This window comes from Rhinatrema bivittatum, chromosome 9, assembly GCF_901001135.1.
Source record: "Rhinatrema bivittatum chromosome 9, aRhiBiv1.1, whole genome shotgun sequence".
Classification (NCBI taxonomy): domain Eukaryota; kingdom Metazoa; phylum Chordata; class Amphibia; order Gymnophiona; family Rhinatrematidae; genus Rhinatrema; species Rhinatrema bivittatum.
In genome coordinates this window covers 191,757,964-191,829,679 of record NC_042623.1, presented here as the reverse complement: position 1 = coordinate 191,829,679, position 71,716 = coordinate 191,757,964, and the positions used below count along the sequence as shown (strand labels likewise).

Genomic DNA, 71,716 nt, shown 5'->3' with positions numbered 1-71,716 from the left:
CTTATGCTCTTTAAAACAATAAATAAAGAATTAAAAAAAAAAAAAAAACCTCATATAAAACTTTTCCAAATGGCAATACAATATTTCAAAACAGATATATCGAATAACAACCAATAATTACAACTAATAAGGATTAATAAATCCCCCACTTTCCATCCTGGGAACATTTTGATTTCCAGATGCCCTGAAATTGTCGTGGATTAGCAGGGAGAAGGGAGGGATTTGTTGCACACAAACTTTCTCCTCTCTCTCACACACATGCTCATTCACTCTCACTCTCTCATACTCAGTCTTACATGCATATATGCTTGTTCGCGCTCTCTCGCGCATGCTCAGTCATACACAAACACACACTCATACGCTCTCTCTCACATGCTATCATGCATACACACATGCTTGTTCACTTTCATGTGCTCAGTCATAAATACATACTTGTTTGCTTGTGTGCAATCATACACACGCTCATAAATTCTCTCACATGCTCAATCATACACACATTCATTCACTTTATCACACGCTCAGTCACACACACACACATGCTCATTTGATATCTCACATGCTCAGTCATACACATAGATTCATTTGCTTTCTCTCTTTTACATGCACAATCATTTATTTATTTATTTATTTATTTAAAAATATTTCTATACCGGCCTTCATGAATGGGATTCATATCAGGCCGGTTTACATGAAACAAGGGAAAAAACCAAGTAACTATAAATAAGAAAGGTCGAAACAATCAAAGTTACAATAAAACAGGGGTATTAAAACTTGGGAGCTAGAGTAGCTAGGAATAAGTGAAGATGGAGTAGAAGCGATAGAAATTAACTAGTTAATTATCATATAATATGGTATGAAATTGGTAGACATTCGGTTCCTTGATCATACACATTCATGCTTGTTTGCTCTCTCAATAATTCTTTTTTGTAGCGAGAAATGACCTCATTTAGCGTAGTACATGAAACTACACTCGGTGCTATCCGCTTCACCGTCGGTCATTTATTTTCTGTAATTTTAAGTGCAAAATTCAAAAGTGGAGCTGTGGCTTGTAAATCTCTCTCTTCTTTTGAAGTGTCTTTCTTATGCAAATTGTTTAGAAAAGGAGCCTGACAGGATTCACTTTTGGCCAACCATGGCTGCATCAAGGTAAGCTCCTACAACTATACGAGGATAGTCACAAAATTCTTTCTTCCTCATTGTGAACTAATAATTATGCATTCTCTTACCACTGAATACTGAATTGCAAAACCAAATTTTAAGTGACGAGGTGCCTGCCAAGTCTTCAATAAGCAAATATATCGTCTTGGAGCAATAAATCACTAATACATACCTTTTGCTCACCATTCAGATGAGATTCAGATGAGCCTATCAACAGATCGATTAAAAAGCAATACAACTGAGATGCGATCAAATTCTTATAAACGTCCCAGTAATATCTCGAAAGGCATATATTACTGACACATTGCTCCAAGGCGCCAGTGATGAAGAAAGAATTTTGTGACTAACATCTTATTGTTTTAGGTTTATGCACTGTGCTAAATGAGGTCATTTCTCTCTACAAAAAATTAATTATTGTTTTGCATGCTTTAAAAAGAACATTTTGATTCTATCTGGTTTATTCTGTTGGTTTGTTATTGAAACCAGATTACCTCCCAGTATTTTGGGATCAATCACACTCATTCGCTCTCACTTGCTCGGTCATATACACACATGCTTGTTTGCTCTCTCATGTGCACAATCATTCACACACACACATACTTGCTCCTTTATTCTCTTTGACACACAGATCATACACACACGCATGCTTGTTCACTCTCTCACACATGCTCACTCGTACCTTTACTCTCATACGTTTAATCATACACTTGCTCATCCGCTCTCTCGTGCTCGTACACATACACACACACTCCTTTACTCTTACACGTTTAATCATACTCACACTTGCTCATCCGCTCTCTCGTGCTCGTACACATACACACACACTCCTTTACTCTTACACATTTAATCATACTCACACTTGCTCATCCGCTCTCTCTCTCAGGCTCGTACACATACACACACACTCCTTTACTCTTACACATTTAATCGTACTCACACTTGCTCATCCGCTCTCTCTCGTGCTCGTACACATACACACACACTCCTTTACTCTTACACGCACATGCTGTTTTTGGCTTTCTCTCCGCAGACCGAGCTTCTTCTGACTGCAGGGGCAGAGCGGGAGGCCGGAGTAATTCTTTTTTGTCGGCGGGAGGGTGGGAAGGATGCCGATGCTGCTTCGCGGGCTGCGCGTCGTCTGCCTTCCCGGGGTGGGAGGTGGATGCTGCTTCTTAGTGGCTCTGTGGGCCACGCTCATTTTAACTGCCATGGTGGGGGACCAGTGTTTCTTTTTTCGGCCTGTGGGTTGCATTCTTCTTCATGCTGGGTGGGGAAGGGGAAGGAGGCCGATGCTGCTCTTGCAGATCCTCAGACCGCTCTCTTTCTGACTGCTGATAGAGGGGGGGAAGGGTAGCAATAGCATTAGTGACCTGATTTGGGGGGGGGGGGGGTTGGCGGCCGCCTCTTCCCCTCCCCTCCCAGGGACGGCCCTGAGCATAAGCGGGACGCCAGGAGTAAAGCCCAGCAGCTCTCCTCCCCTCTGGCACCTGAGTTTTTGAGGTGCCAAAGCTGTGTCCGTGGAGGGGAGGCAGATCATATACCACAGTTTGAGAGAGATGGCGCCCCTGGTGGATGGCACCTACGGCCAAGGCCATATCGGCCATAGGCTAGCTACGGCTCAGTTCATAAGCTTCTCAATGCTGCACAACCTTTCCCTTCATGTTAGGGTTTGGTTTTTCCCTAAAGTCAGACATCAGTAGATAAAGTAAGGACAGTCTCTTCCTGGATAATTGTAGCATTTAACTTAACTCTTAGTAGTAGTTTGTCCAGTCAGTCTCAGTCCCAGGGTCGTCCTCCTCCTCCTCCTCCATAGCTGGGCTGCTTGCTCTCCTGGCTCCCCCTTGCTCTTCTAGTGCTACTGCAGAAACCTTTTATACAGTGAAGCAGCTGCCGAGAGATAGCCACACCCAGTGCTCATTCCACCCTGCTGGCAGTAAGCCAAAGTCAGCAAGAAATTCTGGGAAATGTAGTCTTAAACCATAATGATCTCAGTTTCTCAGCCCTGTGATTCTCAGACAAAGCAAACAAATACAGCCTTTTTAAAGGCACAGTCCCTTTTCTATGCAGGGACTACTACCAAATCATCACAATATGAAAGAGAGGGAGAGAGAGAAGTGTGTGTGAAAGCATCTGTGTGTGTAAGAGCATGTGTGTGTGTATTAGAGAGAGAGAAGTAGTGTGTGTTTGTGAGAGCATGTGTATGAGAGAGAAAGGGAGTGTGTGAGAGTACGTGCATGAGAGAGTGTTAGTGTGAGAGAGAGAGTGTGTTGTGTGAGGAATGAAATGTGTGTGTGTTATAGATATGTATATATGACAGAAAGAGGATAAAATTTGTGCGCCCCAGTCTCACCCCACCAATCCAAGACATCTTAGGATGACTTGAAATCCAAAGTTCCCAGGTATGGAGAGTGGAGAATTTTTATACTTATGAGTTTTAATTATTGGGTGTTATTTGATGTGTCTCTGTTTGAAACATTTAATGATTTTGGTAAATTCTGAAACATTTTTATGAGTTTTTAATTATTGGATGTTATTCATTCACCAGATGTTTTTAAATATTTGTTCTGTTTATTAGTTTTCGTTTACTATTATTGATGATTTATATTTCTTGATTTTATTGTCTGATGTTTTATGAGGAATGGTGATGTTTCTGTTTTTCCAATGTTGCACAACATACAGAGACTGGCTTCTTGTGGTTTCCAGTTCAGTTTTTGTCTGCATCTTCCTCTTTATACTTTATGGTCTTTTTATTCTGTATTTGGTGTAGGTCTGTTTGCTGCATGTGGAACCGAGGTGTGGTATTCTGCTGGCATGTAGTTTCTGTGTCGGGATCTATAGCAGCTTGACTTGTTCTGTTTTCCTAATAGGAGGTGTAGTGGTGTTATAGGGCCTGGTGTAATATTTGCAATATTGCCTTTTCATAGGTAGGGTTGTTACTGCTTATGTCTAGTAGCTTTCCTGTAGGCTTTGCATACATTTTTAGCAGGGTTTTGAATTATTACACAGTGTTCCTGGTAGTAAAGGGAGTTTGTGTTGCTGATACTGAGATGACACCAGAATTTGAATATTATTTTTCTATAGTGTCCTAGCTTTGCCCTGCAGCATTTGTTGGGGTAATTTCTGTGAATGCAGGGTACTGTAGAACTTGAGGTGCAGGTTTTATATTGGGATTCTGTCCTATCCTGTATAGACCCCAGACTTCACTCCTATATGGAATAATTGTTATTGATTGATGCGCTTGAATCATTTCAGTGGTATTTTACTAGACGGTCGAAACAGGCCAGGGCTTCTTCTGTCTAGAGATGCCACTGACGTGCATGCCCGGCGCTTTGTGACAGTGGGTGCAAAATGTTTGTAGCGGTGCCTCCTGCTTTATGAGCAGGGACTGCTTTGTTTCTGTGTGGACAGGGGGAAGAGGCAGGTGTGGAGAGAGAGCCATGGGATCCCCACACAGATGGTTTCCCTGTCACAAGTCATATAGGATGACTCCCTGGTGACTGCTATATGGGAACACAGAGATTGCGTGTGGTTTTTTGTAGGCTTGTGCTTGGGTGGGGGGCGGGGAGAAGCTGCTGATCATGACTGAGGGGGGGGGGGGGGAGGGAAAAGGAGGGCTTTATGGGCCTGTGTCCCGCATCTTTTAGGTACCTAGCCACGCTGCTGGTAAGTACTATTGGAACATGGAACGTTGCCTGCGGCTGCTGCCCTAAAATATCATAGAACCATAGAAAGGTGATGGCAGAAAAAGACCAGATGGCCTGTCTAGTCTGCCCTATCCACACCAAGCCCTAGCAACTCCCTCGACAGTCTCCTGTGTTTGTCCCATGCTTAAGCTAGAGACTGTCCTTGCCTCTACCACCACCACCACCACCACTGTTCCATGCGTCCACCACCCTCAGATTAGTCCGTAGTCCATGCCCTTTCACCCTCATCCCATGCCCACCCCCCTCCATTCCAGAGCCTCCCATGCATGGAAACCTTGCAGGTATGTAAACATCTCTGTCATATAGCTTCTCTTTCCTCCGGGGTGTACATGTTTAGATCTTTAAGTCTAACCCCATATGCTTTTAGAACGAAGACCCCTGACCATTTCAGTAGCCTCCCTCTGCACTGACTCCATCCTGTTTATATCCTTTTGAAGGCGCGGTCTCCAAACATTGTACACAGGAGTCCAAGTGAGGTCTCACCAGGGACCTATACAGGGGCAATATCACCTCCCTTCTTCTGCTGACCGTTCCTCTCCCTGTGCAGGCCAAGCATCTCTCTGGCTATTGCCATCGCCAGTCATACCTCATTCAGTCCATTGCCTTGTCTAACCTTCCTCGGTCTTCGTGACCATTCTCCTACATCCCTGCCACAAGGCTGAGAGCAGATGTGTCAGCAGCAGACTCCTAAGAAGGAGATTTGCTGCGAGAATGTTGTCTTAATCCTCTCCTGACATAAGAGGAATTTAAGGAGGAAGATGCTCCTCAAGGCAGAGGATTGGTTTCTCTGTGAAAGAGCCAGGTCTCTTGGTACCAGAGGACTCTCCCTTTTCTGTATGGTTTGATGGCCACACGTCATGATTTCTCATACTATCGCCAGGTGGGAACCCTGTCTCAGGTAGCCGGGATCAGGATTAAGGTGCATGGCAGAGCTGTACAAAGCTGGTAGCCTACAGAGGGCACTCGTCCTGCTCTTTACTCCTTTCAAATCCGTGACTCTGACAAGTCCAGTTCCCCGGTTTGCCACACGGAGGCAGTGTTGCATCTCGAATGTGGGCTTACTATTGCAGACGGGCAGACCAACCTGGATTCCTAGGATTGCATAAGGAACAGCAGTCAGTAGGTCTCATACCTGTGCCGTGTTCAGAATAAAGTCTGTGTGTGTGTGAAGAAACAGCTGCTTCGCCTTTCTCCTATTCCATGAAAGGGCCTTAGACATGAATCAGAGTATTTACAAAGAAAGGTGTTTCGTGTCCAGCTGTGTGAATCTCTGCTGACTGTGAGGATGGTGTTGTGTGTGTGTGTGTGTGTGTGTGTGTGGGGTCTGTGACTGTAACATAGTAAATGACGACAGAGAAAGACCAAAATGGCCCATCCAGCCTGCCCGGTTCACTTTAGGGTGGACGTGCATGCAAATTCCCCCATGGAAGCCGACGGTCACTCCCCCTGTAACAGCCGCTCTGAGCAGGGGAACCCAGGGCATCATTACCTCCTCCTGCCGCTGGGGATCCTCTGCGTTTATCCTATGGTACTGTGGGAATGTTTCTTTAGTGGTTTTTCTGTTTGCATGAATAGAATATCCAAAATTTCCCAAACACCAATACAATATTTCAAAAAATCCAATAATTAAAAAATGTTCTAATATTTCTCCCCAAAAAATAAAATATTTCAAAGCAGCTCTCCATACCTGGGATCTTTTGATTTCCAGTCACCCTCAGATTTTCGTGGATTTGGGGAGATAGGGCCGCACAGATTTTATCTTCTCTCTTTCTCGCTCACACACACATTAACACCTTGATTCTCTCACACACACTCCCTATCTGATATACATGCCTATGCTCTCACACATACTCCCTCTCTCCTTCAGACACACAATACGTGTGTGCGCATGCCTGTGAGAGCCTATCTGTGACACATAGGCTCTAACGGGTACACACACACAGCTCTCACACAGCCAAACACGCGCATACAGGTTGTCACACGCCACACACACAGAAGCTTTCACACACATACATGCATACAGACTATCACACATACAAACAAGCTTTCACATAGCCACACACACACATAAGCTTTCACACAGAGAAAAGACAGACTCACGTACACACATACATGAGCTCTCACCTAGACTCAGGCAGACACGAACACGGCCTCCCGTTCTCTTCGGGTCAGGGTGGGATGACCTCCATCACGGTCTCCGGGTTCCCCTCCCTCTTCGGGCTTAGTGGCATGAGCTCCACCACGGCCCTGCGGTTTCCTCTTCATAATCCCGTGGAGGGAGGGAAGGAAGAGTTGGCCCTGAAGCACGAAGGGACGCTGCAGCGGTGTGGTAGTTGAAACCCGCTGGCGGGTTGAACTTTGCCACGGCCCGCCGCCGGCGGTCTCTCTTGTCCTCTTCAGCCGCCAGCGGGTCGGGCTCCGCCGGTGGCACTGCGCCTCCTCTGTTCCCGCTGCTGCCCACCCTCCCCCCAGATGTGCCGCCCCGTGCAAATGCACGGTATGCACACCCAGTCACGCTGGGCCTGATCCGTGCAGTTTTTAACAGGCGAGGAATGAATAATTCGTTTTAAAGCCAAATATCTTGAATTCTGGCATATTTGTGCCTTCAGATCATTTTCTTGGAATGCCTGTATAGAGCTGAAATGCTCTCTGCCACCAGTCTGTATGGATCTGTGGTTAAGTTCAGAGATTTCAGAGAACATCTGCAAGGATTTGTGAACAATTCAGACCTCCAGAAAAATTCCCTGGCATCTCTGTTGCTTATACAGGAAATTTGCCCTCAGGAATGGATTACTGTAAATCCTTGCCTCTCGTGACGTTTTGCAGGATTTTATAGTTGCACCAAACATCTTACAACATCGAGGTGAAGCCCCAGATGTGCCACTCCCTGTGCTCCCAGTAAAGAGTCTGATGTTTCACCTTCTTGAGTTTGCGCAGAGTTTGTGAGCAGCTTGGAGAAAGGCTCTTAACGTATCCAGCCCACATTGTCCTTCACAAAGTCAGCAAGATTACATCCTCCAGGTGAAATTTTTAGGAATTCATTTATTTATTTTTCACTGGAAGAATATCAGTTACAGAAATGGATTCCTTCAGCCCCTCACAACTCATTTTAGAGAAGGACTAATACATTCCTTGCTCAAAATAAATCATTAGTTTGGTTTTGGCATCTACAATACATCCTACAAAAACATATCCACGCTTTACGTGTATCAGTGTGACGCCTGCATTGGTATGTGATGAAGGAATACAACGAGTGAGGTAATCAAATTTGCAGATGATATAAAATTATTCAGAGTAGTTAAATCACAAGCAGATTGTGATAAATTGTAGGAGGACCTTGTGAGACTGGAAAATTGGGCATCCAAATGACAGATGAAATTTAATGTGGATAAGTGCAAGGTGATGCATATAGGGAAAAATAACCCATGCTGTAGTTACACAATGTTAGGTTCCATATTAGGTGCTGCCACCCAAGAAAGAGATCTAGGCATCATAGTGGATAACACATTAAAATCGTTGGCTCAGTGTGCTGCAGCAGTCAAAAAAGCAAACAGAATGTTGGGAATTATTAGAAAGGGAATGGTGAATAAAACGGAAAATGTCATAATGCCTCTGTATCACTCCATGGTGAGACAGCACCTGGAATACTGTGTACAATTCTGGTCGCCGCATCTCAAAAAAGATATAGTTACGATGGAGAAGGTGCAGAGAAGGGCGACCAAAATGATAAAGGGGATGGAACAGCTCCCCCTATGAGGAAAGGCTGAAGAGATTAGGACTGTTCAGCTTGGAGAAGAGACGGCTGAGGGGGGATATGATAGAGGTCTTTAAGATCATGAGAGGTCTTGAACGAGTAGATGTGACTCGGTTATTTACACTTTCAAATAATAGAAGGACTAGGGGGCATTCCATGAAGTTAGCAAGTAGCACATTTAAGTCTAATCGTAGAAAGTTCTTTTTCATTCAATGCACAATAAAGCTCTGGAATTTGTTGCCAGAGGATGTGGTTAGTGTAGCTGGGTTCAAAAGTTAAGTTCTTGGAGGAGAAGTCCATTACATGCTACTAATCAAGTTGACTTAGAAAATAGCCACTGCTATTATAGAATCAGTAGCATGGAATAGACTTAGTTTTTTGTTACTTGCCAGGTACTTGTAGCCTGGATTGACCACTGTTGGAAACAGGATACTGGGCGATGGACCCATGGTCTGACCCAGTATGATATGGCTCTTCAGCTGTCCATGCTGTATTCATGCTTTATGTGTATCAGTGTGACACCTGCATGGGTCTATGATGAAGATCTGCTTTTCAGCTGTCCATGCTGTATTCGTGCTTTACATGTGTGATGCCTGCATGGGTCTATGATGAAGATCTGCTCTTCAGCTGCCCATGCTGTATTCATGCTTTACATGTATCAGTGTGACTCCTGCATGGGTCTGTAATGAAGATCTGCTTTTCAGCTGTCCATGCTGTATTCATGCTTTATGTGTATCAATGTGATGCCTGCATGGGTCTATGATGAAGATCCTCTCTTCAGCTGTCTATGCTGTATTCAAGCTGTACTGGCATTAGCGTGAAATTTGCAAGGGGCTCTGGTGAAGATCTTCTCTTCAATTACCCATGCTGTATTCCTGCTTTATGTGTATCAGTCTTGTGCCTGCAAGGGGGCTCTGGTGAAGATCTGCTGTTCAGCTGTCCATGCTGTATTCCAAGCTGTACCTGCATTAGCCTACAAGATGCATGGGGCTCTGTTAATGATCAATACAGGAGCACGCCCCTTCCTTCGAGTTTACTGAGAGCGGGCTTTTAACAGCTTTCAGAGCTAATATCTCAGAAAGAAATTAAAAACCAGAACAGGGATGTGATGCTTTAATTGCTAAATAACAATTACTTAAAACCTTCTGGGAAGGGCTTTATCTCTGGAGTGCTGCCCATGTCTCATGATCTGACATCGCTTTTCTTGAGTCGGTTGGCTTGTGCTCTCCTAGCGCTCTCGGTGTCGTTGCACCTCTCATCCTGCTGTCCCCCCCCCAAAAAAAAGCAAACCCTGTGGTCTGAGGCTGAGATCTGCAAACCTCTCCTACCAGCACAGTGCCATCAAGCAGAAACGACTATAAAAAGACAGGAGAAAAAAAATTTCCCCAAATGGCTTCTAAAAACCAAGAGAAAATACGTTTTGTTTTACTTTAAGTAAACCAATTTGCTAAACAGTAAGCACGGACTCTGGCGATCCCCTGTGTATACGGTAAACAAACCTGATTTGTGGCTTATCACCTGCACTCGGCTGCCGCCTTTAAAATGAGCCCATTCTCTTGCATCACTCTCGGACCTGGCCTGTTCCAGAGCTGATGTCATGGAATTTTCTGTCTTATTTTTAAGTTTCCCCAGTTGAATTCTGCAGAGAAAGGCAGGGAGGGCACAGAAGGCTAATGAGGTTTACAGTGAGCTGGAGAAATCCTCCTGGGTACAGTGGAGAGGGAGGAGAGAGGCCCCCCTGGAGGGAGAGGCGAGTAAGGTCTGGAGTACTGCAGGTGCACTAGGGGAGGCGAGGAAGCCACTAGTACACAATGGCCCGCAAACCCACGATCGGCCCTTTGAGTGTGAGAGGTCACGGTGCTGAACAGGTCTGCCTCTGAGGCGCAGGCCGAGATACTTCAGCGTACACCAACAGAGTGAAGATCCAGGACTGGGCCCTGCAGCAGCAAAGGGCCTCCTGTCTTGTGCTGGAGAGGGCAGGTGAGGCCGTAACTTTCGTTTCAGACTCCGATGACGTCAGAGAGCGTTCAACTTTTGGTAACACAGAAACGGGAAGTGGAAGGACGTCAGTGGATGAGGACCCTTGTGGGTCCAGCCCTCCCCTGCCCAGAATCCATTTATAATCTTGTGCTGGAGAGGGCAGGTGAGGCCGTAACTTTCGTTTCAGACTCCGATGACATCAGAGTGCTTTCGACTTTTGGTGACACAGAAACGTGGAGTAGAAGGACGTCAGTGGATGAGGACCCGTGTGGTCCAGCCCTCCCCTGCCCAGAATCCAGGAAGGTGGGTTACAGCATTTATAATCTGTGTCTGGTCAGGGAGTAGTCAACTGCACATAGGAAGCCAGCAGGAGAAGAGGAAAGTACCCAGGCCTAAGTCAAGGAACGTGCCTAGGCACAGCCAGCATGGAGAAATATACCTGGTCCCGTAAATCCATTTGGACAAGAAGAAGCAGGACTTTCAGACTCTGATGATATTCTCGTTCCCAGTCCTGGGGAAATTCCAGAGATGTCTGGAGCTAGAACACCGAGCAGATCTGTTGGGAACCCGGAATGAACTTGGTGGGCGAGGATGAGACCCAGGGGAAAGAGGAGGAGAAACAGCAGCGACAGCAGCAAAATGTGCTGGAGCCTGCCTCCAGGCCGGAAACATAATCTGCTTTTTTTTTTTTACTGCTAATATCACAACTATGATTTTTTTTTTCTCTTTTTTATTTTAACCACCTTGCATATCAGTTTGACAACACGTGTATAAATGATCGTGCCAATAAAGTTTCCTGAATCTGAATCTAGTTCTGATTTCTCCGGGGGCATGGACCTGTAGGTCCCTCATAAAGTATATACGTGCATATTCCAGACCACGTGGAAGGGGTTTTCCAATATTACATTAAAGGTTGAAATCAGAATCTCAGGGGAGACTCTGGAAAGGGGGGGAGTCCAGTGCAAGTTTTATCTGAAAGGAGTGGAGATTGGAGGAGGAGGAGGAGCTTAGCCTTCCTGCTCCAGGAGCAGAAAGAAATGAGTCTCCTAGTCCAGTGACTCAGGAGAGAAAAGTCGTTCAGATCTACTTTTTTCTGAGAAATCTGCAATAGCGGCCTTTGGAGGATAATTAATTCCAGTGAGAGGAGAGCAGTGCCACTGCAGCTGCTTATCACTTCTGGAGCACTACTCGATGTATGCAACACTGTACAAAAACACAAACGAGGTGAAGAGGAGAAATATGTAGAGGCTGATGAGAAAAAAAAAAAAGCAAAATTGCTTAACAAATATCGCTGTTCGGTGTTCACTGTGGAAGGGCCTGGAGCAGGAGGACCCACATGAAACAAACGCAAATAAGATTGGAAGTGAGGTAAACCTCAATCGATTTTCAGAACAGTGTGTTTGTGAGGAGCTAACTAAATGTAAAAGTAGATAAGGCGATGGGGCCGGATCGGGTACCTCTGAGGATAATGAAGGGACTTAGAGAATCCTGGCAGCTCCACTGATCTTTTCAAAGTAGTTCCAGAGGACTGGAGATGGGCAGATGTGGTTCCTATTCATAAATGTGGAAGAGAGGAGGAGGCTGGGAACTACAGGCTGGTCAATCTGACCCCTATGGTGAGCAAATTAATGGAATCGCTGCTAAAACAGAGGAGAGTGCGGGTGGAGGAGAGTGCGGGTTCCGGAATCCAATGGATTGCAGAATTCGAGGCAGCAGGGTTTTGCCAGAGGTAAGATCTAATCAGGATTTGTTGCCAGAGGATGTGCTTAGTGCAGTTAGTGTAGCTGGGTTCAAAAAAGGTTTGGATAAGTTCTTGGAGGAGAAATCCATTAACGGCTATTAATCAAGTTTACTTAGGGAATAGCCACTGCTATTAATTGCATCAGTAGCATGGGTTCTTCTTAGTGTTTGGGTAATTGCCAGGTTCTTGTGGCCTGGATTGGCCTCTGTTGGAAACAGGATGCTGGGCTTGATGGACCCTTGATCTGACCCAGCATGGCAATTTCTTATGTTCTTATGAGGTTGATCAAGTTTTTTCATTGGGTGAGAAGAGAGTTGGATCAGGGGAGAGCGCTAGATGCAGTGGACTTGCATTTCAGTAAGACCTCTGATGCAGTTCCGCATAGGTGACTTATAAATAAGTTGAGTGCGCTTGGCATCAGCCCTAAAGTGACTGACCGGGTTAGAAACCGAATGAGTGGGAGGCAACGGACAGTAGTGATCGTGGACTTTACTCTAAGGAGAGGGCTGTTACTAGCGGTGTGGCCTTAGGGATCAGTTCTTGGACTGGTTCTTCCCAACGTTTTTGTGAGTGACATGGTTGAAGGATTGTTGGAAAAGGTTTGTCTTTTGCTGAAGACACCAAAATCTGCAACAGGGTAGACAAACAGGAAGGTGTGGAAACATAGAGGGAGCTTGTGAAGCTAGAAGAATGGGCAGCTAAGATTTAATGCTAAAAAAAATGCAGAGTTATGCATTTAGGATGTAAATCCCAAGGACAAGGTACAGTATAGGGGGGGGTGAAAAATTCTTCTAAGCATGAAAAAAGTACAGGATCTGGGGTGATTGTATCTTGATGATCTTAAGGTGGCCAAACAGGTGCATGAAGTGATGGCAAAAGCCAGAACGATGCTTGGCTGCATAAGGAGAGGTACAGTCGGCAGCAAAGAGGGAGGTGCTATTGCTCCTGTATAGGTCCCTGGTGAGACCTCACCTGGCAGGCAATTCTGGAGACCGCACCTTCAAAAGGATAAAAACAGGATGGAGTCAGTCAGCGGTCTTCATTCTAAAGGATATGGGGATAGACTTAAAGATCTAAACACGTCTACCCTAGAGGAAAGGGGAGATAGGGGAGATAGGATAGAGATATTTAAATATCTCAAAGGTTTCCATGCATAGAGGCAAGTCTCTTTAAATGAAAGGAGGCTCTAGAAGGAGGGGTTCATGGGATAAGGGGGAAAGGGGTAGACTGGGGGGGTAATCTAAGGAAATATTTCTTTACAGAGAGTGTAGTGGATGCATGGAACAGGCTCCCAGTGGGATAAATGCATAGGAGTGGTGAGGAATGTAAAGCTGATTTAGTTGGCCTGTGCATGGGTGGATTAGATAAGGCTGTATGTGTGGTCCTGCCCTCACTTTTCTGTGTTATGGCACAAGACGGAGAACGCTCGGCACAGGATCTCGGAGCTTGTCTTCTGCGTGAGCTGACTCGGCCTGAACAGAGCCTCGTCCAACCAGAGCAGGATAGAAATGAAGTCACCTTCAATCTGAATCCTGATGGTGGTTCTCCCTTTAACTCCAAAGAAACTGGAAGTTAAAAAAAAAAAAAAATCCATCTTGAAAAATGCGTCTCTATTTCCGTTGCCAGGAGCGTCGATGTGAAAATGTCTTGGCCCCGTTCCAACGCGCAGCTTGAAGTTTCACACTTTGCAGAGCGAGCGAGTGATTAGGCCACAAAGGAGAGAGGAAAGCGTGGTGTTTTGCGCCGGACGGGCCTAAGCCCCAGGCCTCTCCGAGTCTCGGGGCCTTCGGTGCTAATGAATCTGAGGGGAGCTGTGGCAACTGAGGTCGCTGTTTTGATGCTTTGCCTGCTCTGAGGGCGGCAGCCTCCGGGGAAATGATGCTGCGGAGTCACAGGGGGAAGCACCGTGGGCTTTCAGTGCTGCCCGGCGCGGGAGCTCCTGGCTCAGTTTCATCATCTCTCTCTTTACCAGGCACTGCTGCTCGGTTTTGGGGGGGGGGGGGGGGGGGGGGGGGGGGGGACTGGGTGTCGTTCGTTTGTGAGCTCTTCAGCTCTGAAAAGATCCTTGCACGTTTAGTAGGTAGGGAGGCTGCTGCAGTGGCAGTGCAGGCTGCCCAGCCTCCTGCCTTTAGCCTGCCGTGTCCATGGGGGAGGAACCATCTCTAAAGGGGAGGGGGGTTACACTAGTTCATCATCCTCTTGAGTTTTGTGATTTGGACACCACCAACACATTTACATACACTCCCTCAGTGACTTTCAGCTGCTTTCAGTCCCCCCTACTGCCACCCAGGTTTGGGCTGGTAATGGCAAGAGTGTGTGTGTGTGTGTTTGTGTGTGTGTTTGTTTGTTTGCTAGGCCTTTCTGCTCAGCCATCCAACCTGCTGGCTTCGGGAATGCTATTCTACGTCTTGGGGCATAAGAGCTACCAGGAACATCCCTGAATTTTTCAGTTCCTTATAGGTTTGATTTGTACAGTTGCTATTTGGGATACCAAGTGGTTTTAATTCCCATGCCCCTGGTGAGGTGTGACATGTTAAAGGGCATCCTTAGCCCTCAGAATTTCATCACTGCCGCCGGGCGTGCTACCGTGCGGGTTTCCCTTCCCTAGGAATTGTGTCACAGGCTGGCAGCGTCCATTTTGTGCCAGGAGCAGCAGCAGCAGCAGTGATGTCATCCCATCACCGCCATCCCACAATGCACCAGCCGGCGTAGTGCCAGCAGCAGCAGCAGCGGGAACCCAGGTGCGGGGTCCATCCTGACGTCCGCTTTCTCCTAGATGGACCAAGCTCCTCTGCAGTGACTTTCTACCTCCCCTCTGATTACTCAATTCCAAGAAATCCGGTCTCCCATCTTCAGGCTTGTTTTTTTTTTTTTTTAAATTATGAGTGAGTTTATTCCCCATGCAACCAACATTTCAAAGCTACTGAAAGAACAATAGTGGCAGATTTGTAAATGATGCATTTGTTGATATTGTGATTGTTTTTGGTTAATCCATTTCTGGCCTGGTGCCATGGGAGTAAACAGATTGCCGCAGACGTTTCATTGCTTTCCTGCAGAGCGATATTGGCTTGCAGTCCAGTCGTGCAGTGTGGTACTGAAGGAGCAGCAGTTCACCCCTGAGCAGGAGGGAGAAACCTGCAGGGCCAGGTGATGTGATTTAAAGTGGCAGCCAATCAGAATTCTGATCCCTCGGGATGGAGGAGCACAGCTGATGCTGTTCCTTGCCTGGAGGAGTGAGTGACCTTAACTAACCACACACACATATGATATATTCCTCCCCAGAGGAACCGGTAGCAAGGGTCCTGGGTTATTTCTGCAGCAGGGGCCAAGGCAGCTCAGTGGATTGTGGCAAGCTGTATGGAGCCATTTTACCTCAAGGCCCAGGGGTGCAGGCCCTCTCACCTCCACGATTTGATGGTGCCATGAATTAGCACAAAAATGCAGATTCTTTGTATCCGTTGGTAGCGCCTGAAAAATCCTTACAGTTGACATTCTTTCAGGGGACAGTGCTTGAGGTTCTCAATCTGATCCTTGGGCTTCCCCGTAGCCAGTCAGGTTTTCAAGACATGCGTGACATGCACTGCCTCCACTGTGTGCACCACTACAATCTCATGCACACTCAGCCCGCGTCTCCTAGACACCCGACCCGAGGAGCCGTTGCAGAAGCACCGAGCTATGGAAACGCTGCTCCCAGTCCATTCCTAGCGGTGGTAGCTTCTAGCGCATGTCACCAGCACCAATTTCAAATAAAAGAAAAGTAAAAAAAGAAAAAGAAAAAGAAAAATTAAGGCAAGCAAAAAAAAAACAAAACTGTGTTGTCAGCTGCTATTGGATAAAAAGGTTTGGATTGGGGTTTTTTTTGGTCCAAGAACATTTATACAGCAGAGAGATGCAAAGCGAAGGAAAAGGACCAGGCCCCCACCCGGACTGAATCACTGAAAGTGCAGAGGAAAGGCAGTCAGAGGGACACACGAGGATCCAAATGCAAAGCCCCTGAGCATGCACCAGATACTAAAATCTGAAACCGCGTTAGGGAGGATACAACGTGCAGGGCAAAGGGGAACCTCGAGTCAGCTGGTGCCATTTTGAAGAGCGCCACCGGCAGAGCGGGAGCAAATGGGATAAGGAGAGGGGGCGATCATGGTTTCCATGGCGGATGGGCAGGGGCAGAGCTAAGCAGACGTAATTATGCTGAGGGGAGACTGCGGTGTGCATTGTGCATGGGGGGGGGGGGTGGAATCTTCCATTACCCTCCCTTCTCTGCTCCTCCCCCTTCATTTTGTTTACTGTCTGGGGTTGTAACGGGTGCTGAAATGCAGAAGCAAAAGGGGAATTTGGGTGCCGTGGCCTTTCGGATGGGAAACGACACACAGTGGTTGCTGTTTTAAAGGACTGCTCGTCTCTAGTCGGTGGGGGGGGGGGCTGTGCCAGGGAAGGTAAAGGGGGCAGCTGGAGGGGGCATAGCCTTTCGGAGGGGGCTGTTCAGTGTTTGGGGTGGGGGTTGAACTATGGGGCTTCCTCCCCTTTAGAGCATGGTGGGAGTTGGGGAGAAAAGCTAATTAGTGCTAATTGCGTCACTCCTTATTAATATTATTGACCTATTTTGCATGCAACGCGGCTGGTTGATATTTTTCCCATCTACTGGACTTTACTTTGTTTTATGATATTGGCAACAGTCACTTGAGCGTTGCTGATACCGCAGTTTAACTGCGTGTTGCCGCGCTGTTGCAGCTTAGTAAATAGGCCTCTACGTTTGCTAGAGAAAAGGGGTTTCCCATGGACACGGAGGGGGAGAATGCAGCCCGACGGCAGACGTCGATGAGAAGACGGCAGCTGCCTTTCCATGAGAGGAACAACTCCACAGCAGGTCTCAATTCCCATCCCATCTGCCCAGCAAGGTGTGTATAGGGTTATAACTGCCACTCCGTTCAGGAAACCCCCCCCTGTCGCTTTCTTGTTTAGGGTTGACTCAAAACTGATACCACAGGATATCCCAGTTCTTCAGGTCCACGCTCTAGCCACTAGAGCGTGGACCTCTGCGCGTTTCCCACACCCTTTTGAATTCCATCACCGTTCATGTCCACCCACCTCTTCCGGGAGAGCATGCCAGGCTTCCACCATGTTTTCTGTGACAAAATATTTCCTGAGGTTCCCGAGTCTAACCCCTTGCAGCTTCAAATCGTGATCCTTAGTTCTATAACTTCCTTTCATTGGAAAAGGTTTGATAATTCTGCATTAATAAGTTTCCAGTATTTAAATGTTTGTATCGTATTCCCCCGTCTCTCCACTCCTCTAGCATAGACATACTTAGGTCCTCAAGTCTCATCTCGTAAGTCTTTTGGTGCAGACCCCCCACACCATTTTGGTTGCCTTTCTCTGGACCTCTTCTATCTTTTGAGATACAGAACCGAATATTGTACTCTAGGTGAGGCCTCGCCAGTGACCTATACAGTAAGGATGTGCAGTAGAAAAAAATGGTTTTTGGTTTATAAATTGTTTGATTCGTTTTCATTCGTGAGAAAAAAACCGAATCAAAACAATTTAAAAAAAAAACCAAAAAAACAAAATTGCGGCCTCCCGGGGCCTTCTGCCCACCTGCCCAACAAAATGCCGGGGCCAGGATCCCTCTTGGCCCCCACAGCCAGTTCAGTGGGGATCCGCCGGCTTCAACCTAGGCCAAAGCCTCGCCTTGCGTAGGCCAAGTGTGCACTAGGCCATGACCTCAGCCTTGAGTTCAAGGCCAAGGCTTTGGACTGACCTAGAGGCTGGGTGCTGACCCTGGGGCCTAGGCTCGGAACCTGACCCGACGCAGAGGCTTTGGCAAGGAGGCGGGGTCCCAACACCTGGGCCTCAGTCCAGGATCAGGCCCAGGCCTCAGAGCCTCTTCTTTATCCTCTTCAGCATTTGCAGGTCAAATGATGCCACCCGCTGGGGTCGCACCAGATTTAACTCCAGCACATTCACCCCAGCGGATGGTGCCATTTTGATGTACAGCACTGGGCCAGGTCACGGTGTTGGGCCTGAGTCTGAGCTGAGGTCCGGCCTCGGGGTCTGGGATCGGTATCAGACTGGGTCCGGTCCCCATTCTCCGTGTCTGTTTTCGGCATTGGGCCTGATCTGGTCCCTGGTATTGGGACCCAGCCTTCGGGTTGGGTCTTGGTGTTGGGCCTGCGTCCAGGCCTAGGACCTGGCCATCAGTGGATACCTGATGGATAAGGAAAGTTGTTTTTTTTAATTTTTGGGGGTCTCAGCCAAGACCCCGGCATCGGCCTGTGCCTCTGCCGAGACTCGATGTCACGCTCAAGCCTAGGCTACGGCCCCTGCTTTGGACCTTAGCCTATGCCCTAGGTGAAGCCCTGGCTTTGGGCCTAGGCCAAGGTGCCAGTCACAGTCAGGCATAGGCCGCAGCCCCTACTTTGGGCCTATACCCTAGGCGAGGCCTAAGCTTTGGGCCTAGACCTAGGCCCGAATCATTAGTTTAAAACGAAATGAACGAATACGTTTTGTTTCATTTGGTCGGGCCCCCAATTCGTTTCAGGGTCCCCTGAATGAAATGAATTGGCCTTATTTGTCGCATGTTGCAGTTTCATTTTAAACGAATGCACATCCTTACTATACAGGGTCATTATCACCTCCTTTTTCCTGCTGGTTATTCCTCTCTCAATGCAGTCCAATATTTTTCTGGCCCTTGTCACCACTTTGTTGCATTGCTTTGCTACCTTCAGATCATCAGACACTATCAATTCAGTTTCTCTCCCAGTCCGTGCACATCAGTCTCTCACCCCCCCCCCCCCAATCGTCTACAGCTCCTGTGGATAACTGCCCCTCAAATTCATGATTCTGCACTTCTTGGCATCATTGAATTCCAGCTGCCAACCACTCCTCAGGCTTTCTTAGAACGTTTCTCAGTCTTGTGTGTTTTGCCCCCGATACCAGGAGAACCAAATATGGCCAATAATGACATCTTTATTGTAAGGAAAATATGTCTACGGCTTACAAGGTATCGGTGGAAGGAAAGAGAACAGTACACAGAGTGCAGTGTCTGGTTGCTCTCCAGACTCCTTCAAACAACATTTGCTGAGCTCCTTCTTAAATACACAATCCCAATCTAGCACTATAATACTATCTGACCTTTTTTTGGCCTGTCTGTCCCACTGCAATTTTCCAGACAAGTCAGAAATGGCTTGCAAAAATACTTCCTTCCCCCCCCCCCCCTCCCAAAATCTGTCCTCTTTCTCAAGCCCACAAACAAGCTTAGCTCTTGGGGGAAACCTTTGCTTCTGTTCTGATACCAAAACGTATTGCTTCACTTTCTGCTATTAGCGGAACTTCCTTTTTCTCACGGCTGCGACTCTCCCCCCTCGCCCACTCAAGATTTTCACGTAGTGGAGCTCGTGGACTCCTCTGGCTCGTTCTGCCTGACCTTAGGTGTTCTCTGGCCAGTGTTTTACATTCTCTCCACTCCTTCAGATATTTCTACTGCTCCAGGTCTTAGCATCGTGCGAGGAAGGGCAGGCTCCCTCTTTCTAACCTCTCCTGTGTGATGAGCTGCAAAACATAGCATGAGATCAGCCACGCAGTTACTTGAGAGACCTTCATCTCATTTCACTAACACTTCAACTATGGCTGAGGGGGGATATGATAGAGGTGTTTAAAATCATGAGAGGTCTAGAACAGGTAGATGTGAATCTGTTATTTACTCTTTTGGATAGTAGAAAGACTAGGGGGCACTCCATGAAGTTAGCATGTGGCACATTTAAAACTAATCGGAGAAAGTTCTTTTTTACTCAATGCATAATTAAACTCTGGAATTTGTTGCCAGAGAACATGGTTAGTTCAGTTAGTATAGCTGTGTTTAAAAAAGGATTGGATAAGTTCTTGGAGGAGAAGTCCATTACCTGCTATTAATTAAGTTGACTTAGAGAATAGCCACTGCTATTACTAGCAATGGTAACATGGAATAGACTTAGTTTTTGGGTACTTGCCAGGTGCTTGTGACCTGGCTTGGCCACTGTTGGAAACAGGATGCTGGGCTTGATGGACCCTTGGTCTGACCCAGTATGGCATTTTCTTATGTTCTTAAGTAACCATTAGGATATATATATATATATATTGTACAGTAGCTTCAAAGAACACAAACATGAGCTCCATTTCCTCCTGAATGCAGTGACAGGTGAGAGCCAGGGATGTAGTTGTTCCCAGTGACTAACTCTCTGCTGCAGGACCCATTCAAAGAGGCAGCAAGGACATGAACGAGGGAGACTGGATAACTTCAGCTCCCGCCCTGAAGGATTCCCATATTTGTAGTTTGAAGATGAGACTCTAAAGTTCCAGTTTGAAATCACCAGGGCAGAAGGACAGGAGGAAACTGCTCCCCTTGTCGCTCCAGGGCAATGTTGCAGGAGCTATAACAGAAGAGGGACTGAGCAAGGCCTAAGCATTCTCCTCTTAGGGACTGAGCAAGGCACCCAGCTACTCTTTCCTATCCTGCTTTAGCGAAAGCCTGATCCAAGCGGAACAGTCAGGATCCTCCCACGCACCACAGGGAAATTCGCAAAGCAAAAGGTCATGCCTACGTTCCCTTTGAAAATTTGTGTAAAGTCTGCAGGCAAAAAAGTTCCCAAGAGACTTCACACTGGCTGAAAATGACCCCCAGCTGTTTAGAAAAGAAGAACCAGATTTAGGCCTTCCTGATGTGAGGGGAAGGGATGTGGCTAATAAGAGTTACCATGCAGGGTTTGTGTTGGTTATTTAAAAAAAAAAAAAAAAAGCTTTGTCAGTCATGTGGAGAAGTAAAAGGGAGATGATTTCTCTGTTGCTGGTTGCCTGGTGGCTCTTCACGGGTTTGTTTACGGCCTTCTCTGGCCCGCTCTGCATAAAGTTAGTTACTGCCTGCTATCCTCACTGGATTCGGCTTGTTTTGTACAGCAGCCGGCAGACTAATGAGTGCCCTGGCTATGCACGAGAGGGCTCCTCGTTTATTTACGTCCTTAATAAATTGAATCTTAGATGGGAGAAGCAGCTATAGTGTTCAATACTTCTAACCCTCATCAGACACTGGAGTCACCTATTCTATGAAAGGAAGCAGAGTAAGCTGCAAAAATCTGCAATGATTTTTTTTTCCCCTTTCATCTTTTCAAAATTAACTTAGTCTAAATGGCCATGGGAATTCATCCAATCAAGTTGTTGGACTGAGTGGCATAACCCCCCCCCCCCCCCCCCATATCTCGACTTTCTGTATGGAGCCCTGTTTCCCCCCTCCCCCCCTCAGGATCCAGAGACCAGCCCCGGGGAGGTAGCGAGGCAGAGCCCATGGGTGGGGGGTTCATTCCTCTGCCAGGTTCCAGATGCAAATCAAGACAGGGCATGCAGCACACTGCTCCCAAGCACCTGCGTACTTCAAAATGAACACACTTAAGTAGATAACTCTTCAAACAAAATCCCTTCTTGCAGTGATGTGGAGGAGGGATCAAGGTTCAATGCCTGCCAGCGCCATAGATGACGTTTAGTCCTCGTCAGTGGTCAGTGGAAATGTATGACCAGCCCCGCCACCACCAGCAGCTTCTCCTGAACTCTGGATTCTGCTGGGAAACGTCCCAAGGATCCCCACAGACTGATGATTCTTCAGTTGTCACGTGAACTGCACCGTTTCACTGGGCTTATTGGGGTTGACGCTCTTATACGGTATGACGTACCATGCCTACGCGTCTGACCTGACGGTATGTGTGAAAAGCAGCAGAGCAGCTGCACTGGCAGCGGAGGTGCCCTGTTAGGTGCATCGTGGGCCGCGCCAATGTGAACGCCACGCTTTATTTCCCCATGACCTCACTGCCATGCCTCCGCCCTGTACTGGAGGAGAGGGGTGTATTAGTCAGTCTGTGCAGTGACGGTCCTCAGCCAGGCCCCCCCCCCCCCCCCCCCCAGAAATCCTCCTGGAACCCTGTGATCAGGGAACCCTAAATATGCGCCGCTAGCTGTCACCGTGGCACAATGACCAGGACTCCCTTCCAGCCAGGGGCCGAGTCAGAAATCTAACCTAAGTCTCTCTCCGCATGGCATCCAACGGCACTACAGCAAACACCGCTCCCCACCCCCGCACCCCCTCTCCCTTTCTGTGCTTTTATTGCCTTTTTTTGTGATCTGGTCCCCTAGTTTCTGGAAACAGAGAGAGAGAGAGATCAATGCCAAATATCAGAGAGAAATGTCGGGTTCACCACCAGCCCCTGAATTAAATGTTACCTGTTCACCCGAAAGTAAAAAGGCTTCCTAACCATATCCAGGCAAACAGGATGTTTCAGGGCAGTCAGCTGAGGGTTTTATTGTTCCGACCAATAATTATCTATCAAGTAAAATTCAATTTCCGGGAAACGGATGTACTGGAGCAGCTGCCAATCACAGACATGGTCGGTCTTGGCTCAGCACTGTCTTAAACCAGCACCAAAACATAAGAGGAAAGTGAGGTACAACTGGGGCCTGGGGTCAGATGGCATACCTGTCTATCACCAGGGCCCCTGGGGCTTTTTGATGCAGGCTGATTTTCAAAAAAAAAAGTTATTAGTTGAAATCTTAAGTTATTGTTGAGCAGACCCTGAGTGCCCAATAATAACCTACCAAGGACTGTTATATCACACTGTTTTGGAAAAGGGGCGCTTGATATTTAATTTTCTAGGTACTGTAAATTCCATTCACTCAGAGGTTGCTGGATGAAAAGAACATGAATGTTACTTTTAATTTCAGCAGACATGCGACGAGGGACCCGCCTTATAGAGAATCGGATTAATAAAACATAGATTGAGGCCTTATTTTGCTAAATAAGCAGAAACAAAGTGTACGATTTATAAATAATTTGTAGTGGGTAAACACTGCATAAACCATAAGGTATTCGGCTAAACTTTGATTTCTGAAGTATTGTCCTCTTTTTAAGTAAGGAGTATAAGGCTGAAGTCTTTTTCCTTAACATTTTACTCCAGCCCTCGTCTGCTGGCCACCATGACCATGATCTTCCCTTGACAAGACAGATAAATGCAACCCCATCCAGTTTCTAATTATTATAGCTTTTTTTTTTGTACAGAAAAAGACATTTCATAATGATGTTAAATTTAAAAGTGACTGTAGCCAGCTACTGTACCAAAAAAAAAATAGGATAATTAAGGGATTAATTCTGCCACTTTAGCATGACTAATTAGACTATTGAAGTGTCTGCTACTAGAACAATCAATAAAAATGTTCATACTTAAGTAAAAATATTCAAATGAATGCTGGGGCCCATCCACATTTCCAGTTTGCTGGGGGGGGGGGCTCCCCAGAGAGGGAGGGAGGATACTGCAGTGAACCCTGAATTGGAAGGAGCTGTGGTGGGGGTGGTGGTGACAGGTGTATATGTGTCCTACGCAGTGCACGTCCCTCTCCAAGGCTGGCTAGATTTTCCAAGGCATGTCTGGGGTGGAGGATGGCAAAAGAGGGAGAAATGAGGTAAAATAACCCCCCTCCCCAAACAATTCTGATCGTAAGGACTGCCCCAGCCTAAGAATGGGAGTGTAAATTTGGCAGTGTTCAGCTGAGGATAAAACCTCTCCCCCACCCAAGACACAACGTCTAACTCACTTAGAGGTCCATAATCAGAAGCATTTAGCTGGGCTGGCTAAGTTAAGGGGGGTCCTGGGGCCATGAGCTGGAAGAGCTGAGTTATGCGGATATGTTATCTTGCTACGAAATTCAGAGTTAGCCAGATACCTTAACCCTCTTAAGTCTGGTCGGCCCACACACCCGTCCTAAAGTTAGCCGGCTCTGTCCAATAGTGTGGCTGCAGTATTGAGTGTACGTAGCCGGATGAGTTTATCCAGCTGCCTTTGCTGTCTGGACAGTGGCTGAATACGGACCTCTGTCTCCTCTTGTAAGGAGAAAGCATTTCTTAGCCATAAAACACTGCCGCAGTAAACAGATTGGGGGAATCCGTTTGCAGAGCAAGAAGGAGGGGGAAGGTCATCAAACCTTTTCCCCGTGTTTGATCTGAATATTTTTTATAAAACCCTATAACTATTACATGTGAGAAGCCAGCTTGTTACTAGATCTACCAATAATTTCAACCGAAAGCCTGGCTATCAGCCCTTATTTCCCACAGCTATCTCTAGATTTATCTGTCTTATCACTGTCTCTGGCCGCAGGAGAGAGTGCACACAACTTGGGATTTTAGTGCATTCCTGGCGGCACACTTCTAATTTCTGGGCTGACTGAAATATTTGATAGGGGACTGGACGAAAAGAAGTGAGAAAGATAATATTATGCACATATCTAAAGAGACAGCAAGTAGGGAGACATGTCCTTACAGTCATACAGATAGCAAGCGGCAGGACGTTTTACCTGGCACTAGGCTGACTGGATGGACCATTTTGGTCTTCATCTGCCATCATTCTCTATTCACAGATCTAGAGGTTAATAAATAAAATATATCTAGTACAGTGAGACAGTTTTATTTGACTAACAATGTAGCTTTCCAGAGCTAACACTAATAAATGTATTTAGTCTAAATAAAAAGATATCACCTTATATATTTTTTGTTTTTATTAAACTTTTTTTTTTGTGTGCATGCAAGTGGATTAACAGGACAGACATTTGCTATGTTAATTTCTAGGAAAATGACTTGTACTATCACCTGTTAGTTGTGTTCTGGTGTCCCAGCTCATACGGATCTTGTCTCATACCGTCGTATCTAAAACAGCATTTTAAATATGTTTCATACATCAGCAAAATATGAAAGGTAGCCGGTCTTTACCAGCCCAGATTATTTTCGATTTGTATATAACTCTGAGGATGTAGTAGCCTCGGAAAGGTTTAGAAACGTTTCATTCCGAATTGGGGGGGCGTCACAGGGTTGATCATTGTCAGGGGCTCTTGCAGGCATCACGTGCACTGCAGCCGGAGATTTTTGTGTGTGTGTGTGTGACCAATATTTTATTTATTTATTTATCATGTTTTGTATACCATCATTCAGTTTTGCCATCAGAACGGTTTACAGAATCATGGGACAGTTGTATAAACATCATCACAGCATCTTATCATGTAGTGTAAGTAGATTAAATATAAAGTTATCAATTGTGAGGCTCATTATATACAGTAAAGATCTTACATACAGCAAGGATATTACATATATACTGATGTTACATATAGGCTTGGGTTATAAGTGAGGGATAGGGGAAGGTGTATAGGCTGGTTGAGATATACATTTGGATCTGTAGCAGGGGCGGGGGGTGGTTATTAACAAATACACAGCTTGTAATGAGAAAAAAAGGAATTAGAAAAAGAAAAAGAAAAAAAAAAAAGGGACTTATGAATAAGACCCAGGCAGGAAGGCATGAAACCGAGAAAGAGGGCAGAGCTGATGTAAGGGGGATGCTGCTCTGCTGCCTTAAACATTCTGCCACACAGGGGGAGTATGTGGCTGGTTTATATATTTATATAATTTTTAAAAATCTCTTTGTAGTCTATTATCTCTGCAACACAAGTCAGGCGAAATTCCTGTCTCCTAGAGCATAAAGGACTCCTAGGAAGTTGTCTCGTTCATCCCCCCCCCCCCCCCCCCGGCATCGGAATAGGGAGGACAGAAATCTCTGCCCGATTATGGGGGGAGGGCTAAAGCGAATGAAGTTGGACGCGCGGTGCCTTTGGAGGGAGGGAGCTTGCACCCCCCCCCCCCCCCCCGGGACCTGTGGCAGCGCCAGCAGGTTTCCCCCGTCAGCCCGACCTGCCCAGGGACGGCACTGAGCTGCAGTTGCCTCTCTCTGCCTCTGAGACTTTCTCATCCAAACCTCGATCACGTAGGATTGCGTAGAGAGAGAGAGAGAGAGGGAGGCAGCGAGGAGGGAGATGCAAGGCTCGGAAGCCCCGGCGGCCCGGCCCCGCAGCACCGCAAGACCCGGGCAGCGCTTTCGCCTTCGCCCCTCGGCTTAAGGGGCGGGCTTGGGGAGGTGGCCGATGCCCGCCCGCAGCCCGGAAGCTGCCCCGGAGGGCCGGCGTGGCTGCTGCATCTGAGTTGGTGGCAGGAGGGACCTGGACTGCAAAAAAAAAAATAGACAATCTCGGGTTTTTTGGGTTTTTTTGGAGGTGCGATGCGCGATCTGAGGGGCCGGGGAGCGGGCGGGCCCGCCGGTCCCTCGGCCTGACCATGCTGCTGCTGCTGCGCCAGCCCAGCGCGGGAGGAGAAGAGCCCCTGGCGGGAGAGCGCGCGAGAGAGAGCCGCACGTGCGAGGGGGGGAGGGAAGGGGGCCGCGGCGGGCGGAGGATCGCGGCTCTGAACTAACCTCGCCCGGGCATGGAGCCCCCCTGCTGAGCTTCCCGCCGGCGCCTGGATTAAGGACCCCCCCCCCCCCCAGCCTGCCCATGGGGCTCTTCTGGAACGGGTGACTTTCTGTCGGAGTGCGTGGGCTCGTCCTCCTCCCCCCACCCTCGCCCGCCTGTCCTCGACTTGGGGTCAGGGACTCCTCTTGAATTTGGGCTGGTGCAGGACTGGAGGGTGGGGTCGGGAGCCCCCCTCTCGCCCACCCCCCGCCAGGTGCATCTCAGGGGGGCGATCAGGGGGATCTCGGTTACCTGCCCTCCCCCGACCGAGGAAGTTTGACTCCGGATTTGGATATTTTGACTCGCGGTCCGTCCCCCAGCGCTTTCACGCTGGCCCCGGCTCGGTAGGCGAGGAGGTGGGGGCGAGATGGCCGCGGCCATCGCCAGCTCGCTGATCCGGCAGAAGCGGCAGGCCCGGGAGTCCAACAGCGACCGGGTGTCCACGTCCAAGCGGCGCACCAGCCCCAGCAAGGACGGGCGCTCCCTGTGCGAGAGGCATGTGCTGGGCGTCTTCAGCAAAGTGCGCTTCTGCAGCGGCAGGAAGAGGCCGGTGAGGCGGAGACCAGGTCAGTGGCACGGGCGAAACACACGTGGAGGGCACACAGACACAATGATCTCACACACACACACGTGGAGGGCACACAGACACACTGATCACACACACACAGGTGGGGGGCACACAGACACACTGATCTCACACACACACACACGTGGATGGCACACAGACACACTGATCACACACACACAGGTGGGGGGCACACAGACACACTGATCTCACACACACACACGTGGAGGGCACACAGACACAATGATCTCACACACACACACACGTGGAGGGCACACAGACACACTGATCACATACACACAGGTGGGGGGCACACAGACACACTGATCTCACACACACACACACACACACACGTGGAGGGCACACAGACACACTGATCACACACACACAGGTGGGGGGCACACAGACACACTGATCTCACACACACACACGTGGAGGGCACACAGACACACTGATCACACACACACAGGTGGGGGGCACACAGACACACTGATCTCACACACACGTGGAGGGCACACAGACACACCTAGCACACACACACACACAGAGGTGGAGGGCACACAGACACACCTATCACACACACACACAGGTGGAGGGCACATAGACACACTTATCACACACACACAGATACAGGTGTGCTGTGCATAGACACACAGGTGGAATATACACAAACACACAGGTGAAGCATATTTAGGCACACTTATCACTCTCACACACACACAGACACGGGCTGGAATATACAAAGGCACACCTATCATATAGGTGGAATATACTCAGACATTCACAAGTAAACTGTATACCCACAGGTGTGCAACTGTCATACACACCTGGAAAATATATTACAGACACAGGCATGCGCATGTGAAGAATACACAGACACATATAGATATATACAAGTGTGTTTTGTGTGTGTGTATATGTGTGTGTGTGTATATATATATATATATATATATATATATATGCACACATATAGATGTAATATGACATGATGCAATATAAACAGGTACACTTCATAAACCCACACATTTTATATACATATATACACGCGGATACACATATATTAACACAGGTGTGTGTTTATGTGTATGTATATGATAGGTTTGTGTGTGTGTGTATTGCATCTGTGTAAGCACTTGTGTGTATTTATCTATATTATAATATTAGAGGCTCCAGCGTGTGTGTGTGTGTGTGTGTGTGTGTGTGTGTAGAGCAAATCGCAGACATCAAGGAAAGGGGAAGAAAATGAGTGGCAGCAGGGCTGTTGGGGGTTCCCCAGGCCCCGGGCAGCAGTAGGACCCGTGGGATTTCTCTGGCCGCACCAATGCCATAGAGCAGCCTAGGTGTGAAGGGAGTGGGGCAGGAAAGTGAGAGGAGCAGAGAGCAGTGAGTGACGGAACTGGCCTCGGAAAGGATGGTGGGGGGGGGGGGGGGGGTGTGCTGGGCCCGATGAGGTGGGAAGGGAGAAAAAAGACGAGAACAAGTTGGGGTGGGAGGGGAGGCCCGAGTGAGTGGAGAGATTGGGAGGGGAGAAGGAAGACGAGTGCTAAGGGAGAGGGGGAGGGAGTGCAGATACCACCTCCCACCCTCCCCCCTGCACACCTCTCACATACACCCACACACATATAACACACACCAGCCCCAGTCCCATCACCATCACCCCCAACACATTCCCCGAGACGGACCCTCCCCCAGCCCCATACACTGTCACCCTTCCACATACACCACCAACCCCAACACACACACCACTGCCAACAACCCCCAACACACACCACCATTACCAACCCCTCCTGCACACATGCATCTCGCAGGCACTGCCACCATAACTTTGTCCCTGTCTTCCCATAGGGTGAGGAGATAGGGATAAAGTTGAGAGTGCAAGGGGAAAAAGTGCCTCCAGCCCTAAATGTAAACATTGCCCTCTTCCCCAATACAAACCACTCCTATATCTCTTCTGCACATTACCCCACTACAGCCCTTAATCTGTGAGTGTATGTGTGTATAGATATGTATAGTGTGTATATGTATATGATAGGTGCACTTGTATATATTACATCTGTATGTGTATACGATAGGTGTGTGTATACTGTATCCATCATGTATGCTCACATACAGGGACCTATGTATCCATACATTCACAGGCACACGTCCAGTAGAATATAAGCATTCATTTCCCATTATACCGTACTTTTATTCAAAACACTTTGCAAATATGCTGCCCAGTTGTTATAGTGGGACTGGCTTAGTAATCTGAGCTCCAGCGACAGTGATGACCCATTTTCACACATTTAATATTTTGCCTGGGTATTGTGTAAAATGCATGAGGCTGCTTTCTAGCCCCTGCCCTACGGGGCTTGCCTGCATTGTTCTCTGCTGATCATCAAGTTGTACTTGTCCCAATTTCATACCTACTGCAACGGTCTGTATTCCTCCAGTGAAATGGTATGCAATAAACAGCAAGGTTAGTTGGCAGTTCGGTGCAATGCATTGCACAGTATTTTGGGGACATATTGCATTAAACTGTTTTTAAAAAGAAATAATACTCCGAGAGAGAGCGGCGGTGTTAAATAACGCAGGACTACTGCATCCCTGCCCCTAAATAGCAGTCACCGGGCATCGCCGCTGCATGAGGCATTTGCGGCTGAAATCCGTAAAAAGGACGAGCTGGGAGGCTCAAAGCGGTGAGCTCCGGCAGCCTGCGCTGTTGCAGGAAGCCACTTGGTGTCTTTTTTGCGCGAAAGGCCAACGTGTCCCTAAAGCGATACGGTGGGCGCGTTCTTCCCGATGAAGGGTCTGCAGTTTCGGATTCTGTAGGGTACAAATGCGAGCCTCCTCACGCCGCTGCTTTCCGATGATTGCCTCTTTGCTGCGCCCCTACTGGGAGCTCTTGTAACGAGATTGACTTCGGTAGTCTGTTTACAGGGGGACGGGAAGGAGAGTAGACGAGCAGACGGACAGAGAGACATTCACTTCGGGAGCTGCTCAGGAATATGTTGAATTGAAACCTTTTTTCTTATTTACAGCTTCAGTATTTAAAAAAACAAACATATGGCCACATGTACTTTACCATTTTCCCCTTACACACAAAATGGTAAAACCCTTTAAACGTCTGACTCCCATTATGTGCTAGCGAGAAAATGACTTTTCCTGATTCTATGGCCATGGAAAAACAAACAAACCCCGATCTTTGTTGAATGAGGCCCATGGGTTCACCCGAGCCAGTTCTTTATGTCGGTGAATGAGGAACCGCACTGGGCTTGAAAGCCGGCGGTATAATCAGTCACCCCCAGCCTGCGCTCTGTCAGGTCGGCGCTCAACCAGACAAGCAACAGCTGCATTACTGCCCTGCAGCCCCCGAGGAATGCGCCGATCGCTTCGGCGGTGCTGCTGCAGGATGTGCATTTCAGAAAGCCGCTCTTCTGTTTGGGTTTTTTTTTTTATACCCGCAGTTCACGTCCTAAACTGATAGCGCAACCGCGGAAGCAGAAGTTGTTGCGGCCGGGCGGGGGGATCGCAAGTAGAGCTGGTGCTACCGGGAGTCCCTTCTCTTTTTCGCTAGAGACAGCCTGTAACTGGTGAGAGAGACCCGACTTGCAGTGATTTGTGCCGGAAAAAAAAATATATGGATGGGCCGTGAGCCCTTCTGGTGCCGCAAGGACGGAGGGAAAAAGAGCAGTTTAACATTACTGCGCCCACATCGCGGGGCAGCGGGGGCCCGTGTTCGGTGAACGGTGACAAATAACGCGTGAGCCGGGGGGATGGCGAGAAAGGGCCGGCTCGTGCTAGTGGCTCGTGCTAGTCCACAGGTGGCGGCGGCGCCGCTTCATTCATCCCGGGCGCACGAGGGAGCCGTTCAGGAAGGGCGCGTGCCAAGGAGGCTGCCGCGTGCGCTCCCGCCCGAGGGGGTCCTGCTTCTTCCAGGCGGAGAGCGGGTGGCAGGGAGCTGCTGCCTTTCCTTTATTATTTTAAAATAAACTATTTGGCGTGACTTTGTAGCGGGGCTTAATTTGCGGGGGAAGGGCCCCGGAGCACAGCTCCGCCTCTTCTTTTCAGAGTTAAGAAGCAGAGCAGCGGGGGAAGGGGGGGGTGTCCCGCCCCCGGCCCCCTCCCCTGTAGGCAGCTTGCAAGAAAGAGGAGGAGAGGGGGGGTTAGCCTGGGGCAGACAGAGCAGAGAACAGCCCCTTCCCTCCTGCTCTACAGGGGCGATACTGAAGCAGACCCTGCAGAGCAAAGAACAAACCAGGTTGGACGTCTGAGCAGCAGTGCCACTGGTCAAGGGTTCAGCCCTGGCCTCCGTGGTTAGCGCTACAGCTCACACGTTTTGTGTTTATTACCTAAGGCTTCATTTCGAGCAGAACAAGCCAGAATTGCCTTCTGGTACTCAAGGAGGCAGAGTAGAGCAGGGGATGTAAATCAGTTCCCGCGCCCTGGGTCGGCTCTGCCCCTCCCAGTGCCTTGGAGCTACTTATCCCAAGACTGGAATAGCCACATGGCCTTGGATTTTGTCCAGTTTCTGGCATGAGGAGGAATGGCCAAAGTCAGCCCAGTTGCTGTGTTTAGGAGAGAGTTCATGTCTAGCCCAAGTCGCTCCCCTTCACTCAGGTCGCACCCAGCTTTGGCCCTGCTCTCCTCACTCTGCCTCTCCTCCCCACCCTGTTCCCTCCGTGCCTCCCCACCACTTCCCAATCCACAATTTCACTTTCTGTTTTGTGCCATCAGGGGCAGTCAGCCCAAATGATTCAAATAATTAGAGAAATATAAACAAACAGCATTAAACATGCAAGCCAAAAATGTAGTTTCTGCTAAAAATCTAAAAACACTAAAGAAATATAGCTTGCTAACAGACTATAATGTCTTTATTTTTTTTCATAGAAAAAGAAACTTTCCGTGGCTTTTAACTTCAGCCTCCCATTAGGGAGAAGCTGGTAGTATGCTATCACACCTTAGCGAATATCTGGGGGAACATTCACCTCTGCGTTAAATACTGGATTTGGATGCATTGCCTTTCCTGTGCACCTTACTTAAAATTTCTCTTGTGAAGACTGCAGCTGGGTTCCAGATAGTCTTTGCACCAGATATGCCTTGTGAATAAGGTGCCGTTTTTAACGGGTGCCACGTGTCAAATTCTTTGGCACCTTTTAATGGACAGTGCCCCCTTCATCTGTTGATTCTAAGTGAGAGCATTGATCCGGGGTTTTCAGAGTTAAGCCACTTCATTTTTTTCCCACTTGCATTATTCATAAATCACAGGGATGTTTGACAAAAACGGGGGTCGGGGGGGGGGGGAGGGTGTTTCAACTGCTGAGAAATCACGGGCAGTGGCAGAACAAAAGCATCTGTAAAGTAATAAGATGCAGCAAAAAAATTGTGCTGTCTGCAGTTACCTAGCGAACGTATGTGTCAGAAGCTGTAACTTTTTTTTTTTTTCCCTGATGCTGCTCCTTGTGTCGCTTGCTTGTATTTCTGGAAGTGGGGAGCGTGCATAAAATGCTTGCACGACAGAAAGCTGTCGGGGGAGGATTTCAGAGTGGGCGATGACGGCGGCGTGGAAACTGAGGCCAGAAGTGTGTTAGCGTGGCGGCGTGATTCACGGTGGCAGCCCCCTTAATCCTGCTTAACCTGTGCACCAGCAAGCCAAACACTGCAAACCAGCAAAAGGCTGCGTTGGGGGGGCGGAAGATTAGAAAATGAATTGTGCAGTGACCCAAAAACATCCGTAATTATCTTTCCTCGCAGTGTCGATACAGGCTCAGACACGTGGCTGTATGCAGTGAGGACGATGCAGCCGGTGCAGATGTGCGCATCCCGCTTAGCTAGCTGGGTTCAGGAACAGAAACGCAGCCAGGCCCTGAAAAACGCTTGATGGGGGTCTGGGAGAGAGGGGCGGCTGGTTAGAAGGACACTATATATATATATATATATATAAATCTATAGCATCTCCACTTCCAAAGAATCAAGTTTAACATATTTATTGTGTAGCTCATTGCTTGCCCAGACACACTGTATATGTTTAGGGGGAACAGTAAAGACATAACTAGTATCGCATTTCCAAATCACTGTGTATCCTACTCATTTTTGGAGTTGCAGATGATCAGAGATGGAAGCGATAGCTTTATCGGGTGTGGCACTGTCTTGCCTTGTGGATCGGTTGGAAGGGGACAGTGCATTATTTTTGATGCCTGTAAGCTGACGAGCCCCACGGATACCCTGTAAGCAGTGCCCGGAAGTCTTTTTTTGCTAATGCCCGTACTTTTCCATCCCACACGGTGCAAACCCCTGGCTGCGTCCAGTCGCCAAGGCATCTCCAGCCTCACGTGCAGTGGTTGGCCTGGTTTGACCTCACTCATACTTGATTAGAATTTCACCTAATCAGCCTATGGCAGCACCTAATAACAATAACAAATTATGCCCTTATTCCTGAAATTGTGCCCAAGAAGGAACTTTTCCTGATGGCACTTGATACAAGGCTTGCTTTCAGGTGCTTTACTCCCAAAAATTGTCTGTCATATTAGAGAATAATAGCCACGTTAAATCACATGGTTCCCTCTCCAAAGAGCTTACCTTTAATAGCAGGCAGTTAAGTGACTGGATCGCATATTTATTGTGTGGTGGGATTGGAACTCGAGTCCCATTTGATATCTCCATGGGATGATGGCTATGCTCGGCTGCAAACCCGGTAAATAAGCTCCCCAGGTATGCAGGAGTGGAAATCCTCTGAGCGCCCTTTCCCCCCCCCCGGGGGATCTCCTCCTTTACTTGTTTGTGCTTTCAAAACAGCCCAGCTGGAAGGGAGAAGCTGGCGTTAATGGATCTTTTCTTCAGCTGGGCCCAAACATCTAACAGGAGCCGGCATCCATGCCGTGTGCTCTGCTGGGTGAATGTTATGTACGTCTTGCACTTTCTTATTTATAATAATGATCGATGAACTCCTTCCTCTCAGCCCTGTCCGAAAGGGGAACGTTTCCTTCCCTTCTGTCACCGAGCCCCATTTCTGAAGGGTGAAATCGTTTTGGGCAAAAGGAACCGGAACGGAGCCTGAGGATTAGGAAGGCAGAGCCGGACGTCCTAAGAGAGATTCCACGGCAGCTCCGGGGTAAAGGAGGTGAAAGCTGCCGTCGCTGGCCCTTGGCCTCTCTTCAGGTAGCCGTGGAGAGGGGCTTCCCTGGGTTTACCATTACCGGCCCCCTCCTCCCCCCCCCCCCCCCCCCCCCTCCTTTGGGCTGTGAGGGGGCCAAGGCCGAGGCTGCAGCCTGCATTGGTCAACGCTGACTCTCTCAACTCTCCTGGTCCGCTTAGGCCGGCCCCATCCCTGTTTCTTTCTCTGTTCCAGCTGACGCCCATGCTTGCTATTCCTTTTTCCTCTCTTCTGGCCAGCATAGGTCTCCACTATTGGCGGTGCTGCTGCTTCTTGGTCCCTGTACCTAATGCTGGGGGGGGGGGGGTTTGCAGAAATTCCTCACAACCGCGCAAAGCAGAATTCTCCCCGAGTATCCTGAGGCGGGGGTCCGTGAGTACCACGTCAGCAAGACACAAAGCCAAGAGAGCCCCAGGCAGTGGCAGAACTGTTACTGATACACGCGGGAGGGGGGGGCCCTGGTTGCAAAGGGTGGACTCCTCCCCCCCCCCCCCCCGTGAGGGGGAAACAGCAGTGGCAGCCGGGGTACTCGGGGAGAGAAACTGCACCGGGACCCACCACAGCAGTGGTACCAGGACCCCATGGCATGCTCGGAAGTTTCTGGCCTGTCAGATGCAACCCGTCCTGGTGGTGCTGCGGCTCTGAATTCAGGTTTTAGGTTTTTGACCCTCATGTACGGCGATATCCGTTCTCACCCTTGCGCTCCCGTCTCCCTGCTGATTCTTCTGCACGCTGAGGTCTCAGCACATCCACTCACTGTATTGGAGAGCTTTGGCAAGCGGCTGAATGGCTTCCGAGAAGCACTGAGCAGCAGCCTTTACATTGGGGAGGGGCATTCAGTCCATTTTCTGAATCACTGCTGAGCAGGGATCCTCCTAGCCCAGACTGAAGCTCGAGATCCCCCAGAATCTCTTTCTCGTTTTCTGACACTACCCTACAGAAATGTGCCTTCCACATGTCATATATATATTTTTTTTTTTGCACTGCATGTGCTCCTCTGACACACAGCTGTTGCAGCTGTGATTCCAGATGTAGCCCTGGGGGGCTCCTTTTTCCTGTCGCTTGTTCCCGTGTTCAGAGTCGCTCTCTCTCTCCCAGATGGTGTGCCACAGGTATCCTTTCTGCAGAGAGAGACATTCATTTCCCTTCGGCAAGTCGTCAAAACTGGATTTTCAAGGTTTGGAATTCAGAGATTTCCATTAGTGATTGCTTGTTCGTTGTCTGCTGTTTGCTTTCCAGCATTTTATTGCCTGGTATTTCAATCTGTATGAAAGCTCGGGGAAAAAAAAAATAATGGGTGCAATCGAGACTTCATTTCCAGCAATCTAAAAGCATAGAGATGAAAGAAGAAAAAAAAACCTGAAATCTTTCGCAAAGCCCTGGGATTCCGGGACTGCGTTACCCCCTAGATATTCAAGGATACCCGATGGCTAAGGGGGTTGGGCCCAGTGACACAGGGGCCTCTAGGTATCAGGTCTTTTCCCCCTAGAAACACAAAATAGGAGAAAACATTTAGGGGTTGATTTTCAAAGCGTCGCTGTGCACAAGCAACACAGATTTTAGAAAGCTGTGGTTTACATGCATGAGCAAAAAAAAAAAAAAGCGAAGGAGGGAGGGGACGGGGGGAGGGGGGAGGGGGGGAAATGGGCGTTTGGCGGCGGGGAAAGACTCTTCTGTGCTGTGACTCCTTATTTTTAAAGAGGCCACCACGCGTGGCGGCTCGTTAGCCCACAGTAACTTTACTGCCGCTCCCGATGAGGAGCAGGTCTGCAGAAAAATCGCGTTTTAGGGCCTCACACGATAGGGTGGTCAGGTCAGCGGGGGGGGGGGGGGGGGGGGGGGCTGCAGGATGAAGAACCAGAGGGGTCTGGATGACGTTGAGATTGACCGGGCAAACTGGGGGGGACTAACTGGGAAAACCGGGAATGTCCCTCGCGCGAGCGTGTTCTCAAAATCCGCCAACGCACGAGCGTTAAAGCCGGCAGAGTCCTATGGAAGATATGGAAGTACGTTTGCTCGAGTAACCTCTGAAAATTAGGAGCGTACTTACACGTGATAGGCGTATTTTAAATCATGCGCGTGCTTGATCTTAAATTCCAGCGTATCTCTGCTCGCGTGCCGATATGCGCATGAATGAGCCTGTAAGTGCATAAGGCCCCTATGGTCTTTCTTCCCTATATCAGGTAGGGTTGAAGCTGGATTACTTCACAATCGGGCCGATACAGTAAAAGTCGCGGGAGAGTGGGCGAACGCCCACTCTCCCGGGTGTGCACAGGCCACTCTCCTGTGCGTGCGATTCTGTATTCAAATGAGGGCCCGCGCTAAAAAGAGGCGCTAGGGACACCAGTGCGTCCCTAGCGCCTCTTTTTGGACAGGAGCGGCGGCTGTCAGCGGGTTTGACAGCTGACGCTCAATTTTGCTGGCGTCGGTTCTCAAATCCGCTGACAGCCATGGGTTCGGAAACCGGACGCCGGCAAAATTGAGCGTCCGGTTTTCAAGCCGCGGGCCGATTTCACATTTTTTTTTTTTAACTTTTTATAACTTTCGGGATCTCCGACTTAATATCACCATGATATCACCATGATATTAAGTCGGAGGGAGCACAGAAAAGCAGTTTTTACTGCTTTTCTGTGCACTTCCCCGGTGCCCGGAGAAATTAACGCCAACCTTTGGATAGGCGCTAATTTCTAAAAGTAAAATGTGCGGCTTGGCTGCACATTTTACTTTCTGTATCGCACGGGAATACCTAATAGGGCCATCAGCATGCATTTGCATCTTGCGGGCGCTATTAGGTTCGGGGGGGGGGGGTTGGACGCGCATTTTCAACGCGCTATTACCCCTTACTGAATAAGGCGTAAAGCTAGAGCGTCGAAAACGCCGGAGCGCACTGTACTATATCGGCCTGTGTGACAGGTAGAAATAAGGTGAGACCTTTTTATCTGGTTTTAACAATACAGCTGTGACTCGTTTCTTCAGGTGAGTACAAAATGAGTTAATCCAACCTACAGTTGATTTGTATACGCAGACATCATTGCCTTAAGCTCACTTGGCACTCTCCTGATGAAGGGAGTATAACTTTCCAAAGCTAGTTGCAAACATTTTAGGTTTAGTCTCTTAAAACAGGCAGCGGCTGCAGCTTGTTTTTTTTTTTTTTTTTTTTCGTGTGACTCCGTTCGGGAAGGCCCGGTAGTCGTGGCCCTTTGGAAGCCACTGGCGTGGCCTGCGCAGAATGGGTGGTGGAGGCGGTGCCAGGGGCCAGGGGGTCCTCCATCACTCTTAAATCATCGTTGGCACGAATGTTCACCCTTTCGGAGGTCACGGCACAGATGCCCTTAACAAGACCAGGTCTTCGGGCGAATGGAGGATCTTGCCTTCTAGTTCTGCCAACCCCGGCGCCTTTCATGAGCCACCGATTTCACCAAAATTAATAATGATGACGAACGGCTGGCATTTCAGACTGCGCGCTAAGCGAATAAAGTGTGAGCCTGTAATATCAGGGGGGGGGGGGGGGAGCAGGCAAATCGGGCCGGAGGGAAAGTGAGAACCATTTACCTGCGGGTGCATCACGCTCTGATCGCAGAGACAGCTTTAATCTTTCCATTGCAGGGTTGTTTTTTTTTTTTCTCTCTCACCGTCTCTCAGACTCGGGGCCTGCCTGAAGCGATGTCCCTGCGAGTTCAAGCCAAAGCTTTCCCTTTCCTTCATCCTTTCAAGGCCGGACTCTTCCTGCTGCCCTCGGTTTTCTTTGGCAAATTAGAAACAGTTTACGGCCCGATCTGACTGTTGATTTTTGAGCAAAAAGGCAGCGAGAGCTGCCAAGAAATTACAAGCCGCAGGATCTTGTGATGAGCAGAGGCAAAAGTAAGAGAGAGAGAGAGAGAGAGCCTTTATGAAATGTGGACGTTCCGCGGTGAAATGCTAATTGTCCGTGGCGGTGTTTTGGAAACGCTGAAGTAGAATAGATGGTATAGAAATGTGCTTGGATGGCTTGCTGTGTTTGCAATAAAGCCCAGAGCAAATCATTCCTGGATGCAGAGGATTTTATTCAACACGGCTTTTTTCCCATATTCCATTGGCACAGAACACGTCCTTTTTTTTTTTTTTTTAAGAAGGCCCGTGGAGCAGTGGTTCTGACCGGTCAGCTTTACAGGATATCCATGATGAACGTGCACGAGAGATATCTGAGGACAGAGGAAGTGCGTGCCAGGATGCCCCGTGCATGTTCACGGTGGGTTATCCTGAAAGCTGGACTGGGCTGAGAGAGGCTGTGACAAGAGTCCTGGTTCCAGCCTTAGTTTTTGCTTTGTATTTTTGCTCGGTTTCCTCCATCCCAGCCCTCCCCTGTGCTAGGTAGGACTTCTGGGTCTGATTCACCGCAGTCTTTTTCCCTTGCACGGAGTGAGAGACGTGCCTTTATGAATTAGACCCTCAGTGGCACAGAGTTGTGGCCACATTCGGACTCCACGCGTCTCTGGCCTCATTAAGTGATTCACTGCTTTGATTCTGATGACTGCCTGGCTCCGGGCCGTAGGAACAGACGGAGTCAATCCTGATTGTTCCATTTCCACAAAAGCATTCTGGGGAATTCCTCAATATGAAAAGCTTTTAAGATGTGGATTTGTAAACCCAGGACCAACTCTCATCTGCTCCTTCTGACCTGGAGCCAGTTGAGTCTGAGCTTTCTTTCTGGGCTAAAGTGAGAGTTGGGGGGTGGGATTAAAGGAAGACAAGGGGGCAAGATAAACCCAGAAGTGAATGCTGATTAGCTGAGAGGGGAAGGAAGTGGGCAGGGCTTAACCTGGAAGAGAACACCGATTGGCTGAGCCGACCTTTCAAAATAAGTTAAGACGAAAACCCTGGCAAACTCTGGTCCTCGAGTGCCACAGACAGGCCTGGGTCTCAGGATATCCACAGTGACATGAATTCCCATCCATTTGATCCACAGAGCTGATAAATCTGCTTAATGTGACTGTCCTGAAAACCAGATCTGTGGGTGTGGCACTTGAAGACAGGAGTTCGCAATCCCTGGCTTAGTTGTTCCAACATAATTGCCAGAAAGGGAGCCTGGCTTCCCTAACATCTGGATTCGTGGGGAGCTCGCCCGAGAGTGGGTTTTACTTTCATTTAAAAGACCCCAGCAGTTCCACCAGTGCAGGGTTTCTATTACTGCTGCTGCTACTACTACTATTATATAATGCTACTAAATATATGCAGAGCTGTATGTAGAGGAGAGGATCCCTTCTCTGTGGAGCTTAAAATGTGGTCAAAGCACACTCAGGAACATCATCGTTATAGAAACTGGTTAAAAACTACAAGGCTGCTTCAAAAGATAGGTTTCTCATTCCCTATAGATCCACCTGCCGGTCAGCCTGAGCTGGAAATCTATTAATTCAGCCTTTATAGACTGCAACACATTACGTAAGATGCAATGACTCCCTGTGGTGTAATGGGAGGTAACGTGACCTGCCCAGGGCCACCGCGAGCGTCCGTGGCAGAAGCAGGACTTGAACCCGTGTCCACTGGCTCCCAGGTCATTATCGTAAGCCCCGGGGAACTAACTCGCTTCTCCTGGGCTTTTTTGGCCCTGTATGAAGGTTCCCTTACAGGTTCCCTTCAGATTGTTCCAAAAGAGGACTTCAAAAGGATTTTCTTTTCTCCAAAAAACAAACACATTTTTATAAACCCAAACGTTTGTTGCTCTAAAGAGGCGGCGAGTTCTGTATAAAGCAAGTGCAGCTCTGGGAACTAATTACCTGTGGTAAATAGATGTTGCAGATTGAGCTTTGCTTTTGCAAGTGTTTTGGAAAGGGATTCATTAAAGTGGAAAATACCTCCGAGAGATGAGGAGGAGGGTTAGGAACATCTGTCATTCGAGTTCAGTGAGGGAGGGAGAGGGGGAAATGTCCTGACGTGTGCAGTAAAAAAAAAAAAAAAGATCAAAACAAGTCTGAAGGCCCAGCACGGGAAAAAAGCAGCGTGGCGAGAGGCAGCGCTTTTATGCGGCTTTTCTAAGGCCGGTCGGTAAGTCGGAGGCGGGAACTCCTGCATCCACGGAGGAGGACGAAGGATTTCCGAAGGTGACCCAAGCCCTTCTGCTGCCTCGGAGCCAAGTTCGTGTTTTGTGAAAAGGGAATAAGAGAGCCAAGCCAGGAGGAGAGAGAGAGATTAAAGTTTACTGCTTCCAGGCTCCGTTCCATGTCTGCGTCCAGAAATGTCTGCACAGCTGCAGGCGCTGAGGTGATGGGGCTTTTGGGACAAGCTAGGGGCGGCTCATGCGATAGGGGGATGCCAGCCTTTTGCTTCTGCTTTGTACTTTGTGTTATTCTAATGTAGGGCCATAGTTGAAAAATTACCTTCTCCTTCCATGGAACAGATCTTTTATTGAAATAAGGTTTTAGACAAATGGTTGAATCAGCACAGACCGTCAGGTCACTGCCCACAAGCATAGACTTGGTGCTTTGTCAGCTACCACATAGCCAATGCAAGTTGTTTAATGTTTCTGTATATCTTTATATAGAGGCAAGAAGGGCAGTATAGACCTGGTCTCTTCCCCTTTGCTTATTCTCGATTAAAAGCTTTTATTCACTGGGGATGTTAGAGCAGTATTCTTGTCTCAGCGTCTCATAAGGTTCTCGAAGGAGGGTGATGTGAACAAGGGGGATCTCTATAGAAGACCAGACGATGCTTGTAGTGCAGTGTCAGTGATGGCACCCAGCATTTCCCGAGCATGTCACGAGCATTTTTCTAGATTTTTCTGTTGGCTGCGACCTTTTTTGCATCAAAACCTGGCTTTGTTTCGCCAACCTTGCTTTGGTTAGAATTCCTTAATCGGGTCTAGATTGGTTTTGCCGGGCGCCATCTTGAGGTTTTTTTTAATATGTTGGCCTAGGCTTGGTGGGTGAGATCTCAGACGACTCACTCAGCTCGCTTGCTTGAACTGTGACTTGTAGTCTTCCAGTGAATATCCAAACATCAAACATGCCTTGTCAGATGTTGCACAATGATCTGCGATTGACCTTGGGTTTGGTAGGTTGGGTCATGAAGAGTCAGATAAAGGCCCTTATTCATAAAAGACTTTTCCCCCATTCCGCGCCTATGGAAAAGCAATCTTTATTAAGCAGGGTCCTAAGTTTGAGTCATTTGGAATCAAAGCTGAGCATGTGTCAGTGAAATTGATCCTCTCATTGAGTTGGAAGGGGTTAAACGTAGTACAAAATGACTCAGAAACAGTCTATTAACGCCATCAGTCACTGTGAATGCATAGTCTTTAAGAACGTGTGCTCTTAATACACATTCCACAAATACATTATTCGGTTGTGTATTTGTCTAGCAAGCCCGCTTGATAAGTAAGAGGAAAGTGGCCAAGGGAAACGGTGGCACTGGTGACCGAGATTAATTTCAGATGACAACAGCACAGCAGTCTGCATGAAAGCATTCACGTGCTCACACCCACTTTTTATTGGAAGCTCTATCGATAACCATTGGCAGAAACACACCTCCCATGCATGTGAGAATATTTTCAGCAATCCTATTTCCCTATTCCTCAGTTATTGATAAAGCTCCCTGCAGATGTGCGGCCCTGGTAACCCCTTAAGATGTGTTTTTTAGGTTCCCACCCCTTTTCAGCAGGGTAACGCTGTCAAATGACACCAGATAGTCCCATTGGCCCATCAAGCCTGCCCAGATGACCTTTCACTTGCTTTCCTGAGATTACCAGTACCTAAACCAGGCCCTTGCCATGTCCTCTGCCCGACCCCTCAACCCACCAACCGTGGGCATGATTTGAACAGAAATGGAGGGCAGTACTGGGAGTGGGGTTCCAGGGGTCACGTGGAGGAGATGGCAGGGAGGAGCTGGTGTTGGCTTAGGTAGCGGGAAGCTCTTCTCATGTACCCGGAGTGGTAGAGAGCAAATGAGGAAGACCACGGGGCAGACTCTGTGGATCAATTTGTCTTTATCTGCCGTCGTTTCACTGCGTTACTGTGTAAGGAATAGAGTTTCACCTCTATTGGAAAGGCCGGCAGTTTGGGTTGGTGTAGCCGGCTGACCACCTTTCATATTGCCTGAGAAAAAGCTCTTGCAATGCACTATGGGATACATTTTCAACAGTACGAGCGGGCATCCATGTGTGAGCGCGTGCTACCCGGCGCGCGCACATGGACACCCGGTTTTATAACATGCGTGCACGTTATAAAAGCGGGGGTCGGCACGCGCAAGGCGGCGCACAATAGTGCATCTTGCGCGCGCCGACGCCCGCGGCCCAGGGCTATAGGCCCGGCGCGCGTAACCCCCCTCTACGCGCGTAAAGCTTTGAAACTCCGGCCCTATAGATCCTAGCGCGCTTTGGTTTGATGTCTTGAGTGCTGGCAGGTGCAATAACCCCCGACACTGCGTTGGCAGCGTTTACGTGGCAAACTCGTGCCACAGCTGTGCAGGTGCACCTGAGGTTGTGCATGAAAGCATCATCTTGTCAGTAACGAGCTTTGATTAATTTTTTTTGTCATCTCTCTCCCTAAAATCCCAGAGGGTTCAGCAGCCCGACAGTAAGCAATTTAACTCACCCCTGCGCGTGGCCGGCAAACACCCATCTGACGGTACGTTTTTCTGTCATTCTGTTTTTCCCTAGAACCCCAGCTGAAAGGAATCGTGACCCGGTTATTCAGCCACCAGGGCTACTTCCTGCAGATGCAACCAGATGGCACGATCGATGGGACCAAGGACGAAAACAGCGACTACAGTAAGTAGGACTCAGCCGGTGCTGCCTGCGGTGAGTCGCAGCTGGTGGGGGGGAGCGCATGTCCATGGTATGAGCGGTCCCGGCCAGCATGTGCCTGGCATGCATTGATCCCGCATCGCTTGGCCACATTTGCCCCACAAATTCAAGTTTCGTTAGCGCTGCAGGTGAATGAGTGGAAGACCTGGTGGGGCATTTGAGCAAACGGCAGAAAAGAACATTTATAAATAAATAGATAGATAGAATGAAAGGAAAAGCAGCATTTCTGCCCAGCATCGTAGCAAAGACATTTTAGCTCCCTGCTATAGCAGGAATCACCTCCCCCTCCTCCTCTCTGCCCTCCCCCCCCCCCACCAACCCTGTCAGCAAACGGGGGGGCGGCAATAACAGCTTTGCTCCCCCATAGCGTCTCTGACTTAACTTCCTTCTCTAAGACGCGCCACCGGGCGACCAGACTGCCCGGCGCCCCCTTCTGTTAGTGCTGATAAGAACGAATGCCGGCGGATGCCAGGAGAAGGAAGATTTCTCCGCGCTGGGAAGCTTTCGGAGACCCCTCGACGGATTGCACAGTCCGCGTTACTGCTGCTACTGCTGTTCGGCATTTCTGTAATGCTGTTCGGTGTACACAGCACTGTACAAACAAACACACCAGACATTCTCTGCTCAATAGAACTTACAGTTTAATCAAGACAAATATACAGGTCAAGGGACAATGGTTAAAGTTAGTTAATGAGGCCTAAGCTGGACCATCGGGCTTAAGATTTAAAAGCAACCTCAAAAGGGTGGGTGTTTAGATGGGGATTTAAAAAGGCAAGAGAGGGAGGGGACCCACCTGCCTGCCTTGGACCAAGTATTCAATATTAGCTTTTACGAACTGACGGGGGCCCCCCCTGAGCCACATACGCAAGACAGGATGGCTCGCACGTACTCAATAGAAACTTTGTGGTAACCTTCACCGGCCAAACTCTGTCGGATGACGTAATCTACCCGTGAGGGCTTTACCTCCTGCGGTCCACGGAGAACCCCCCCCCCCCCCCCGCCACAGGCAAGCAACCCCCGCTCCACTTCAGGAGGCAATCACACAGGCAAAACCAGCCGGCCCTCAATATCCAAGCAGACAGAGCCAAAGACCACAGCAGGTTCCCGCTGTATCGGATCGTGAGGGGCGGGAACGTCCACAATCCCCCCTCGCCCGGCTGCTGAACAGCCAGGCACCGCAGCCACGGAAATCACACCCCCCCCCACAAGGCCGGCGGCAGGGCACGCGGACAGCAGGGAGTTTCCGCCAAAGAGCACTGCAGGAGGGACCCATGTCCTAAGCTGCAAAATATTTTTGCAAAAGATTTCACAGAACCCCTATAAAAATGCTAAAAAGCAAAAAAAAAAAAATGCATGAAATACTTTTTTTGCGTGAACATTTCACAAAAGTGGCCTTGCGGTAGTATATTTTTGCGTGTATACCACTACGTGCGAACGTTTATTCAAAAGCCGCATTAATGAGCTGCTGTGATGCAAAGTCATGCAAAGCACCTCATTAATGTGGGTTATTTATTTGTAAACACGGGTGCATGAAAAGGATTCGTGTGCTTGTTTTCACAACAAAAAAAAACCAAACCAAACTGCACCTCAGCGAGGTGCAATCATTTTTCTGTCATGAACCACCTTAGGTATTTTCAGGGATCTCATAGCCCCTGTGAGTAACTCCTCCCCCCCCCCTAAAGTGTAGACAGAATCACCTGGTAGTCTAGGTCCCCAGCCCCCCCCTGTGGGCCAAAAATATAAAATTATTTTTTCATGAATTCCTGCCCCTTGCCCTCAAAATTATGCAAAACTCCAACCTGGGGGGGGTCAACCTCTCCCGACCTCAAAAGCTGACTCCTATGAAGGGATGGTCCTCCTGGTGATCACCCTATACTCCTGCCCTGTCAGCATCCACTTCCAAGATGCCGCCGGCCGGCTTCCAGAGTTCCTTTGATATGTATTAAGCTTATATTTTCTGTCCTGCAAGGGGCCACAGTGGGCAAGTTGGAAGGCCACGAAACCACCAGGCCGAGTCAAAAGCAATGTGGCAGCACATAAGCTTCCGCGACCACATAGGATCCCCTCTTCAGCTGTCACATTTCAGATTTTATGTAGTGTAATATTTTACTCACCAAATGCTGGGGGTTCAGTTCCCGATGAAGGTCAAATCTGTGGTCTAAAACGTTGGGTGTTTTGTGAGTAACATGGTCTGATAAATTCTTTATTGCTGTCCTTCTGCACTGGTCATTGGACTTGCTTGAGAAGTGCTCTCATTAGGGGCCTGCTCTCCTCTCTCTCTCTCTCTCGTGGAGGTCAGGACATTTTCTAATTTTTTTTCTTAATCCCCGAATTGGAAATTATTCTTTTCTATTATAATTTGAACCTCCGTAAACATGCGGCACAGTGTCTGAAAAATCTTATGACCCACGGTCGTGAAATCAAATACCACCCATCGGTCCAGGCACTGCTGCTTGGTCAGGACGTTCCAGGTTACCATCTTGCCACCAAAAAATTAAATTACATTTAAAAAATTTCTGTGAAAATTGTTGAGATTGTTTTTTTTTTTTTAGAAGTCCCAGTTTGTCGAGCTACCCTTAGTTTTCCATGGATCGTTTATTTTCGATCCACAGTGGTGCACGCGAGAAAAGCACGCCCAACGCATGGCGCCTGGATCGGTTTCTCACCAGCTCTGAACTGAAAAGTGAGAAAGTCTTCGTTCGGGGAGGGGTAGGATGGATTTGTAAGTGGATTGGAAAGTGAAAGTGAAGACATGCATGCAGCCACGTCTAGGATGAATGGGCCTAGGAGTGCATTCCTGATTCTTGGACTGCACGAAAGCTTTGCCGGGCAGAAGGAACAACGTGAAATGTTACTGCCACTCAGACAGAGGTGGGTAGAATGAGGTAGAGGGAGGTGACCTGGTGATTTGAACCTGCTTCCTATTGTAGTTGGGAAGGCTTTTTTTTTTTTTTTATAGGCACGCAGAAGGTTGGGCTTCTTTAAACCTTTGCGGTTGTGTTCGGTGTTCCAGCCACGAGGTCCTGACTGTCCTGGGCCCCAGTCTTTTTAAGGTTGTGCTGTAAGCTTGTTCCACGCTATCTGTTTATAAAGGCGAGCGCAGAATAACACAGTCAGATCTTATTACTTCTTTGTGGGTTGCTGCTCTCAGATGGGACGAGTGTAGTGTGCATGTATTTGGGAGCCAGTATGTAGCTGTTTTGGTTTTTTTTTAAAAACATTTCCAGGTGGTATAAACATGAATTTGTCAGCCATGACCCCCCTACCCTGTTAGGTTCGTTCCCATCCCAGGTCAACCTTGCCGAGCAGATCCAAAGTTGTTACCTAGTTGAGGGACAATGTAGAGTACTATACAGAGGGAATTGAAAAGACTGGTACATTTCCAGCCTGAAAGGACTTTCTGTCCATGCATAGCACGGCAGACTGACACTCGGGCTGGTGTTCAGATCCATTAGAAGCTGTAGATTTTCTGCCCGACAGGTTTTGTGTGTAAGACAAAGCGTCCGCACAGAATGACTGATGATACTCATTTACTCTTGTAATCCACAGTGATAGGCTTAATTTTTCAACAAAATTACAAAAAAAAAAGAAAAAAAGATGGCTTTTAATTTACTTGTTCAGTGGACAAGCTTTGTGGTACAACTGGAGCACGGCATCAGTTGGAACATGGCAAATCAGTTTAAGGAGCAGCCAGGTAGGAATCCCGCCCCGGACAGCCAACAGGGCCCGAGTTTGTCAGTTTCTCCAACATGAATGTTCACGAGATTGGCAGTGGCATATATTTGGTGGAAGAACGGAGTTAATTACTATAAGGCCAGTTTGCAGCCCATCAAGGGCCCGGGACACAGAACCAGTTCTGAGTTAAAGCACTGACCCGCAGATTCGGTGAGGGCCTATGATTGTGAGCTCCTCGAAGGCATAGGAATAGTAAACATTATTTTTCATGCCCTGCAGAAGATTTTTCTGCCATCCACCCACCCACCGCGGAAGTGACAGGGCGTATACCTCTGTAGTATTACGACTGTAAAAGACACTGGATGGTGTTACCCTGAAAGGCAGCCTGAAATAAAGCCAATCCAGCCTGCATCTTTACAAGTATTGATGGAATATCTTTCTGCAAGGCCACCTTGTATCAGATGCCGGGGAGAAATCTCCTGGCCAGTCTGGCTTCGGCTCTCTTGTCTCTCATATATTTTCTTTTCCACAGCCTTGAGTTTTTTTTTTTGCTCTCCGCTCCCTCTGTGGCCTGATACAGATCTGTGACAACGTAATCTCCTACAGCATGGGCTCACGCCAGCCAGTGGGCCGCAGCTCTCTGGTCCCAAAAAGTATATAACCCTGGTCTCATTTAAAGAAGAGTGCAGCATATATATAGCCATATAACTAGATATTTCACTCATGGAATCATCTGCCGAATCTATGGCTGTTATTTTTTTTTTTAAGCTGAAATTGCAACGGAGGAATTCAGTAGATCATGGGGTGAAGAAAACGCTGTGGCATTCAGAATCCGCAGCCTTTTGGTTGGTGTCGGCGTCAAAGACCGACACCCAACAGAATACAAGTGCCAGTGTATTTATTTATCTGTGCTGGTGGCAGTAGGCTGCCGTGTCTCAGTAATATTTCCTTTGCTAGTGAATAGGTCAGCCCTGTAGTAAGAGGGGACCTTTTTTTCCCCCCCCGGTAGCGTGCATTGATGTAAAGGCCCGCGGGATGCACCCGCGTGACCCTGTAGCTAATTTTCAAAGTGTGACCGAACGCCATGTTTTTCCTTTGAAAAAATTGCCCTCACCGGGCTGTTCCCGCAATACTTTTTTTGCAAACCCGCTGTTTGTGCAGGTGGGTGGCTGAAAAAAAAAATCACACGGAGATCAGAAAATTCAGTTCTGTGCGGTTCGTTTCCTCCCCCGAGCTCCCCGTGCCTCGGGGGAACACCTCATTTTAACCGGCTGACAGCAGGAGGGCCAGGGGAATCTGGCCAGGGAATACCCAGCAAAATCCTTTCATGCAATCAGTCGGCCAATTCAGTCTGCCCAGCTGGAGATCTTCTTGTCCGGATGGATGAGCATATAATTCTCAGACTTAAGCCAGAATCAGTCCCGTCCCCACCCCCTGCAAGCTGCGAACCCTGTTCCCAGCAGAGCCGGCTCTGTCCCTGTTCCAAGCAGGTTTACGTTTTGTTTCAGCGCTGGCCTCCGCTGCCTCCAAGCTTCGTGGGCTTTATCTTGGGTGGGTATGGGTATGGGGACCTATAATTAATACAGCTTCCAGGCCCCATCGCATGTCTTAAAACCAAGGTCTGTAATAGGGACGTGCATTTGTTTTTACCGAACTGCACATCCAGACTGAAAAAGACCATTTTTTTTTGTTTGTCCTGAAAATGCCTTTTCATGAGAATACTCAAAGTATTTTGGGTTATTTTAATATTTGTTAACAAAGACCTGAGGCCTACTGTGTTCCCCCTCCGCTCCCAAGAAAGTCAGTTGAGGTCTCGCTGGGTCCCTGTAACCCTTCTCCCACTCTGCAAGCCCAGTTGGGCTTTAGCCAAATCCAGCCAGGGCCTCCTCAGAACCCCTCTGATTTCCCCCCTCCCCCCCCTCCCCCCTTCGGCTGCCCCTGAAAAATTGCCAGGGCTGGGGAGGTCCACAGTCCTCACTTGCCCTTTCTGTGGGCCCCCCCCCCCCCGATCCAAAGGCCGGGAGTGACGCCCCTGCCTGGCAAGGCTTTTGAAAATGGTGCAGGCCGCACTGAAACCGGTACCAAAGTGGTGCGGCCGGCTCTATTTTTAAATTACTGTGAGGCAGGGCAGGAGTGAGTGGGCCTCACTTTTGTGCCATTTAGATCGGGGGGGGGGGGACGGGGGACGACCTCCACGGAAGAGATAAGTGGGGGAGGGGCCGAGGAATGCCCTGGCGATTTTTCTGAGGGGTGGGTGGGGGTCAGAATGGCCTGTGAGAGCCTAACTGGGCTTAACTAAGGCCACAAGTATGCCCAGGCCACAAGTATTTTTTTATCTGTGGGGTGGGGTAGAGATCAAGAGGAGGGATTGGAGGGGCCCTGGCTTTCTTGGGGATGAGAGGGAGTCAGGCCTCGGGGAGGCCCATTTTGGTTTGGTTTTTTGTTTTTTAAACCTGATGCAGCCTGATATTGGGGTTATAACTATTGCCATAGAACAGAGGTTGGCACGAACTTCCAGTACATGTGCCATGCTGTGGGTACATGTGCCATGCTGTGGGAACATGAACATGTGCCATGCTGTGGGTACATGAAGCCCTCCCAGACGTCAGCACCATTCATGGGCTCTGCCAATATCTGCCCTTCTTTCTGGGCCCCCTTTGACTGATAAAGGTTGCCGAGCCGTGCTATAGAAACAGCCACAGCAGTCACAGCTACCTCATACTAAATGGCACATATTTCCTTGCCTTCTTTTATTTTCACAGCCCTCTTCAATCTAATCCCCGTGGGTCTCCGTGTGGTAGCAATTCAGGGCGTGAAAGCGGGATTGTACGTGTCAATGAACGCTGAAGGCTACATCTACAGTTCGGTAAGGACAATATTCTACTTCTCAGAGAAAACAGATCGAGGGACTTTAACAGTGCTAACAAAAGGGAATAGTACTGTCTGTTGTGCAAACATTGCTTTCTGTTCCCTTGTTCTGCCCTTGCCTCGGTATACCTGCAATAACCTGAACCTAAAATGTTGGAAATTGATGTTTTAGTGATGTCTCATTGTTAGTAACAAGCCAGGTCTGTAATGCAGAATCACTTTTACATGGGCATTTCTTTTCCTTGCATAATTATGTTCTTACATTTATAAAGTGCAATTGTACATATCATGAGGAAAAGAGGGCCTAGAAAAAGAGAAAATATTTATCTTATTTTACATTTATCGACCAGAAAAGCCAGATTAGGACAAAGCTATTTTCTGAACTGGAGAAATTTCATATTGATAGACTACTTTCTTTGTACCAAAGAACAACCCAACAAAAATACAATTTTCCAACAATTAAAAATACAATAAACAATCATTAAATCAAACACAATAGAATAAACAATATACTGCAGATTAAACAATCTAATAATCAACACATCAAATAAATACTTTAAGGGTGGAATTTTTCAAAGGCACTTCTGAGGGAAAAGTAGTTCATTACCCACGGAAATGACCCTTGAGAAAACTGCGCAGCTGATAGCCTCATAAAACTCTGCGCAGGTGCACTGTATACGTGTAAAGGCGAGAGGAGGCTTAGTGGGATTGAGATTTACGTACTTGATGCTTTTAAAAAGTATGCACATCAATTCTCTTGACAAAACTGCATGCACCAAATAGCGGGTGTAAGTGTGTGCATATAGTTTTGCTGGGATAATTTTCAAAGCGGATTTATGCGCATAAGTCCACTTTGAAAATTGGTGGAGCAAATATGTGCTAGCTAATTTATGCCCCATGTTGCAAAATTACCCTCTAAATAAATATATAAAAATATTTTTGGAAGACCAAGCTTGGTCCTACTCTACTCTCACTCGAGATGAGCAAAGTCTAAGCTCCAGCAATTTAAGTCTAACTTTATAATGTTATCGTTCACCCAATTTCGCCCCCATACTACCTGGAAGCCCACTGATAGCTATGCATTTTCCCCCAAATCCCGGTCTCCTAGTTGCTTCTGAAGGAGTTGTCCAAGGACCGGATTTTACCTTATTTGAAATGACCTGACAAATCAGTCACTTTAATCTTTGACTGCTGTCATGGCCATGTGGTTGATCTGTACCCATTTTTTGACATTTTAAAAAATGATGCTGCTATGAAGTTGAAATCTCTACATTTGATTTTTTTTCAGGTGCAAAACCCTCTGTCAAAATCAGCTTAACATTGCTATTACTGTAGTAGTACACTATAAACCAATCTATACCTTACTTATATCTATTGGCTCATCCTTTGGGTAAAACGTTTGGGCATTGCTTTTATTAAACTGCATCATAATAGTATGAGAGTGTTGTATCATGCTAATTTTTTGCCCCTGGCATTCTAGGGCTGTGTGCTTTAAGATCCATGATAGGTTTATGGAGATTGCTTAGCCCCTTTAATAGATATTACTCATTAGCTGAACCCAATTTTGGAGATTGACTGATCCCTCCTTTAGATTGTGATGATTTTCAGGTTCTTCCTCTAGAAGTCGATGATTGGCTTGTTCCTCCTATAACTGTTAAGTGACTGGGGTATGTTTAAGACCCACTAGATATTCTCAATCTGTTGTTACATCTATGAAAGTGCTGAAATGACCAGTTTTATGATGTAAAAATAAAATTATATATATATATATATATTATATGTCCTGCCAGACCAGTAACCTGTGGGATTCTCCCTCCCACCAGCAGATGGGGACAGAGTGCGAAAGCTTCCTCTCTGATGTCACTGCCATAAAGATTGGCCCAGCAGAGGGGAAGTCAGTAATCTCTGCCTCCAGCAGATGGGACGGAGCACAGCCGTCACTGGTCCAGCAGTGTAAGAAGGGCCTTAGGGCAACGGCCTTCCCAAAGGTCACTTTCCCTAGGAGCCTGGGCCGGGGTGGGGATCCAGTGGGATGACAGCCTCCCCAAGGCAACTAGTTGTTTTGGTTTTCTGGTTTCCAGACGAAGTCGCCTAATTGTGAGTAAAAAAAAAAAAGGCTGTGAAGCAGCTCGACCCAAACCATTTCTGCTTGCCCCAGGTATGGAGAAGGGGAGGACGTTTGGCAGTTGCAGGGCCCGGTGGGTCCCTGGCGTCGCTGGCTCTTTCTGCTGCAATTGCGAAACACAGTAGTCCAGTGGTTAGGCTGCGAACCAGAGAAACCTGGGTTCGACTTTGACTGCTGCTCCTTGTCACTTTGGGCGGGTCTCTTTGCCCTCCATTGCCTTGGGTGTGGGCTGGATTTGGGCCCTCTGGGGATAGGGAGATGCCTGCAGTGCCTAAATGTAATCCACTTTTGTGGTGCCAAAAGAGCGGAATATAAATCAAATAAATAAATAAGGCTATGCACCAAGCCTTTCTCCAGATGAAAGGTAAGCAGAATAAGGCTCCTTCTTCAGGGGGAAAAGCCCAGGCCACTTTCAGGCTGGGAAGGCTGAAGGGCCAGGTGGAAACCGGGGGGCTCTTCCCAGGAAGAGACTAGGTAAGGAAGAACTGGAGGCTGGGGACTCAGCGGTGCGTTTGTTTAGGGCAGATGAGCTGAGGGCCCTAATTACAAAAGTCTCGCAGGTCCTAAGTCTGAAAGAGGAAATGCCCAAAGCTAGAATGAAGGGAAATCCCATTCTGACCTGGAATAGGAAACCTTTCCCATCCATTCAGCAATCCAGGATATGCTGACAGCGGAGGGGGAGATCTCGGCCTATCTAATAGAGCAGCAGGATAAGGTTAGGCTTCTGTAGCTGAATAGAGGAGATGTGCTGATCTCAGCAATAACAAAGAAGATGACTCTACCAGTAAGAAAGGGAGCAGCCCTGAAAGACCCTCAGGACAGAAAAGTGGAAACGTTACTAAAGAGAGGTTTTGAGCTTCATCCTTGGTCCTTCAGGTAGATATTTGTGGAGTTTATGTAGCCAGGTCCTTTCTAACCTGGTTTCAGTTGAGATCCAGGGTCCCGGAGATGCAGGACCCTTGGAGGATAGGGCGGGGCCGACCCTAGTGGAATCGGCGGCAGCCTTTGTAGCAGATGCTATGTGTGACCAGCAAAGTTAACAGCAACAGAGGACTTGGCTAGGTGGCTTTTATGGCTAAAGAATTGAGCGGTAGATTCAGCGTCCAGGACCAGGTTAGGAAAGCAACCCTTTACTGGGAGGCTCCTGTTTGGAGATGACCTAGAGAGGATGGTCAAAGACTGTGGAGGATCAAGACCCGTCCTAAAGGTTACTGGAAGAAAAGTCCAGAGGCTTCGCAAGGGGGAGGCAACTGGAGACAGTGGCCCAAGGACAACAGAGGGGCAGTAGAGGCCCGATCTCTCGCTCAGTCAGGATCCCGGGCAGGTCTCGGCCCTTTCGGGGGAATGGAAGATTTCCAAAGGAAGGGAACCACCAAGCCCCCCCCCCCCCCCCCCCTAGTGACAAAACCGCACCAAGACGGAGAGCAGGTCCGCTCCATGATTCCCCAGGTAGGGGGCAGATTACAGATCTTTTATCAGGAGTGGGCCAAAACAACAAAGGACCAGGACATAAGAAGCAAAGGGTATCGCCCAGAATTAAGATTGCCCTTAGAGGAGACTTCTTAAATTCCTCCGCATACAAGGCAAGCGGAGGAGACGCAGACGTTAGATGGGTTAGTTCAGCTGCAAGCCATTATCCCTGTACTGCCCAGTCAGGAAGGCGCGGGGTACACTCCTAGTACCAAAGAAGGAAGGAAGCTTTCGGCCAGTGCTGGACCTAAAGTGAGCAAGCGGGGCCTTGGTAGTTCCCCATTTCCGCGTGGAATCACTCGCTACATAAAGGCGGCCGTAAGGACAGGGGACTTCCTGGCAGCCTTAGATCCGTCAGAAGCTCATTTTCATGTTCCCATCAGGAGAGATTTCCAGCGTTACTTACGCTTCGAGAGAGCCGGTCAGCATTACCAGGTCAGGGCGCTTCCCTTTTGGACTGGCCACGGCACCAAGGACCTTTACAAAGGTGATGGTGGTAGTAGTGGCCTCCTTAAGGAAGGAAGGGGGTCAAAGTGCACCCTTACCCGGACGACTGGCCAATAAGAGCAGACTCCCTGCAGGAAGGCCGACAGGGCCACAGAGCGGACGGTTCATGTCCTGGAGAAACTCGGCCCCAGGGCAAAGAGCCGGTTTGAGCCATCTCAGACGCTAGGGCGTACTTTTCGGCACCGAGTTAGGGAGAGCGCATCTGACAGACAGAAGGACAGGGAAGCTGCAGGAGCAGGTGCAGGGCCCTGTCACAAGCTGCACTCTCCTATGTGTGGAGATATCCTCAGGTCCTGGGCTCCACGGCAGCGGTAATCGGGGCAGTGCCATGGGCGAGAGCGCACCTGTGTCCTCGTCGGGCGCACCTGTTGTACAACCGATTGCCACAAAGCCAGCAGCGAAGCAAAGATCTGCCACGGACGTAGCGAAGCAGGCAGAGTCTGCGGTGGTGGTGGCTAGACTCGAGCAAACTTTCCGGGGGAGGAGCCCCCTCTGGAGTTCTCCACGGAGGACAACAGTAAGCACGGACGCAAGCCATCGGGGGGGTAGGGTGCACACGCTCAGGGCCAAACGGCTAAGGGGGGTCCGGGCCACACCAAACGGTTCTACGTTCCACAAACGTATTAGAGAAGGGCAGTCAGGGTGGCCTTAGGCCATTTTCAATCCCAGTCAGGGAACGGAGGGGTCCAGGTCCGCTCGGACAGTGCCAAAGCAGTGGCCTTACGTGAACAAGCAGGGGGGGGGGGGGGGGGAGCACAAAGACTGCATCCCTAGCGAGAGAGGCACGCCTCGTCATGGAGATAGCAGAGGGGCATTTCTTGGATCTCTCCACGGTGCAGATAGCAGCAGTGGACAGTTTGTGGGTGGATTTCCTCAGTCGACGGGAGCTGGACCCGGGGGAATGGGAGCTGTCAGATGATGGGTGCATGGGGTGCCCCCAGGGTGGGATTTAATGGCAACAAGGCCAGCCGGTTCTTCAGCTGAAGGGAAGAACAGGGATACAGGGGGGATGCATTGTCCCAACCCTGGCTGGCAAATCAGATGTCATACATTCCCCCCCCCCCCCCCCCCCCCCCCCCCCCCGGCTGATGATAGGCAAGGTGGTCAGGAAGATTTCTCAGCACCCAGGCTGGACAAGACTGGACAAGACATCCAAGACTGATGAAGGCAAAGCTGATCTCACTCAAAAGAGACAGCTGCATCCTCAAGCAGGGGCCAACAGGAATGGCAAATACAGAAACGTTCTCTCTTACAGTCTGGCTGTTGAAAGGAGGCCAGGAAGCAGTCCCCCTCCATCACATATAAAAGTCGCATTTGGACAATTTCCGAAGCTTGGTGTAAAAGTACAGGGTTGGCTCCCATGCAAACAGGGATCGTTGCTTCAGTCGGTCAGTTTCTACAGGAAGGGCTGGACAAAGGGGGCTAGTGGTTAACACGTTGAGGGGTGCACGTGGAAGCGACGGCGTGTTTCAGAGAGAGCCGTGGAGAGGCAGATCGGCGGCTGCTAACACCGATGTGGTGCGCTTTCTCAGGGGGGAGAGACCTCCTCGGAAGGTCATAGTGCCGCCATGGGAGTAGTAGAAAGTGCAAGGGAACAGGTTACAAAGCGACGCACATGAGGATTTCCTGATGTTACAGGTTAGGTTCCGTATTAGGAGTCGCCACTCACGAAAAGGATCTGGATGTCAGCATGGACGGTACTTTTGAAATCCTCAGCTCAGTGTGCGGTGGCGGTCAGAGAAGCAAACAGAATGTTAGGAATTATTAGGAAAGGAATTGGAGAAGAAAATGGAGAATACCCTGTATTGCTTCATGATAAGACCGCACTTAACTGTGTACAAATTCTGGTCACATCTCTAAAAAGATATAGCTGAAGTGAAAAATGTACCGAGAAGGGTGATGAAAATGAAAAAGGGAATAGAACATCTCCCCATGAGAAAAGACAAGAGGTTAGGGCTTGTTTAGTTCAGAGAAGAGACTGTGGAGGGGAGGGGCGGGTATGATAGAGTTCTGTAAAATCATGAGTGGAATAGAACGGGTAAGTGTGAATCGATTATTTACTCTTTCAAAAAATATAAAAACTGGGGGACACCACATGAAGTTAGTAAACAGCACATTTAAAACAAATGAGAGAACATTCTTGTTCATTCAAAGCACAATTAAGCTCTGAAATTGATTGCCAGAGGATGTGTGGTAAAGGCACAACTGGATTTAAAAATGGTTGGACAAGTTCCTGGAGGAGAAGTCCATAAACTATTATTAATCAAGTAGACTTGGGGAAAGCCACTGGTTATCCCTGGGCATTATCTGTTGTTTGAGATCTTACCTGGTACTTGTGACCTGGATTGGCCACTGTTGGAAACAGGATGCTGAGTTTAAGAACATAAGAAATTGCCATGCTGGGTCAGACCAAGGGTCCATCAAGCCCAGCATCCTGTTTCCAACAGAGGCCAAGCCAGGCCACCTGGCAATTACCCAAATACTAAGAAGATCCCATGCTACTGCTGCAATTAATAGCAGTGGCGATTCCCTAAGTAAACTTGATTTAATAGCCGTTAATGGACTTCTCCTCCAAGAACTTATCCAAACCTTTTTTGAACCCAGCTACACTAACTGCACTAATCACATCGTCTGGCAACAAATTCCAGAGCTTTATTGTGCGTTGAGTGAAAAAGAATTTTCTCCGATTAGTCTTAAATGTGCTACTTGCTAACTTCATGGAATGCCCCCTAGTCCTTCTATTATTCGAAAGTGTAAATAACCAAGTCACATCTACTCGTTCAAGACCTCTCATGATCCTAAAGACCTCTATCATATCCCCCCTTAGCCGTCTTAGCTTGATGGACCCTCAGTCAGACCCAGTATGACAATTCTTACACTGTTATGTACAAAGTCACTTGTAATTTTTGACATAAGAAAATCTCTTGGCCATGTATCTTGGAGATATTTATTTTTTGTCTTGGAAGAATTTGAGCTAATAGGTCCAATGTTGGGTAAAATCAAAGTGTTGAACGTACAACCTAAAGCATCTCTGATAATTAACGGCTTGGTCTCAGCGTGGGCAGGGGAGTCCCCTTTCACTACTCCTGTTTATTTTGAGTGCAGAACCATTATTGTGGAAATGAGCACACAATAATGAAGTGAAAGGGATCACAATTGGGCCAGCAGAGATGGAGCTGGTGCTATTCACTGGCGGTTTCTTCTCATCCGATCCTGAATGCTAGAAAACCCCTTTGGATCTTTCTCGGGGCTCGGAATGAATCCAGGGAAATCTTTGGCACTAGCTCTTGCAGGTGACTTGCCAGAGAGTTGGCTGGGTCTGTTTCCACTTACAATAACTGGCCAGGGGAATTGATATCATATTTGGGGCTGGCACTCCCAAGGGATGTGACTTGTTTCACTTAAGTTAAACTGAGAGGCTATCAGGAGGCTGGAGACCCCTACCAGTTTCATTAGTATAACTGATAAAAATGGATTATACTTTCTAAGTGGGTATATATGTTGTATCTACCAGTTATTTGAGTGTGTTTGTGGCTCATGGTTTGTCTTATTTTGCCATTCGTTTAGATTTATTATTATTTTTTTTAATGATTGCATTTTAAATTGTTCTCCGCGTAGAATTTGCATATTGTGGAATTATAAATATATAAATGAAATAACTCTATTGGATGCTAAGATGTCATTATCTGGAGAGGAAAATATCAGAACGCTAACAGTCCCAGATATGTTTAATTGGATCTTCATCTAGAGCAGAATTACGGCTGATGGTGGTCCCCAGAGGCTGGAGCAGCAGAGGAGACATTTTTACTTTTGAACCCGTTCACTGTGGGGGGTCTAGATCCAGTTTACCGGGTACTGAAAGTTATTCCAAGGAACGAGGCGAGAGGAGGTGGCAGCCCTGTCTGGCAGACCTTGCAGTCTCCTGCCCAGAACCGTATCGATATTTCATTTCCTCGTTTCTTGACTGTGTTGTTTTGGTTTTATACATACGTCTTTTCTACCTTAAATATTTGTGGTTCTCCTATGTTGTTTAGCATGAAAGCTAGGCACCAGTTAATATGACCACATCTCCCCTTATCAAAGATCCCTTCTTTAGGGTACACAGTTTTTTTGTTTTTTGCTTATCCTTATTTGAAATGCAATTCAACCTTTTATTTAAAAAAAAACAGAACCCTGTTGAATCTGTTGCTGGATTTTGAGGACGTGCGATGTAAGGGTTGTAGCAGTCATGGCAGATGAGCCCGCTGAGGAGGAGAATATCAGAAACGGGGAGTTTTTAAAAAAAAAAAAATCAGACTTCTTGCATTTGGTTTTTTTTTTGGCTTTTCCAAACTGCGGCACAAGCCGTGAGATTAACCCCCGTGCCGCTCCTCTCCATCCATGACTCTCGTCAGCTGGTGGAAACATCCCCACCCTGGAAGAGCTGCCTAAATTAGGGAGGAGCTGCTGTCCTTTTAAAAATGAAATGAGAACACGGACGTCGGTTCTGTATCGTTTTGCGTCCCTTCCGATTCGAACGACACAACAAAAATTAAAAAAAACCAACATTTTTTTGGGGGGCTGTGTCCTGTCAGAAGATATTTGTTGATATATAGTCCACAAAGGAGTGCAAAGAACAATAAAGGTCCAATTTTAATCTTCATCAAAATTATTTATTTTTAAATGTTCAAAGTCGCCACTCCAACTTTCAAAAACATGCACAATCGAATGACTGTTTCAGGGTCCCCCTGAAACAGTCATTCGATTGTGCATGTTTTTGAAAGTTGGAGTGGCGACTTTGAACATTTAAAAATAAATAATTTTGATGAAGATTAAAATTGGACCTTTATTGTTCTTTGCACTCCTTTGTGGACTATATATTGATTGTGGAGTGCAACCAGCTCCTTCTCTTATATTTAGAAGATATTTGTTGACCATAAGTATTGTGAATGTTTGACATGTAATCCGCCTGGAGTCACATCGTGCTTAAAGCGGGAATAGAAGTGATTTTAAATAAAATAAATTAAAAATAAGGCATGCATGTTTTAAAAAAAAATAGCTAATGCTAAAAAGTGAACAAATGAAACAGTTGATACAGATGGGAAAAACGAATCGATATGCACGACATAAATCTATAACAAAGTCATGACTTTTTTTTTTTCCCTTAACATGAGAGCTGACAGAAACATGGCGAGGCGTAGAAGTTTGCACTCCTCCCTCAAACTTCAGTCTGGCTGATTATCTTTCCTTTCTGTACAATGTCCGGTTTTCTTTTTTTTTTTTGTTTCGGGATTTGTTGTTAGACAGATATTGCCAAACCAGTACAGACGTCCACGTCTGAATACCCCATGCAAGTTTGTATGATGTTGCTTATTAACTCACCCCCCGATCTAGCTTACTCGCATTCCTAAGAGAAGATTAATACATTTCTAATATTTCAGTATATTTTTAAAACCCAACCATTTTTAAAACTCCGTTTTTCAGCCCTATGCATACTTATTTGATTTTTGGTGTATGGCTGTTATATAGCTTGAGCCTTTACTGCTGTTGAATGTGCTTCTTTAATAAAAGTCTTGAGCTAAAGAAAAAAACCCCTTCATTTTTCAGTCCTGTGTTCTGTGTCGCCATTATCAATCTGTCATCTTCAGGTGTAAATCAAAACTCTGCCAGTCTCGGACATCACTCAACAGCGACATCTAGTGGACAGACTTAGGGTCCTGGAGGGAGCCGCCGTTTGCGGCCAAGGACCGTTGCTGTGAAGACTGGGCTGAGTTCGGAGGGGGTGATATGCAGTGGGTGGGGGGGGGGGGGAATGGGAGGGGCGAGCCCGGGTAACTGCGAATAAAGGCGCATGAAGCAGAAGGATACTGACGGGAAGAGTTCCCCCCTCTAAACGTAAGCTCTTTATTTTCTTGTCAGATTCCTGAGGCCTGTAATGGTGATCTCACTTGGCAAGCTGTTTTGACCATTGCCCCCTAAAACTAAATGGTCAGTTATTAGAAAAAAAAAACAGAGTGTAGAATTTAGTCTGGTGGGCCCAAAATAGTCACTGGAAGTGACTGTGAGCACGGTTCTGTTGAGACTTGTAGCTGCTCATTTTGGTTTGGTACCGCATGCTCTCTTACTATTGGCTTTTTTTTCCAGGGTGATTTATCATGGGTAAGTTTAATTTGTGAGTTTAATGTGCTCCCAGGCCTGCTAATTGCTCTGGCCATGGACTGTGCTTTGGGTTTCGTTAAAGGGATTATCTGTCATCTCCGCATGCAGGGCCAGGGCTCTTCCTATTTACCTTCTGCCTGATCCTTATTTTTCTCTTAGCAATTAATTTTGGCTTCGGCGGTCTTGCCCTGGTGACACACACACACACACCCCCTCGTGCCTGGTTTCCATCCTGAAAAGTTACATGCGGTAGTTCAAGTCTTGGCGGGTGCTGGTTATTTTTCTAAAGCTGCCCCGCACCCTTCGCCGGCGCTCCTCCATCTGGCGTTGTCCGAAGAAAGAGGCCTGATGGGGCCTCGAAGGCCCTGAGAGTGGGCATGTGTGTGAGAGAGCCTGTAGGAGTGTGAGAGAACCTATGTGCATGTAGGAGTGTATGTGTGTGTGTAAGCGAGTGAGAACCTGTAAACATGTGCAAGTGTGCGTGAGCGAGAGCCCGTATGCGCTTGCGGGGGTGTGTGTGAGAGAGCCTGTAGGAGTGTGAGAGAACCTATGTGCATGTAGGAGTGTATGTGTGTGTGTGAGCAAGTGAGAACCTGTAAACATGTGCAAGTGTGCCTGAGCGAGAGCCCATATGCGCTTACGGGTGTGTGTGAGAGAGCCTGTAGGAGTGTGAGAGAACCTATGTGCATGTAGGAGTGTATGCGTGTGTGTGAGCAAGTGAGAACCTGTAAACATGTGCAAGTGTGCGTGAGTGAGAGCCCGTATGCGCTTGTGGGGGTGTGTGTGAGAGAGCCTGCGCATGTGGTGTGGGTGTGTAAGAGATCTGTGTGCATTTATGAATGGATTGTATGTGAGTGAGAGCCTGTGCGCGTGTGTGAATGTGTATGGTGTGTGTGTGTGAGCGCCTGTGTGCCTGTGAGAGAGAGGATAAAGTTTGTGATCTCCCTTCCCCCAATCCACGACAATATTAGGGTGACTGGAAATCAAAAGATCCCAGGTATAGAGAACGGGAGATTCCTTTATTCTTATTAGATTTAACCCTTGGATATTGTTCATCAGCGGCTTTGAAGTATTTATTATATTAATATAGTTTTATTATTAAAATTGATGTTATATTTCTTGATTTTATTACCTTTTTATGAGGAATGATGGTGTTTCTGATTTTCCATTATTGCACTGCATACAGAGTCTGACTTGCAGCTTCCAGTTCAGTTTTTGTCTGCACATTTCTGTTTATTCTGTCAGTCTATAAATGCTCTGCGTATGTGATCAAGGTTTCTGTGTAGAGATTACAGTAGCCTGGTTTATTTCCTAATGGGTGAAGTGGTGTTTTAGGGCCTAACGTAATTGCAGTGTTGCCCTTTCACAGGTAGGGTTGTTGCTGTTTTGAGTGTTGGCATTTAGTGCTGCCTGGCTTTTCAGTGTGTGTGTTGAGGGCTGTAAAATTTGCCTAAGGTGGCCTTATACCCTAGCACCAACCTAGAGTGAGTGCGCAACACGGAGAAACATGGGAGGCAGGGGGTAGAGTTCCTGGGAATGTGGCAGAGTTGCCAGCTTCTTAGAAATATTATCACTGACACTCTATCTGCCACTTCTAACCCGCATAAGACTGATATGCAAACAGCAGCTGAAGCCTTGGAATCTTCCGGATTAGAGAAAGTAGATAAACTTGCTCCTAATATAACTTTCCATATTAGGCATCGTAAGTCAGCATTATGATGCCCCCTGAATTGAGAGCTATGAAACAACATCTACGATGCTGTCCCGGTTGTGCAGGCTGGCCAAAGGTCGTCTCCAAGCAGGAGGCAGGCAGTGCTGGGTAGGGCTGGGCATGCGGGAGAAACGAGATAGGAAATTAGATGAAATGTACTATTCTGTTTCATTTTGTTAGCAAACTTAAAACAATTGACAATCCTGCAAAATTTAGTTGGATTTGACGTTTCGCTTTGAAAACAGAATGAATCCGTCGGGCCTAGGCCCGAGCGCAGCACCCAGAGGCCGGGTCCCAAGGCCAGGGCCCAGGCCCAACTCCGCAATCAGGTCTAGAGACTGTGTCCCAACGCTGGGGCCTCAGTCTGGATCCAGGCCTGACGCTGGGACCCAACGCAGGGGCTGGGTACCAAGGCCGGGGCCTCAGCTAAGACTAGGTCCTGATGCCATGAACCCTTCCGGAGACCGGGTCATGACACCTTGGCATGGAAAAAGGCCCAATGCCTGGACCCAGATGCCTGGGCCTCAGTCCAGGGTCAGACCCACGTTCGAAACCCAAGCCTCAGAGGTCTTCTGTCTTTTTTTTTCTTCATTGGCGAAATGACACCATCTGCTTGGGAGACCCGGAGTCCCTTTCTCCCTACATCAGGACCTGGTCTCCAGAGCAGGTTGCAGTGTCAGGGTGAGGCCCAGGCATCAGGATGCGGTCTCTGTGTCTGGCCTGTGCCTGGGCCCCCCCCATAGGGTGAGGCCCAGGCATTGGGACCCAGCATCCAGGTTGGGTCCCAGCATTGGGCCTGGGCCCAGGCTGAGGCCCCAGTGTCAGAACCCGGTCTCCGGACCAGGTCGCAGCATCAAGCCCTGGCTGAGGCCCAGGCGTCGGGTGTAGGCCTTGAAATCTGGGCCTTGTGTAAGGCCTAGGCCGCGGTCACATTGACCTACTGCATCGTTCGCCCATGCAAGGCCGATAAGGAGACAGGAACAGGGAAAATAAGCACGGAGGGAAGGGCAGGGTAAAACTGGAACAGGGGGCACGGTAAGGCACGGACGGGATGGGCAAGACATCCAGCGGTACAAAGACAGGAATAAGGCAAAACAGAGGCAGGACAAAGCAAGACAACAAGGCTAGGACAGAGAGTGTGGGCAAGACAGGCGCAGGACAGGAGCAGGGCAGGTCAAACCAGAAACAATGTGGGGCAAGACAGGGATCGGACAAACAGGGGCATAAAATAGGCAGAGGGCCACCGGGAGGTCAGGGCCAAGGATCAGGCACACAAATTAAACAAGAACAAAGGCAGGGCGAGAGGAGCACTAGCAGGAAATTTGTGAGCTTGAGGTCGTACCCAGCCTACCTTGACTTAGAAGTGAGGTTCATTCCTGGCATAGTAAGGCTTAAAGACAAACCTGATTGGAGACATCGCCTCCAGCAGAGATGGAGTAAAAAAAATATCACCATATCCTGGAAGTGACTGCAAACGCCCGCCCCCCCCCCCACCAATAATACAACCCCTTTTCCCTGCAGACGAGGTTTCACCCTGCACCTTGATCCATGATAGTGAGACCCCCTAAATTCAAGGGAAACACCCCCCACCGATATTTGGTGTGGTGAATCTAGAGGGGTTCGTTGGGAATTCAAATGATGGAGCGAACTGGATTAAAATCTTTAGAAATATGGGGGAAAAACTCAATATGCTGTATTTATAACATATTATTATTGAACTCTGACTGCTGCCGGTGGGCAGCCCAGCGATCCCCCAGTTCACTCCCTCTGGATCCCCTCACTCCCCAGCCCCCTCTCTCATGCTGAGGCTTTAGGGGTTTTTTTCTGCCCTTTATCACCCCCCACCCCCTGTGCCGTTGCTGGGGGGTGGTGATAAAGGGTCAGTTCTGGTGGCTTTCTTGATATCGCCGTGGAAAGGCAGGGACATTTCATAAGCTGTTTGTCTGCAGCAAGGCGGCTGCTGCGCGTGCGTGTGTGTGTGTGCGCGTGCGTGTGTGTGCGCGCGTGCATGTGTGTGCGTGCGTGCGCGTGTGTGCGTGCGTGCGCGCGTGTGTGCGTGCGCGCGCATGTGTGCGCGCGCATGTGTGTGCGCGTGCATGTGTGTGCGTGTGCATGCGTGCGTTTCGGAGGTCACGAAAAGGGAAACACCCCCATGCGCAAACCCTCCGTGCCCACTTCTCCAATATTCGTTCGACCCTTGCAAGGAAGCGAGGAGCTCTCGTCTCTCGCGTTTAGCTTTCGACGCACCTTGCCTTTTGTTCTCCCCCCCCCCCCCCCTTTCTCTGGCAGAAGATTCTGAAGGTCTGGCTTTTCCCCTTGCACATTTCGCTGACTCCCGACACCCGTGGAGGACGTGCCGTTTCGTTGTGTTGATTGTCTCCGTAATTTATATACTGTGCGGGGAGGCTATGTCACCTACGAAGCGTGATCATTATTGCTTTCCCAGGTGAGAGAAGCTCATAACTCTGGGCACGAACAGTTATTTAGGATTTTTCTCTGTGTCTGAAGGGAAGATTAACAATGCAAAGTCTGAGAGCATATTTTGAGCAAGGACGTTTTAGAGTTAGGATTACTGTACAATTCAAACCACTTCGGCCCTGGGCAGATGTTGCCTACCTCGCAGTAGTTCATTCTTCCTCTCTTCCTAGAGATCTATTACAATGGATCGGAGGTATTTGTTTTGTACATACGACCATGGATAACGTCGGCAGGCATGACCCAAACAATAAAGTCAATAGATTATGAATATTTCTCCCTAGCAGTTAATAAAAGAAGAGGAAAATGTGCAGGGTCGTGAAGTTGGCTTAGCTGCAGTGGCACAAACGAGAGGAATATGAAAAGGGCAAGAAGGAATACAAATAGGGCGAATATCAGTGCCGAAGAATTAAGAAAGGAGGACATATGGTCAAGCAGATAGAGCCAATCCTGCCGCTCCATTGGTCTTTTGTGACCTTGATAAATTACCTTCACCTGCCTGTGGCTTTAGGAGGGTAGTTTTTTTTCTGAAAAGCATTTTACGTGTGGAAATGGGATCTCTGAAGCGTATCCCAGGGCTTGTGTGCATAGACGTTCTTTTCCATGCACTGCAGAGAGGCGATCCCAGGGGCAGAGTTGGGGCTTGGAACTCATTTAGGAGCACACATGCGAACATTTACAGCTACTGCTTAGTGGGTGTAGATGTGGGCGCCCGAGTCATGCGAAGCTGCGCACAGGCCTGCTAATTTTAAAAGCGGACTTGCGCCGTTTTGAAAATTTCGGGTTGAAGTCCGGACGACCTTCAGCCTTAAGCATACTGCTTCAATTATAATTGGGCTCTATGTCCAAAATTCTAAAAGGGTGTTTTTGGATCATTGATCCTTCCCTTCCCGTTCCTGTTTGGACGCTGTCAGCCCCAGAGGTGGATATTTTTGAAGTATGAAGCACGTTACGGATCTTCTTCTGAAGGAACAAGGAATACCATAAGACCCATGCCGGGCCCATCACGCTCGGCATCCTGTCTCCGACAGCGGCCAGTCCGAGTTGCAAATACCTGACAGGACCCGTAAAGTCGATCCATTTCCAGGGGTGAGAAATGGCTTTCTGTAGTCTACCTGGCTGCTAATATCGCATGGATTTTCCCTCCAGGGACTTGTCCAAACCTCTTTTAAACCCCGTTATACTGGTCACCTTGACCATGTCCTCTGACAACAAATTCCACAGCTTGATTTTTCATTCGGTGGAAAAGTACTTTCTCTGATTTGTTTTAAATTTGGCGGCGGTTAGTTTCATGGAGCGTCCCCTTGTTTTAGTATGATTGGAAGGGGTAAATAAGCGTCCTTTGTTTACCCGTTCCACCCCCGCTCATTACTTTATAAACTGCTATCGTGTTCCCTCTCAGCTATCTGTTTTTCCAAGGTGCAGAGCCCTAAGCCTGTGTAGTAGGGGACATAAGAACATAAGAAGAACATAAGAAAATGCCATACTGGGTCAGACCAAGGGTCCATCAAGCCCAGCATCCTGTTTCCAACAGTGGCCAATCCAGGCTATAAGAACCTGTCAAGTACCCAAAAACTAAGTCTATTCCATGTAACCATTGCTAAAGGGAGCTGCATCCTTATCATTTTTGTTACCTTCCTCTGTACTTTTTCCAGTTCTGCTATTTTTTTTTTGGGATGGGGCACCCAGAATTGCACACAGTACTCAAGGTGTGGTCATACCATGCGTCAATAAAGAGGGAATATGAGATTTCCCCATTTTATTCTCTGTTCCTTTTCAGGCCATTCTATTTGATTTTTTGACTGCTGCCACGCACTAAGCTGAGAATTTCAATGTATTGTCCACAAGGAATCCAAGGTCCCTTTTTTTGAGTGGTGGATTATATTTCCCTATGTGCATCACTCTGCACTTTTCACATTAAATTTCATCTGCCATTCAGGTGCCCAATCTCCTAGTCACACAAGGTCCTTCTGCAGTTCCTTTCAATCCACTGCTATTTTAACAACTTTGGTTTTCAGATCACTTATGAATAAGCACCGCAGATCCAAGTGCTGACCCTTGTGGTATTCCACTAATGACCTTTCTCCATTGGAAAACTGACCATTTAGTCCTACCCTCTTTTAAGTAGTTAGTAGTCCACAGTAGGACACTGCCTCCTAGCCCATGACTTTTTAATTTCATGGGGAGTTTCTCATGGCGGACTTTGTCAAATGCCATATTTCATAAAAAAATACAAAACTGTTTATATCATTATTAATGGAGTTGCCAGTGAGACCTAGAATACCTCACAGGTAAGACTTGACTATGGGAATCAGACAACTGTTAGGGTCTGATAGCCAACAACACACACAGGGCCTGATTCTGAGTCTTTTTTTTTCCCTAGTCTGTGTCTATGGGAAAAAAGCTTAGCAAATCTGGCACCTAGACCATTGTTCTTATCAGCATACTAGGGCTGCTTGCATGCATCATTAATGCTTTACAGCTTCTGAGGCTTTCTGTAATAAATCATGTTTACTTATTAGCTGCCTGAGTCAGGAGAAGTAGAGCATAGAACTCAAAGCGATGCAGGCAGACAACACGAGGCAAAGAGAGGTAATATTAGTGAAATAGGTTCTATTGATCGGTTGAAGAAATCTAGGCAAACTATTCCCTGAAAAATATCACCCAAAACTGTAAACTTTACAGGCAGAGGTTTTCTCTGAAGAAGCTTATGGTTGGATAAAGCTTACATGAGCATCTGTGAGCCTTGGCTTGGCTTAGCTTGTTCAAGCCTCTCTGTTAGGACTAGTGAATGGAATGGCTGAATAAAAATAAGGTAGAAAGAGGTTTCGGTACTATATGTTTACTGCTGGGATCTTCCTGGGGAGAAGAGGGGAGAGGTGTGGCTTGTAACAGAAGCAAACTATAAGCAGTAAACCCTCTGGCTTGACTAATGAAATCAGTCCATTTCCTTTCTATTTTCAGTTGTAAGAATATTGTTTAACTTTAATTCGTATTTGCACCAATGGATGAAGCTTTTGGTTCACTAGTTACCATTTGGAAAAGATTAGGCTGAGTGGTTATATATTACGTCATAGAACATATTGTACAAAATCTGGTAAAAGCAAAACTTTGTTTATTAAATATAATTAATAATTGGTAGAAAACTGTATAAACAGCAAAGACACTATCAAAAAGCAAATATCAGCAATAAGCACACAGCAGCAGTAAGCATTGCATAGATTGATAAAGAAAATTAGTTATTGCAATAATAAAAGATAGAACTAAGAAAAGATTTTATTTTATTTTCTTACAAAGAATACTTCCCTCATGGGTCTTCCTATCAACGAGTCAATGTGTTCTGTGAAATGGAAGACTGCGAGCCTGGAGATTCCACGTACAAGCTACCTGCTCATGTCGTGGCTCATCTAGAGAATGTTGTCACTTTCAGCTTCTTATATCTCATTCTCTGGCTTTTTTTTCCAGTGTCTGCAAGTAATTTGCACCCATAGCTCTGAAATTAGCCATCTGGAGCTTGTTAAACTATGGTATTTAAAGATCCTGGTACTGCCTGTCAGACAGGTGCTTGACTCCCAAAAGGTTCAAACACAGGCCTTTACCAGCCTGATCTCTCTTAAAATAACAAATGAGTATTGTGGCTTATCTTTTAGTTCATTAGTATCATGCAGTCTAGTAAGAAAACCAAATGACAGCATGCTATATTTTCAGGTCTTTCTTATGCTAAGCTATGTGGAATGTACATGTATTGATCCACATTTATCAATTATTGGGGCCTGTTTTGATCCATTGCTAACCACATCTTTCACGTACAATGTCTTCCAGAAGTCTAGCTGACTGCCTAAAATAATCTCACACCATTTAAAATTCTTTTTCTTCAAACTTTCTTGGGGGTGGTGGATGAGGTGGTGGTTTTGGCTTTTAAAAATTAAATTTTATATTTTCAAAGAAAAACAGGACACACATTTACAAGTCTGAATAGAGAGACAACAAAAAAATAAAACAGCAAATGTTCATATCAGAAAACACTTTGCAGAGAAAACCAAGAACATAAGAAGTAATTCTTTGTCCCCTGTTTAGTAAGCCCTTTGATATTAGAGAGTGAGAGAGATTTAAAGTCACAAAAGTCAAAATATTAAACAAATAGTAACTTCTTGTAACCAAAAAGAAAAATTGAAAAAAAGCTTCTTTTACAGACCACTAAATATATTATAAACCAGGAAGAAGGAAAAATCTCAGAGATAAGCTAGATGCAGTAGTCACTACAGAAACAAATTGAATTTGTCAGCAGCAAGAAAACCCAAAATTATTCTTACCTGACAATTTGCTTTCTTGACACCTGCTAGATAAGACCATGGGGGATTTCCTCCCCCGTAGCTGGTGCAGACAGAGGACACGCCTCCAAGCTGTTTGCTGGGATGTCACTTCCCTCGTAAGGGAGACATGCCCGAGGCAGGCCCCCTGTACATTTCGGCCAAAGCTGATCTCTTTAGCTGGACTGCCCTACTTTGGGTAAATGCTAAGAAAGCCATGAATTTTAGAGAAAAAACAAACTGAAAATTGCTCCCGGAGGACCCATCCAGCTCCTCGGGGCTGGTGTACTCCGACCCCCATCAATTTAAGATGAACCGGTGTCTGTTCTGGCTTCCTCCATGCCGAGAACCCACAGACCCTGCGAAATGGCAGGGCGAGCAGTGTAAATGCAACATAAACAAGATCACGTCCCGTCTCTGCCAAAAAAAAAAAATAGAAATCCTTATTTTTTTTTTTTCCAAAAATTGCTTTGCCCCCTTCCTATATAGGGGCTGGAAGCTTAGCAGCGATGGAACTGAAATTAGGAAAACAAAAATAGGTAACTGAAAGAGTGGAGGATACCCTCGCCCCTGGCTGCTGGTAGGGGTTAAGTTTCTGCCTACCCCCCCCCCCCCCAGGGTGGGGCAGATTGATGAGATGGGGACATCGCAGGAGAAGAAATCTCTCTTTATTCATCTGAAAGTTCCTTTCTTGGTTTCCCTTTACCCTCTTTTATTCTTTGCTCGTGCTGGGCAGGAGCCGGACTGGTCTAGCAGGTGTCGAGGGAAGCAAATTATCAGGTAAGAATAATTTTGCTTTCCCTATCCCCCTGCTAGACCGGTCCTCGCCATAGGGATATACAAAAGCTATCAATCTCCAGGGCAGAAGGCCGCGAGTGCGGTACCTCACCCCGAAGGAGGCCACTGAATTAGCCCAAATGCAAGGAAGTCACGTGGCCGCCCTGCAGATCTCCTCCAAGGGTACCCTCGATTCCTCAGCCCATGAAAACCTTGGTGGCACCCTTTTGCCTTTCAGCGTATAGGCTGTGCCACTTGCCTCCTTAATCCATCTGGCCAGAGTTGCTTTGGAGGCTGCCTCCCCCTTTGCGTGTGCTGCCGAGTAAGGCGAGCAAGCTGTTGGTTTTTCCTGAGCGGATTTGTGATTTTGAGGTACGGCAGCAATGTCTGCCTGACATCCAGCGAACGAAACTCCGTCTTCCCCCTTATTTGAACTGGTCTTCTTGAAGGCTGGCAGGTTGATAGTCCGATTGAGATGAAAGGGTGAGCGAACCTTAGGCAAGAAAGAGGGAACCGAGCGAGGATCACTGCCTTTTTGGTGAAGACTAAAGTATGGATCTCTGCAGGAGAGAACCATATCTCAGAGATTCGCCTAGTTGAATAGATAGCCACCAACTTGCTTTAATCGAGAGGTCTTTCAGCGATGCCTGCCTTAGAGGTTCAAAGGGAGGGCCCATCAAGGTTAAGGTCCCAAGGTGGGAGCAGGGGGCAGAAGGGTGGTTTAAGATGCTTTACCCCACTTGAGAAAGCACACCTCATCCGAGTGTATTGTAATACGGCATCCCTTGACTGGGCCCCTAAAAGCTGAGATGGCTGGAAGCTGCACTCTCAAGATGCTGAGAGATAGATCCTTGTCCAGCTCCTGTTGGATAAACTCCAAGAAGTGTTTCACCCTGGCTTTCCACGGGGGACGTCCCGTTGTTGCGGCATAACGCCACAAATATGCACCATATTCGGATATAGGCTAGAGAAGTTGACCACTTCCCGGCTTTCAACATGGTAGAAATGACTGAGGGGAAATACCCCTTCCTGCTCAGCTGTGCCCTTTCAAAAGCCATGCTGTAAGACAGAATGGAGCCGGGTCTTCCAGGAGCATGGGGCCTTGTGACGGAGGCCCTTTCCCTGTGGAAGGCGCAAGGGTGGACCTATCAGGAACCTCTGGAGGTCAGAATACCATGCTCTCCTTGCCAGTCCAGAGCTACCAGGATGACTAAAGTCGCTTGGTTTTCTATTTTCTCCAGTGTCCTCAATTTCAGTGGCCACAGGGGAAACACATACAGTGGGCCTCTGGTTGGCCAGGGGACCAGCAGAACATTTATCCCACTGAAGCCTGGCTCCTGCTGAAGAATTCTCTTGTTTTCATGTTGTCGAGATGCCATCAGGTCCATCACCGGCTGCCCCCATTTGGACACAATCCTGAGGAAAGCTTCTTGGCTCAGCTCCCATTCTCCCTGGTCTAATTTGTTCCTTCTCAGGAAGTCCGCCTCAGTGTTGCAGGAGCCTGCAGTGTGGACTGCTGTCAAGATCTCCAGCCTTTGCTCTGCCCAGGCACAAATTGTTGCCATCTTGCGTGCTAGCACCCGACTCTTGGTGCCCCCCCTGACAGTTTACATAGGCCACCGCCATGGCGTTGTCTGAGGGCACTTTGCCAGGCCTGCCTTTTAATGATGGGAAAAAGGCTCCGAGTGCCAGGCTGATAGCTCGCAAATTTTCCTGCTGGTCTCACTGACCTTGGGCTGCTGCTCTGGCAGGGGGCTCCCCAGCTTAAGGTGCTGGCATCTGTAGTCAGTGTGATCCATTCTGACATGCCTAGGCTTACCCCCCTTAAGAAGTTGGGTAGGTGCATCCACCAGTCTAGGCTCTTCCTTAGTGGATGTTGCAGATTTAACTCCTGCTCAAAGTCCATTAAGGACGGTGACCACCTGCAGGGCAAGGAGTCTTGTAGGGGCTGCCTATGTGCCTGGGCCCAGGGGACCAGATCTATGGCTTCTGCTATGAGGCCTAACAGATGCAGGTAGTCCCTGGCCGTATGCACGGGCTGCGTCTGGAAGCTTGTGTGGGAAATCAATTTTCCCCACCTCTTGCGAGTGAGAAACACCCGCCCGGCTTCCGTGTCAAATAGTGCTCCCAGAAACTCCAGGGATTGAGAGGGCACTAGGATGCTCTTCGCATAATTCACCACCTAGCCTAGCCGCTCCAGCAGATGGAATAGTGAGGAAGCGGCCCGGGGTTTTCCTTTGAGGTTTTGGCCCGAATGAGCCAGTTGTCCAGGTAGGGATGAACTCAAAATACCCTGCTTGCGCAGCCTGGCTGCTACCACCACCATTACCTTGGTAAAGGTTCTTGGTGCGGTTGCGATGCCTATACTGGAAGTGTTTGCCCAATACACAGAAGCGTAAAATGTTCTGGTGAGATTCCCTTATTGGGATGTGACTGCATGCCTCTGCTAAGTCTAGGGATGAGAGAAATTCCCCGTTCTTCACTGCCGCAATAAGTGAGCACAGAGTTTCCATGTGCAA

The 71,716-nt window shown here is 47.9% G+C and overlaps 1 protein-coding gene across 1 annotated transcript; it reads left to right on the top strand.

Moving 5' to 3' along the window:
- The first annotated feature begins 26,159 nt into the window (after positions 1-26,159).
- LOC115099615 (fibroblast growth factor 12-like) lies at positions 26,160-59,744 on the top strand. Its single transcript, XM_029617347.1, has 4 exons — positions 26,160-27,237; positions 42,995-43,105; positions 49,579-49,682; positions 59,685-59,744. Exons 1-4 carry the CDS (start codon positions 27,039-27,041, stop codon positions 59,742-59,744), a joined length of 474 nt encoding a protein of 157 aa, XP_029473207.1. The 5' UTR covers positions 26,160-27,038.
- Positions 59,745-71,716: the final 11,972 nt, after the last annotated feature.

Excerpts from the sequence above, each read along its gene's own strand:
- LOC115099615 (XM_029617347.1), top strand. The coding sequence starts at position 27,039 with ATGGCCGCGGCCATCGCCAGCTCGCTGATCCGGCAGAAGCGGCAGGCC. Across the intron at positions 27,238-42,994 it reads GCCGGTGAGGCGGAGACCAG|AACCCCAGCTGAAAGGAATC; the intron begins GTCAGTGGCACG and ends GTTTTTCCCTAG. Across the intron at positions 43,106-49,578 it reads GGACGAAAACAGCGACTACA|CCCTCTTCAATCTAATCCCC; the intron begins GTAAGTAGGACT and ends TTATTTTCACAG.